We start from the raw sequence: 72,089 nt of genomic DNA, 5'->3' as shown, positions 1-72,089 counted from the left end.
CCCCTTTTTGCTAATAACACGTCACACGTAAGAATCTACACCAAATTGGAAACCAAAGTCAATTGTCTTATTGACTAAAAGTACCAATTACAATGATTAAACACCTAATCACTATCATTCCCTTTGTTCACATTTATTCATGCATATTATGATCAATTACCACTCGCAAGAAGTACTAACCTTCTCACAATCAAATTTCTCTCACTACTCTCTCTCTCTAAACTAGGTTAATTTGAACCTATAGTTTAAAAGCTTTATCGGTCTGACTCAAACCAGTCATAAAATACTAGTTTAGTCCCAGAGAACATTTTCTATTACTACAGAGTAAGAAATCATCTTCTTAAAACTTTCAAATTTATTTCTCAATAGTTAAAACTAAGAGAAAATATGGTGGAATCGAAGGTTAAGGAAGTACGAGAACTACCCGATAAGTATTAGGTCAGAAATATCATCCTTGCTCTAAAAAATTATTGCCCAAGCAGGGCCTTTCTTCTCCATGTCTGGCCCTTCTTTCTTTGATCTCCTTTCTATTTTTCACAAGTAGACATGTCCTTATTTAGCAAGTTTTTACACCATGTGCTACCGCGCATCCAGCCTTAGCCGTGGTGCATGGCATAATGGGGGAAATCCTCACTATACTCACATACTTTGATTCAGGACACCATTCTTCTACTCATATATGTTCATATTCAAAGAATCAAAACATTTCACTATCCAAAATTCAAATCTCACATTAAATCACTAATTCTTTCCTTAATCAATATTAATGTAGGAATTAAAAATTCGAGATGTTACAACTAACCTAGGGTAAAAGTTGGCCTGGATATGAGGCCGAATGTGTGTGATCCTAAAATGCAAAGTAGATGTAAATCAATAAAGAGTAAGGCTTAAAAATTGAATTAGTCATTGAATCAAAGAAGGTACTAGTTCAAGGATTAATGGTCTAATTATAGTTGAACCATTTATGAATAATTTAATATTTTTAAATAACATATATATATATATATATATAAAACAATAAAACTAATATTTATCTAAAAACAAAAAATTATAAATTATTTATAAATTGCTCTTTTAATTTTCTTATGAAATTTTAATTTATTTTAATTTATTTTATTTCATGCCAATCCTTTTTTTATAAGCATGAATAATATTCAATAATTTTTTATCACCCAAAAAAATAACATTTAATAATATTAATGTGAATATGAAATTTTTATTCCAATATTTTTGCATTATTCAGAAAATAAATAAATATTTTATCTATCTCATTCCTAATTCCAAACAATATAATAATATACAATAATAATATAATAATGTAAGTCAAGCTTGCGCGTGGAGAGAGGAACATGAAATTTATTAAAAAAGCAAAAGCCTATCTCCACGATCTACGTCTTCTTATTCTCTCTGCCATCATCACTCATCTTATCAATGTTGTTGAAGGAGGCACTACCAGTTTCATCCGAATAATTTCTTGGCAGATTCACTAATTTTCTGAAGGAAAAACCACATGCAAAGCAGTGATTTGCTGTGAAACGCTTTCTTTTCTTTTTTCTTTTGAAAATTTTCATTCTCTTCATCTTCATCCTCGCCGATCTCTTTCATCCGGCCCCCTCTCTTTTTTTTTCTCTAGATTTAAGTCTTGAACCGCTCGGATCGGTGAACCGCTTGGTTATTAGGCTTTTCTTGACTCGTTGACTGGTTGACCAGTTTTTTACTGGTTCGATTATTCCTAGTTTTGCCCGGTTCTAAATTTAATTGATTTAGTCTGGTTTTTAAAACATTAATAAAAAATAATAAAAATATAAATTAAATTAAATGAAGAACATATTTTTTTCTAAAAAAAGAAATTGTGCACATGTAACTTTTTTTTGCTCATTTTTATTTTCTTTTTTAGTTTTTTTTGTGCTAAATAAAATTGAAACCATAAAATAGACGAATAGAAAGTACTCAAAATGAATAAAATATTTATGTTAAACATCAAAAAATGCTAAAAATCACAGTAAATAAATAGAGGATTAATTGGACCTTGCCAGTGGCATGAACAGGACTGGAGAAAGAAGAAATAGGGTAGAAGAGAGGGGAAGAGAGAAGAGGAGGAAAAAAAATTGTATAATTCTTATTCAAATGTCAAAACTATTTACAAAGGGAACTCTAGCTTTATTTATAGAGCTATAAAATTAATAAAAAAATAATAAAATAATAATGTAAATCTACCTAAAATTAATAGACTATATATATATAGATATCATATTTTATTTGATAATGCTTAAAAAATAATAAAGTTAATCTAATTTTAGCTAGATATCTTATTTTATTTTTAATAAATAAAATTTAAATGCTATAAACTAAACTCTAAATGCTGAATCAAATTTTATAAAATAAACTCTAAATTGAATTAAATATGATTTCCATCAATATGTTTTTGGTTCTCATTTTTATTCATTGTCTTGTACTACACCTTCATTTCTTCTCTTTTAATCACGCTTCTCTATTGTATTCGTCCCTACCATTCTCATGGCAAACTCATCTACTTTTCTTCTTAATTCTCTCTCATCGATCTTGTCCCTCTCTTGCTCTTGCTTACTTTCTTGGCGCAGTTTCTTTTACTTTGTCTTTAGGCATTTGGACTGGGGGTAAGGCACACGCACACTGGACTCATTCATTTCTTTGTAATTTCATGATTAATAACAAGAAATCTGTAATATTGAGACTGAATCTGCAGAATGCAAGTTGTTCGTTTTTAGTTTTTTCTTTAATTTTGAGATAAATTAGTTTTATTTTCAATCACTTGTTGGAATATTTATATGGATTTACATTAATTAATAAACTCAAACAGGTTGATCCTTATGATCTTGTGTGGATTGTGATAAGTGGATCACATAAGTGAGCCCAATGGTCAAAGGCCCAACCCACAACCCAATAGTCGTCAGTTATTTCCTGTCTCTTAACTGACTGAGTCAAAGATAATAGAATATAATTATTTAATTATTTAATAAAGCGGTTACTGATTTGATCTTTATAAGTTGATCAGTCGATAACCACAAAACACACGATACATTTTTTTCTACTCCATTATCTCTGCACTCTTTGAAGACTCTATAGTCTAATGGGTTGTGTATCTATTTATACTCGAGGCAATCGAAATATCTCTAATAAGTGCTCATGGATTTTTCAGATATGCATACATTACTTTACTTGTTCATGTGAATTGAGATATGTACAATTAAACACGTGGCATTAGAGCTTTGGTTATGAATTTTAAATTTATATATCTCAATTCTTCTAATGCATATAATGATATATTGATAGATATTCATGCTCATGTTGATAATTTTCTTATATCCATATTATTCAAGAAATGATTATGAATATAAGATTTGAATATGAGAATTTTGATTTCAAATCTTATTATATTTATGATGAAGGCACGTATAAAGTTCTATTTTCTTTTTCATCAATTTCTATCGTGCAATTTTTTTTTTCTTTTCCCTTCCTCGGTGTCTTTTTTTTTCATGTTCACTGTGCTTTCGCCAGAGATTCTCCTTCACAGCATCAAACCTACTGTAGAGTCACCATCTTCCTCACTGTGAAATCACCATCGAAAGTGACTACGGCATTGTCAGAAACTGGCATCATTTAGGACCATACACTGCTGCTGTGTCATCAAGAGCTTGTCTTCACCGCTGTGCTTTGGTTGTTCACGTCGTAGGCGATGTGAACGCTGTCTCACGGTCACAAGGTCTCACCTGGCTGCTTGACTCGTGGCTAGTGAAGACCCTGCAATCGGGTCAGAAATTGGATCCTTAGGATCAAGTTTCACAGAGTGGTGGGCCTAGATTTTATTTGGGCCTAGATCTGTATAAAAAAAGGGGAAAAGACAAATGGATCGAGTGGGAATTTGTAAAAGTTTTTGGGCCGAAATTCCATGGGCTCAGATATATATATATATATATATTAAAAAATCATTTCTATTAATTGTGTTTCGGCTTCAATTTAAATTACCTCCTTTACCCACTATTGTTTGTATTCACATTGTGACCCAAGAAAGTTCTAGAAATTATAATTTAGTCCCTTAACTTTCAGAATTATATTTTGACCCAAATATTTTCTAGAATTACCTCTTTACCCTTAGACACCTTTTCAAAATTTCACTTAAGTCCCAAATTTGTTCTCTAATTCCCAAAATACCCCAAGGACTTTTGAAATTATTTTATTTTATCCTAAGGTCATAAAAATTTGTGACTTTATGAATTATTGATGATGCTTAGGATTTTGTAGTATTGATAATGGACATACTCCATAGGTGTGATATTATTAATGTAATTTTGATAGTTGGTTTTAAGGATAGGCTAATAGCACTCTTTTAATATGCTAGATATTTGTTGTACCCTATAGGTATAGAAATATTTTATGCATTATTTTGTATAGACTTTTGTATGAGCTAATTTTTCATGGTATTTGAGCCTTCTTGGTGCATGATTATAGTTGTATAATTGATAATTGCTTGTTGGGGAATTTTGTTTATAATTGTATTTTGCATATATAATTAATATTTTCCATTTTTTTGTTTTGAAATTTTAGTTTTTGCTTTTGCACAACTATAATTTGTGAAGGCTGTCAATGGGCTAACTAATGATGACTAGAAAAAGTCCCTGAACATGTATCTTAGCACTTTTGAGGAAGATTTAGCTCTGAGAGAACCCAAGCCTGTGGATTTCTCTTTCAAGTCCAGTGCTTCTGAAATATCCTTCCATAAACAATGAAGTGAATCCAATCAAATCTGTCTAGCGATCATCAAGTATACAATTAAAAAGGGAATTAGGGATAGCATTTCTAAAAAGGGTACTACAGTGGAATACTTAAAAGCTGTTGGTAACAAATACAAGAAGCTTGACAGGACTTAAAAGAATTACTATTTGTCACTTCTTGACAATACTTGATATGACAGAGTTTCTGGTGTCAGGGAGCATATTCTGAAACTTGTTCATTACTACAACAAGCTTAAGTCATATAGGATTGATTTGGGTGAAAGTACGTTAGTTTACCATGTTCTTAAATCATTACCACCGGAGTACGCATTCTTAAGGACTTCATACAACTACAAGAAGCTGAATGGTCTGTTGACCATATGATATTAATAGTCACTTAAGAAGAGGTAGCTATAAAGAAGAATTTCTCTCATTAAGTAAACTATGTTTTCATGGCTCTAACAGTAAATCTGGAGGGTCGTATAAGAAAAAGAGGAAGTAGCATGAGGCCCTAAAGCCTAATAATCCAACTTTTAAGAAGGATGGTGATAAGAGTGAGAAGCCAAGGAAGAAGCCCTTTAAGACATTATGCAATTATTGCAAGAAACTGGGTCACATTAAAGCTAATTGCTTTCAACTGAAGAACAAACAAGAAAGTAAAGGTATAATTCTTCAAACTGCCCTTCTAGCTTTAGTTTGTTTTGAATCTAACACCATAAAAACTTCATGGTGGCTGGATTCTAACACCACTGTACATGTTGTGAATTCTCTACAGGGCTAAGAAATCAGAAGGCTCTAAGTGAGGCATAGAGGTTGGCCTTTAGCATAGGAGGGAGCAAGGTATCAATTAAATGTATTGAAACTATTTCTTTATGTTTAAATTCTGGTCATGTTTTAAATTTGAACAATGTTGTTCTTCTATGTTATGGCATTGTCGTTTGGGTCATATCTCTAGAGAGAGATTGGAGCGTATGGCCAAGCAAGGTGTTTTACAAGACCTTGATTTCTCAAATTTTAAGACTTGTGCTGACTATATAAAGGAAAAATTTTCTACTAGAGCTAGAATCAAAGGGGCAAAGAGGTCTGAAAATAGCTTATACCTAATCTATACTGATATCTATGGACCTATTACACCTCCGACTATGGGTAGTTTTAGATATTTCATTACCTTCATAGATGATTACTCTCGTCATAGATGGATTGAACTTTTGCATGAAAAGGACAAGTCTCTTAATGCATTCAAAACCTTTAAGGTAGCAATTGAATTGAAATCTTGCAAGTTATTCAAATATGTAAGATCTGACAGAGGAGGAGAATTTTATGGGAGATATATTGAGACTAGCAAGAACCCTGGGCCATTTGCTTTATACCTTCAATAGCATAGTATTAAAGCTCAATATACTATGCTTGGCATCCCACAGTAGAATGGGGTTGTAGAGAAGTGAAATCGTACTCTCATAGATATGGTTAAAAGCATGATCAATTACTCCTCACTACTAGAATTCTTATGGGGTGATGCACTTAAAATTGTTGTTTATATTTTAAATCATATTCCTAGCAAGTTAGTTCCAAAGACTCCATATGAGTTGTATTTTGGAAGAACTCCCATACTAAAAGCACATACGAGTTTGGGGTTGTAAAGCACAGGTACAACCTTACAATCCACAACAGATGAAGCTTGATGCCAAAATTGTTAATGGTTTCTTTACTGGCTATTGCATCGGATCTCATGGGTATAGATTCTATTGTCCAAATCACACTATCAGGGTTATTGAATCTGATTGAGCCTATTTTTTTGAAGATGCCTTAGATAATGGGAGCTCTATGCCTAGACATATCACTTTACATGATGAAAGCAATATTTTGCCTATGCCTATCATGACAACCCCTTATATTAAAAGAAATAATGATGTGGATCAAGATGAAGCTAAAGATGAACCACCTTTAGAGGGTGATGAGGATCTGGTTGTTAAACTAAGACAGTCCCAAAGGGTTCGTAGGTCTACTATTCTAGATGATTATATGGTGTATTTACAGGAATTTGATTTAGATGCTATTGATTGTTTAGACCTAATATCTTATCAAGAAGCTATTTCTAGCTTGCATTCTTCTAAATTATTGGAGGCTACGAGTGAAGAAATCACCTCTATGTATTGCAATCATGTATGGGAGCTTATGAAGCTACCAAAAGGTTTTAAACCACTGGGTTGCAAGTGGGTCTTTAAAACAAAACGTGGAGCTACAGGTGAAATTGATAGATATAAAGACAGACTTGTAGCTAAGGGCTACAACCAAAAAGAAGGTATTGATTACATAGAGACCTTCTCTCTGATATCCACCAAAGATTTTTTTAAAGTGGTAATGCCTTTAGTTACATAGTTTGATCTTGATCTTCACCAGATGGATGTCAATACTATGTTCTTGAATGGCAATTTGTATGAAGAAGTTTACATGACACAACCTAATGGTTTTGTTAAATTTGGTAAAGAACATCTAGTGTATAGATTGAAGAGATCTATCTATAGGCTAAAACAGGCCTCTAAACAGTGGTATTTAAAGTTTGATGAAGTTATCACCTCGCTCAGTTTTGTTGAGAATGTCTCAGATTAGCGTATCTATCAAAAGTTTGATGGGAACAATTTTTCCATTCTTGTTCTTTATGTTGATGATATCTTGTTAGCCAGTAATTCAATGTATTTCCTCAATGAGGTAAAACACCTATTGTCTAGCCATTTTGACATGAAGGACATTGGTGAAGCCTTCTTCATTCTTAGGATACAGATTCATCGTGATAGATCTTGTGGTATTCTTGGTTTATCACAAACCACCTATATTGAGTGAGTACTTAAGAAATTCAGAATGGATTTATGTTCTCCCTCACCTGCTCTTATACAGAAAGGTGAACTATTATCAGAGTTACAGTGTCCTAAGGATGATAAGAAGAGGATTAAAATGAGAAAGATACCATACGCTTCAGCTGTTGGCAGCCTTATATACGTTTAAGTGTGTACTCAACTAGATATAGCCTTTACCATTATAGTGCTGGGTTGATACTTAAATGATCTAGGTTTGGATCATTAGAAATCTATTAAAAAAGTTATGAGGTATCTTTAAGGTATAAAGAATTATATGTTGACCTACAAAAGATCAAATTCTCTTGAGGTTATTAGGTATTCTATTATGACTTTAAGGGATTAGAAGATCTTGAAATTGTTGGCTTTTCAGATTCAGATTTTGCCTCCTATCTGAATGATCGTAAGTCCATGACTGGCTACATTTTCATGTTGTCTGGAGGAGCTGTTTCTTGAAAAAGTGTGAAACAGACACTTACAGTAGTTTTATCTATAGAAGCTGAGTATATTGCTTGTTTTGAGACTACACGTCAAGTTATATGGCTGAGGAAGTTGATATCTGGCATGTGATTAGTTGAGTCAATATCACATCCTCTAAGCATTTATTGTGATAACAAATCTGCAGTATACTATGCTAATAACCACAGAAATTTCAGTCATACAAAGCATTTTGATATCAAACTTATGTTTGTGAAAGAGAAAATTGCTGAATCTCAGACTCGTGTGGTACACATTTCGGGCATGAAGATGCTTGCAGATCCATTGATCAAGGGCTTACCTGTAGAAGTTTTTCAAAATCATGTAACTTGTATGGGTATTGTGAATTCTTTTAATGCCCTGGTTTAGTGGGAGTCTGAGAATCTTTTGTATTGCAATTTCTCTTTAGGCTTTGTTTTCTTCTGTGAGTTATGTTCAGTTCAGTTAGATGTGTCTATATCATTTATACTCCTATAGGATTCAATGATTCTGTTGTGGTATATTATGTATGTCACTTGTTTCCCTGTAAGAATTAGTGATTTATGTTGTTATCTTACTGAGCTGTGTTGGAATAAAAAATTTTATATTTTATTCAAATTATGAGACATTATATCACTTGTTTCCCTATAGGATCCAGTAATTTTGTGAAGTTTCATTTCTTAACTTTTGTTTGTAGCTTGTTTATACAACTTAATTAATGCAATCCAAATGGGAGATTGTTGGAATATTTATATGGATTTACATTAATTAATAAGCCCAAACAGATTGGTCCTTATGATATTATGTGGATTGTAATAGGTGGATCACACAAGTGAACCTAATAGGCAGATGCCCAACCCACAACCCAATAGCTGTCGGTTATTTCCTATCTCTTAACTGACTGAGTCAGAGATAATAGAATATAATTATTTAATTATTTAATAAAGCAGTTATTGATCTGATCCTTATAAGTCAATAACCACAAAACACACGATACACTTTCTTTTACTCCATTATCTCTGCACTCGTTGAAGACTCTGGCGTTTAGTGGGTTGTGCATTTGTCTATACTTAAAGTGATGAGGTATCTCTAATAAGCGCTCATGGATTCTTCAGGTACGCATACATTACTTTACTTGTTCATATGAATTGAGATATATACAATTAAACATCTCTCTCTCTATTTTCTACCTCCAATCTGAACACTTTCAATCTGTCCTAATCTGGCCCTCTTTTTCTCACATCATCGGACCTTTCGCTCCCAATTCCCTCACTGGTTAGCAATATCTACGTTGGTCATAGTTCAATTGTTGAGTTCCTAGACGAAGAACCCACGATCAATGAAGACACAAACAAGGGGTCATCTCAAAAGAGATCAATGACTCGTAGATTTGACAATATCATTGTTCGTCCCATCGCCTTGGTTGATAATAACATCAACGTGTTTGAATGGGAAAAGAAGAAGAATTAAGCCAGTGGAGTCAGTGAAAATGGGATGCTATTGAATGAAGCTAGTGAGGCTGAAATTGCACGAGTTCAAACCAGTACTTCTACCTATTTCGTCCACATGGCATGACACATGGTCTTTTTAGGTTAAAATTATTTCTCTCTCAGCATATTAACAGGCAAATGTTTGAGAATTTAACTTTGGGGTAAAATTGCTATGTTTTATTTATTTTTAGAACAAAATTGTTACAATGAAAATTTAAGACATTGGGTGCTCTTTCCGTAATATTTTAAGGACAAAATACACCTTAACTCTTATTTAAACTTATTTGGTAAAATAGGTTCATATGCTTTGCCAATAGAAATTGCATGCATCTTTAAGTTCTTCCTTGGTTCTAGTTCGTTATCGTAGATATTTGTGGATGACATCAGAACCATGCTTTCTCTATTTTTCTTTGGTTATTTAAATCTAATTAATAAGAGAGAATAACATATAACAACCTGAAAAGAAGCTTATTCACAAATAATGACCAATACAAAATGAATTATTATTAAAATGAGAACATATTTTTGTTTTTTCTCGAATGAAACTTGTTATTAAACCTTATTTGCAAAAAAATTTCATGCTAGATTTTCAGATGTGATTCTCCCAATTAATAATGACTCTCAGGACCATAGCATGTGGCTTCCACGCCAAATACTTTATATGTGATCTTTTCCCTATTATTTCTTAATTAAAGTTGCCTCCTTTATTTTTTTTTAAAAGAAAGTTTCAGTAGTCCCATTATTTTGTCATTTGAACGGCAACTTCTCGTAATAAATAAAACATCATATGTTCATCAATTAAAATTGTCAGAATAATTAATGTTTAGGCATGAAAATTGTCCTCACCAATGAAAAGGCTCAAATAAAAATTTGGGCATAAATTTGTAATGTTGAGATAAAACTTGGAGTAACCATGGTCTTGGAGACACAATATGTGTTTCAACAAAATATTAAAATGTCAGAATTTAGGAATAAGATTTAAATAACAATATTAAACAAATATGGAGAAATATGAGAAATGATTTTTAAAAGATATTGGGATTAATCATTGGACAAAGAGTGATTAGAAAATATAAAAAAATTAATTACAAAACTTAGAATATTAGGGACTTTTGGAAATGTCATCATTCTTCCTATAAGATTCCACAAGAAAAATTAACATGGTTGATTTTAAGCCCGTGAATGGAAATGACTTATATCTCAACAAATAGAAAAGAGGGAATCGAGCTTGTATTTAGATTATTTGGATTAAGAAATAACGGGCCACATGGAAGTATAAGGATGCAGAACACTTGGATGACAAAAGGAAAGTTAATAAGCAAAATTTTACTTCTTTCTTTCTCAGTTTGGATACAGTAGGGTCAGTGAAGAGAGAGAAAGAGAGCTTCAGCTTCCATGGCCTCAAATGAGAGAGAGAGAGAGTGTGTGTAAACAGCCATATACCCTCCATTTTTGCTCAGATTCCACATGCAAATATATATGTATTCATGATCTACTCAATTTGAGTTTTCATCTGATCATAGTGGTTTCTTAGGACTCTTGGAAGAGGAGCTTAGAGAGATAAAGCCTTAGAACTCAAGATAGAATGCTTAGAGTGAGCTAAGCATAAATTTATGAGTTTTTGGATGAATTGATGAGTTTAAGAATATAAAATGTGTGATTGAAAATACAGTTCGGATTTCTTTTTTTAAAGCTAATGCATGGGTATTTTGAGGTTGGAATAATGATTGGAACGTACCAAATTAATACCCACTCTAGATAAAAACAAGAAAATAAATTTAGTGGTTTTTTTTCCTCCATGCTCTGTTTTTGTTCCAAATTAAAATTTGTAAACAGGGGGAGTCACAGTTTGTAGATTCTGAATGAAATGAGAAAAAAAGGGAAACTTAGAGGAATGGAGTGGTTTTGACTGTGACTATTAGGAGTTTTGGAATTGTAGTTTCGCCCCTGTTATTTTGTTTCTAGTTTTCTGTGTGGGGAAGTATGCTTTCACATTCCAAATTATTAAAGTGAAGAAGCAAATTTTTAAATGGGGAAATAGAGTGGGGATGTTGGCAGCGACCATAAATGTTATTTTAGAAAGCAACTCTGTTGGAAAAAAAAGGATTGGAGTAATATAATGGGTTATAAATAAATTATGAATCCATTTATTTTGAATTGTGAGAAATCATATAGAGGTAACTGTATAATTTTTAGGTTTTGATATTGGTGAGAAGCCTAAAGAAGTACATTTCCAAAAAAAGTTGGAACAAAGAAGCATTTTGATCTAAGATAGCATTTCTCTAATTTTTGTGAGAGCGTTGTTTGGTTGACCTAACGTTATAAAATTTTAATATCATGAGTTGTAGAAAATATATGATTTAATGATGAGATGCTATTTTGCTTGAATAACATTTTGGCCAATGTATATCTATACATGTTCAATTTTAAAAATTCATGGTCTAAGCTTATTGATTTTGGTAAGTTGACTATTATTACTTAAAGTTTGAAATAGACTAACGCATCAAAGAAAGTGTTAGCAATACATGTACACCAACAAACAAAACTTCAAGTATAAAAGGTTAAGTATATAAATTTCTTACATAAATAAAAGAATAATAGGCACTTTTCATGGCTCTTGCTCTTCACATTCACTTTATATTCGTGCTATTTGTACATCCTCGACAAACAACTTGTTATCTCAATGGTTTGTTATTTATAGAGAAATTTAATTTGTTATCTGTCATGAATGGGCTTGATTTGTGCTACAAATATGAAGCAGTTTTCTAATGTGGGCATAAGGCTAAATTATTGGGCCGAAGATTGCATAAAAAGGGGCTTTAGGGTTGAGATGGGGGCAGAGAAAATTTTGGTCGACACTTTCTCCTTCTTCAACTTTCTTTCCTTTGCGTTCACTTCCCTCTGTCTCTGTGCTATCGCTCTCATTTTTTATGTTAATTTCCTTCCATTTACTTAGCATCTTCATTCCAATAGTTGTAATGACTGATATATGAACCCTTTTCCTGAGATATTGAGGCAATATTAATAGAATATTTGTATTCAGTGGTATTTTTTTATTCTATTCACTGCTATCAAATTGGTGATTGTGACATTGTCTAATATACTCTTAATCCAAACTTAATATAAAATTACAATTGTCACTGCTATTAGTTCAGATTTCAAACGCTTTTAATCTATTTTTTGAAATTAATATTTTGGACTACTTCTTGCTTCCTCTATTTTTTTTTATTATAAAAGAAACTTTAATGTGAATGTGAAGACCAAGAACCATGAAAATTGCCTATTCTTTCACAACTTCAAAGAAAGAAAGGGGAAAGCAAAGCCTAGTTTACACATATTATAATGGCAAGCTGTAGCATCCCAAATTTTGGGCCTAGAAGCTCAAGAATATGCTAGAATTTAGTAAGCTACTAGGATCAAGTAATCAAGAGTCCTTAAGATGCCCTGAGAAGATAGAATGGTTCTTAGGGACCAAATCATAATTTTAAAGTCTTTCTTGTATAGAAGCATAATATTTTTATAGACTTTGAGAAAATGTCTGAAAATAAAAAATGAGCAAGTTAAAATCTAGAAGTATCCAAGATAGGCTAAAAAGGAATAAATACAGTCTAAGAGGGTAACAAATGTATCTAAGATTAGTCTAGAGAATAATAAGTAAAGTTGTCAAATTAAACAAAGGTAGAGCTATATTTGACAACTTTATCCTCATGTCCAAAGTCTTCTAGAGAAGGATTAATGCAATTAGATCCTGCGGATCATAATGGATCTAAAAAGGGCTCAATGTGATCATAATTAGATCTCGAGATTATAGTTAGATTTCATGGTCGTAGTAGACCTAATAGAAAGTTGCTGAGCCATATAATATATGGCAATTATTTAAGAAGATGATGGTCTGTGATGAGTTTAAAAAAAAAAAAGCCTCCTAAATTTGGCTAACTATTACATAGAAAATATTCTTGACTTTTTCTTAGATATCTCAATTACTATTAAGGCCAAGAAAGGAGAGAGAAGAAAAACAAGTAAGAGTAATAGCATATCCAAAGCCAAATAGTAATTATCAATATCCAAGGGTAATTATATGTACATAATATGATGAGATTTTGAGAAAGTATCGAAAGTTAAAAACAAACAAGAGTGAACATTAATCTAGGAATATCAAGCTCAATCAAGTCAAAGTGTAATTTCTAAGAGTTTTGAGTCTTAATGTGGAATTGTAGTGTCACGCCTTGAAAATAAAGGGTGATCGGCACAGGTACGAATTACTCAAACATCCCTATAAGCCTCAAAATGAAAATTTATTCCATTTTACAAAAAAATTTAATCAAATTACATGAAAGTTAAAATAATTTTTTCTTTTTGCTAATTATTATAAGGAAGCTTCAATGTTTTTGTGGAAATTTCGATAGAACTTTTCCTACAACTAGGATCTCCTAAAAATCCTATAACAGAAATTTTTACAGATAGTAGTGCAAATCAGGAGCGTAGCTCCTTCCAACCAGCAACCAATATATAAATTAAAATAAGGTTTATCAACAATTTATGTGGAGCATCTAATCTTTCCTTTAAATCAAAAAGACATACGAATTATATATTTACATTAAAAGTAACAGTATCAATCAAAAATTTCCACCCATTGTAGCTACTTTGCCTTTCAAAGGTAAATGGTGGGATCAACGTCAGCTAACAAATCTAAGGCCAAAATAAGTTTTTCAATGAATAGCATTCCCAAAGTAAAATTTTAAAATCTAAATTAACAACCTCTAATGATAGCGTAAACTAAATAAAAATAATTCAACAGAATAAATTTGTAAGTCTGTACATCATAATCATAATCGTAAAATGAAAGTAAGTTGGAAGCAATATATTTTTATCATGCTTAAAGAAAACCATTTAGTCACATGTAAATCCAAGTGATGTATTTGCTAACCAAAATCATGTAAATTTTAACAAATAGATATTTGTCCACATTTAAAATTTTTGAGGACTCAACAGAACAAGTAACAAATGTGGATACACAGCCCACGAGGGTAAATAACCAAATACAGCTTATGCCACGAAAACAAACGTGGACACATAGTCCATAAGAGTAAGTAACCAAACACAATCGAAGCTACGAAACAAACGTGGACACATGATCCACAAGGGTAAATAACTAAATGCGGCTCTAGCAATGAAATCAAATGCGAGTATAAAGCTCACGAATATCAAACGTGAGAACAAAGTTCACAAGACAAAATAGCTAGTGTTTAACTACAGTGCGCTATAAGCTAATGGAACTACTGTTAGCAATAGTGTTCTGTTTAGAGTCCTCTTAAAACCATGTTTCAAACATGCGAGAAAAATAATTATTGTTGTAATAAAATTTTGATTCTCAATGCCAAACTCACATGAATTGTTTCAAATATCAAAATTTGTGAAAGTTATACTTTATAGCTAATACGCCAAACTTACAGTACTTGAGTAATCAATACATTCCAAAGCTTAACAACCATAGTGCTTTCATCAACCTTGGGAATACACTTTTGAGAATAAATAAATGCACATATCATAATTTATTTGTACTTCATTAGTATTCCATAATTTTCAAAATTAATGTAATTCATAAGAATAAAATGTTTCAATAAAAGTCTATGACAATAAAATAAATTAAAGGAAATGCTATTCACTTACTTGTTGTAGTTTCAAATCTCCAAAATATTCTTTCTTGAATTTCTATCAGGATCCTCTTCTTCTACACATCCTATAAAGACATAAAATTTCATGATTACATTTCTTTGAAGTGTATAAATTCATTCATAATTCCATATCTTTCATATTCATACTTCTCCTACTAGACACTCTTTTGAACACTTTATGGTTAAATTTTTCCCAAGCTTAGACTAATCTTTCCTTCCAAATTTCAGCTTCCATAAATCTTATAATACTAATATCTATTCTAATCCTAAGAACCAACAAAATTTTAGACACAAAAAAAAAATCAAGTTTAATTTCTCTTACAAGCATTATAACAACCATCTTATAGGCACAAATTTCAAATTTTACACTTAAGCTCTTTCTCTTTTAAATCCATTATAACAATTATTCTAGACCAACCAACCCAATAATTCAACTTAGCTTGAATATTTTAAGCCATATGTAGATCATTGTTAGGCCTTAGGATAGATATAATTATACATATATATTTTTTGTGAAGCTTAATTGAATTTCTTTCTTCTCCCATTTTTAGCACGGCAGCAAGGCAACACATAGAAATTGATAATCTCCATAGCATCATCCTAGCCACTCACATGCACAGATTATACGAAGAGAAGGAAGAGAGATTGAAGCTTCTAACCTTAGATGAATCAACACGCACGGACAGAGGAAGGAGAAACAACTCCAAATAGTGAAGAAGGAAGGACTGTCGCCGTGAATGAAGAAGAAGAGTGAGCATACCAGTAACCAAAAATGAACAAGAGGAAGAAATCTTAGCTCACCCAAAGCATTTGCATGCACACAAACAACAAGGTAAAAGAAAGAGAGATTTTTCATACTTGAATTAGTGACAGAGGCGGATGAACAGCGGCGAATAGGGAAAGAACTCATAGTTGAGGTGAATGGACCAACAGCGAGCACACCAGTGACGGTGACCCATACAAACGATGACACTAGCTACGGTTGAAAAGGAAGAAAGCATTGATCGACCGGAGGTAGAGCAAAAATGTCGGTCCTATTCCTAGATCCCTCTCTACTCCAAAAATGTCGAGAAAAGAAAGAAGGAAGAGATTATAAAATCTGATAAGAATAAGGGCAGTTTGGTAATTTCACATAGCAAAAAGGAAAAAAAATTAACTCTTCTTCTGGCCTCTTTCAGATTCAAATTTGGAACCTGATGCATAAATGCTTACTCAGCTACCACTACATCAAGTCTCTAACTTGTCATATTTATCCCAAGAACTAATATAAATGCACTTTAAGCAAATTAACACATATATTTATTTAAAAAAATTTGTCAGGGTTATCACATGTAGAAAATTACCAAATTTAGGAAAATTTAAAGAAAACTAGTATATTAAAGGAAGAAATATTTGGAGGAATTATTCCAATTTTATTGGTTGGAAGTGATCCAAAGAATCAATTGTGGAATTTAGATCCAATTTGGCCAAGGAAAATATCCAAAAATTCATGCCCAATATTAAAAATTCAATGAGAGGCCATGTGAGCCCACTTTGAGAGCATGATGGTGTCATTTTGGATCAAAATGGAGGAAGGATTTGGACTATTTTTCTTAGTCCAAACTGATAAAAAACAATGGTTGAAATAATTGAGAAATTAGGATGTTGGATTCCAAATATTATAAAATTTGGTTTAAACCTCCACTACAATCAATAAATGACACTTACTTTCCTCTTCCCATATGCTCATTTTGGTCATCAAATGTGCACGCGCACACACACAGACACAGGGAGAGAGGGAGGGAGTGACAGAGAGAGCTTCAACATGCAAAAATGGTGGTTCAAAGAGAGAAGGATAAATCAAGCAAAATCTCTATCCAAGCCACATTTTTACCTCAAAGTGCCTTCACAAAAGTTGTTCTACTCTTCAAGGGCAACAATCCTACAGTTTTAGATTCTTGAGAGGAGAGATTTGGTGCAGCCAACAACTATGGAAGTGGGTGAATCAAGAAAACTATGACATAGAAACCAAGAGGTAAGAGTTCTTTACCAATTATGTAATAGGTTTGGAAGTTTGGTATAGAAACACTTGAGAATGCTGCTGTCCTGATTTAGACCATGATTAAATTAAGGATTTAAATGTGGAATTAGAGTAATTAAGAGTATTGGGATGAAATTATAATTCAAGGATTATAATGATGCATGTTTGGAGACAAATGGTAAAACAACCTACTATGAGCAATCTCTTCTAGTTCTGCATAAAGCACTATGATTTTGTCAAAATGGACCTCATTAATGGATTCAATGAGCCAAATTGTGTGTGGTGTAGTTGGATTATCAATTTTAGAGTCATTGGAAGTAGAAGTTAAATTTAGGTGATAGAGTTTAATGAGATGCTCAAGGAATTGAAGAAGACTGGTTCAGTTCTTTTGTAGCAAATTATTTGACGGGAGTTACTGGATGTTATCATTAGATTATTTGAAAGAATAACAAATCAATTGTGGAAGCTTTGATTGGACCAATCCCAAGGTTGATGAGAAATTAGAGCAAAAGCAAGAGTTAGAAGGTAGCAACTTAATCTTTTCCCTTGCATATGGTTTTATCCTTGATTATGGTATGATTTATTTGAAATATTGCTGTCATGTGCTATGAGATGCTAAATGTTTCATATGAAGTTCTTCCATGGTGCCATGATATGCGTTTATGTCATCAAGTTCCATGCTAGTGGTAAGTACATTGAATAACATGTCATACTTGTTAGTTATGTTCAATGTTTAAATGGGTCAGGCTATGTAGGATGGTTATGTTGCTACTGAGACTTTATGTCTTACTCCCAATTACTAACTATGTTAGGTGGAAACATAACAAGAACAAGAAGGAAGAAGAATCCAAAGAAGTAAGTGGCGCTAGATTGCCAAGTTGGTGATTTATGTTTTAAATCACATGTAAATTTATATGAGTTATGTAAAGTGAATAAAAAACAATACTATGCGTTTTTTATATTCCTAGAGTGATAAAGCATGAGCTGAAGCTTTATAAATCTCATGGAGCTATGATTGGAATAGATAAGTTCCAAGCTGTTCTAATGCCGGATTTTCTAGAGCTCTATTACTCTTCCATTAAAACTTTTATAGTAAATGGACTCTTTTGACCTTGATATTTGCATACATAATCAATACATCACAGGCTTTCCAAAAAGTTCAAAACCAAATCAATTCAAGCTCTGTAGGTTAAGTTATTAATTTTCTAAGAGAAGGGTCAGAATCAGTCTTGGATACAGAGCAAGTTTAGGGAATGTATTTACTGTACCAGTTACCTCAATTAAAGTCCTGTTTCTTATTTTTCTCTTGTAGAGGACTTGTCAAGATTTACACTAAGCCAAGAACCAGATCAAAAGCATTTTTGTGGAATGAGTTATGAACTTTTCAAGTCATGGAACAGATTCTGAATGAGAAACAAAGCAACATTGGAAGAACGAATAAATTGTGCTATGTGGAACCAAAAAGGGTTTAAAATGTATTTTTGTCACTTAAATGACTTTAATAGCTTTCGGTATAATTTTAGATCATCCTCGTATGAATTTTCTAGATCAAGTTATGAATTTTCAAATTTTAACAAAAATTCTAGACTGACCAAATAAGCAATAACCCAACCATTAAGTTGTGAGTTTTAATTTATGGGCTTCAATTTCCATTTTGCCTGAACCACGTCACTCCAAATTGCATGAGGAAAGGGTAGAAAATTAGGTTTTGATATTTTGGTATTAGAGCAGGGTCAGGCAGAGCCCATATGAGAATAGATATATGGGTTACATTAGTGTGATTCTAAAAAATTAAGTTATTAGTATGAGATAGTTGCTCTAATTGATGTGGTTATGTTAGGCTTAGCATAATTGATCACGATTTAGATGCCTAACTATACTGCAAGCTCAGTAGAAAAGTTTGAATGTTTGAATTGAGTGATTTATGTATGTTGAGTATTATGTTCAAAAAGTATAATGATGAACAGGTGAAAAGGATAAAGAGGAATAGAATAGGAAATGGTCCAAGATATCTAATGTTGAAAAGAATAGGTGTCAGCCAATCCCAATGAATTTCTTGGGAAAGAAAATAAAGAGGAATAGACAAATATAATAAAGATGATTGATATACCAATAATGGTATAATAGAATGAATATGCTTTGCCGAACTTTTAGATAATTAGTAAAGTTGGGGTTAGATAAAATACCTATAATGATGTAAGATACATGAATAGAATACTTAGTCAATAGTGAACTTTAAGATATCATTCCTTTATATGATAATTTGGTGATGTCATGCTAGTAAAATAGTTATTGTAAGTAGTAATAGTTTTCTTAAAAACCTAGATGTATTTGACTGCTAGACCTAATAAGATGAAGTCTTGACCACGGAATTTTCCCAAGAGAGTGGGAATTGGTCCTCCAAAGGAAAGAGAAGTGTAGCCAAGGCAAGGCAAAGCGGAGTTTACCTTACTCCAATGAAAGCATAAAGTAAAAGGTGGCCAAGAATAATGTGGGGATTAGATATTCCTTGAGTTTGGCATGATACTAAAGGAGGTTTAAAGGCAAATTTTCTTATGTTATAAATAACTATCAAGTTATTGTCATATTAGTAACTAGACAAATGCCACTACCACGACAAAATGATGAGTCAAGTAGAGAGACAACAATGACAGTCTCTCATGAAAAAGTATAGGTAGCCACTAACTCAGAATTTAGAGACTCCCCACCAAAGGGCAATGACTAGAGAACAATATGATCTATAGTTAAGTAAGCCAAATAGGGGTAAGAGTTTGTGCTTTAGCACAAAAGTATAGTGGCAACGATGTGTTCATTTTTAAAATGTAGAAGAGTAGGAATGATGTGGTTTTTTATGTTTATGGTGGGGAAAATTTCAAGAGCTTTGCTTGGCTGGTACGAAAGATTTATTTATATAAATAAAAGTGATGGAGGGGTATACATTATGGCATTTAAACAATAATTATACGCTCCCAGGACCCCACTGCCCACCCACCACACTTCACACACACACACGCTCTTTCTATCATGATGGCCAAAGTTAGTGATTTCTCTTTTGTTTATCCATTTCATCGGATTCGATCTGCCTTTGATCCTTTCACAAGTCATCTACTCTTCACTTTGTTCATACATATTTCTTTCTTTTGCTCATGTGCGCCACTCGTTTTTTTTTTTTTTAATCTTACTGTGTGAATGTGAGAGAGGGTGAATTCAATAACAATAAGGTGGATCGTCAACTCGCTCTGCAATAATATATACATGTATATTCCAACCGATATGTATGGATTAGAGATATTCCAACGGCCCAAGTAAAGAACTGTTACAAATAATGAAGAAACTAATAAATGGGAGGTAATGTAAAATAAACCAAATTTGACACACGAATGTTCGGTTCGGTCACATTTACAAGTTTTTTATTTATAAGGACATTGAGTTTACTATTTATATAGTGCAAATTTAATAATCAAACTACTAGTATTTTTAAGGACACTGAGTTTAATTTTCTTCTTCAACATTTAAAAATGATATATTGATCAATTATTGTTAAAAAAGTTAAATTTGACTATTAATTGACTTAACAAAATTATGGAAAATGACTTTAAAAATTACACATAAGTATCTTATCAGAACATTAATACCAATTAAGCCTCAAAAATTACATATAACTACCAATATACGAACATTTTTTCTTACTCATGTAAAAAACCAAAATATAATTTTTGACCAACCACTTTGATTAGCTATCGGGTTATTAATGGATCACCATTGCCAGCAAAAAATACTAGTACGTAATTAAAAATATTATATTTATCTTAATGTCTTATTAAAATATTGATACTTTGATATATTTTGAAGGAGGATTTATAACTTTTGGAGGAAGGTTATAAATTATCACATTATGTTAAAAACTTAATCGGTATTATTTTTTATGATTGAGAAAAAATTGCACTTGTCTGTAGGCAACGTGCACAATGGAAGACTCTTGCATCTAGTTGAAGATTTGCATATAACGGAAAGAATGTTACATTTAGCTGAAGATTAACTTGCATATATATATATATATATATATGGTTTGCAATGTTACAAAGCCTCATTCACATAATTTTTCTTGCAAAGTTTTCTTATATCCTAAAATTTCATTCGGGGATAATTAAACTTGCAAGAGAAATGGGAATAAGAAGATGTAATGGGGAATGAAACAAACCTCGGTAAAAGTCTGGTAAAAGGTCCACCCGTTATGATGGCAAACGAATCATTAATCCCCCAGTAGGACTGTAACTGAGGTATTATTTTATAGTTGACAGCTTTTAGAAAATAACCGTATCTTGTAGTAGAATTGTGGTTACCAAAATGCATCATCTTTAACTATGCGATAATAATGCCGAAGAATTTGGCTGACCATTTCATAACAAGATCTAGCATCAAATTACTCTGCTGATCATTTGACTATATGCCATCAAGTGTTTTGTTTCAGGGGGGGAAAAAAAACCAACCTTGCAATGATATAAACCAAGCCAAAATTTATCCTTTATGATGCTATGAAAGGCAGTGATTTCATATAAAAATTGACCAAGACAAGCTTTGAAAGGCTGTGAAGAATGTGTCAAATGAAAATCGGCGTCACGATTGTAAATGCGTTTGAAGGCATTCAGTTTTTTGATGTTTTTTTAAATAATATTCTTAACCATTGACGGAAGAGTTTGATGGTCTTCCAAAGAAACGAATAACATTTTCATATTTATTCGAACCACGCAACAATCAGAGCAATATTAATATCAAGCTGGGTTACGCACTTCAACAAGAATTGTTCATCTTTTCGACATGATTCTTCTATTATCAACATGATTCTTCAAAATTGCTTGCCTCATTGACAAAGAGGCAAACAGAGTCTAGATATATGTAGAGTGATTATCTCATAGCTGCAATTTAGAAATGAAGATGAAGGGGTAAGTCAAAGAGATTGTTAGTGAATATGTTGATATGCACTAGCCTTATATGCACTGAATTAAACTAAATAACAACTTATATGTAGATAGGATGCAACTTATGTCATTCTTCCCAACAAATTGAATTGAGATTGAATTAGAATTATGGATGGTAGCAAAGTGTTTTGAGATTTTCAAGTTATTTGGAAATGAATGAAGGTATTCAATTATGGATAGTAGATTTTTTAGAGTTTAGTGGAATATAATCCTTGGCACAATTATTTAATTGGCTTAGCTCTCATTCTCATAAATCTCATGTAGCCCGAACAACCATTTGAACTTAAAAATCACTATACAATCCTAAAATTCTAGCAATTATATGACAAGCTAGACTTGCTTCGTTAATTTCCTTTGTGTAAATTGGCAATGGACATATTAGAAATACAGCACTAATTCAAAATCAACTCCTAAAATAAATTCAAATTAAGTTTTCAATGATTAAATAATGCAATCACACAATTTAGTACATAAGACCAATTTTAGAACAAGGCAAGCATGCAATTATAATGTAATATTGGATCTCAAAATTCCAGCAAAGAATCCAACATTCCAATAAACAAAATACAAGTTTCCTCATCAAATGTCTCCAACATTTTATCAAACACTTAAAGTGCACTAATTACAGTCCTCCAAAGCAAATTAGGAAATCTAGGGAAATTGCAATTAGAATAGAGAAGAAACTAGAATTAAAATTGCTTAGCTTCTTGATATGCACTTTGCTTCTTGGAATCCAACTCATCTAGCCTCGCATCGTTGCCTCCAAGAAATCTCCAAATCCATGAAGAAGCTTGATCATCTTGAGAAGTAAAGTGCTGTGCGATTGTTTTATGGAATTGGAGAGAAGACCAAATTTGAATCGGATATAGTGAGGATTGAATTGATTGAGTTGAATTAGTGGTTAACGGAAACCATGTCATGGATTAAGGAGAGATGAAAGCTGAAGCTGAGGCGGAAGAGGATGAGAAAGAGACGAAGAAAGAAACGAAGAAAGAAGAAAAGGAAAACTGGAATCCAAATGAATTGAAGTGAATGAGGGAATATAAAGTCAAAACTGGTTTCATGTGTGAGTGGAACGTGAATGTGGCTGTGCAAAATTTTTATTATAAGTAGGGAGCACATGATATTTATTTAATTTTGGAGGGAAATTTTATTATTTTCAGATATGGAAAATTAAGAAAATGGTGATAATTCTAGAGTACTGGATGGAATGGAAAAATGAAATGCCAGGTGAAAAATTAAAAGTGGAAACTGTGGAAGTGGAATTGAGTGGAATTTATGCTAGAATTGTGAGAGGATGGAATGAGAGTTCAATAAAATCAAGAATGAATTAGGGAAATACTAAAATAAATGAAAAGAAAAATAAAATAAAAAGGAAGGAAAATAAGATAAAGAGATTTTTCCACTTTATCCTCTTGCTTCTTCCGTTTTTCATGTAGTCACCTATTAAATAATAAAATCAATAGTAACGTATTTTAGGGAGTTTAAAATAATATTCAATAAAATATAGAAAAATATGCTATAAATCCCAATAGTTTCCTGAAAATATTTCTTTTCCCTTTAATCACAATTATTAGCCAATTAAATACAAATAATCCAAAACAAGTGCTAAAAATCCAAGAAAAGTGAAGTAAAAATATGTAAAATATGTGAATTACCATAGGTATCAATATAATAGTTTTGTGTGTGTGTGTGTGTGTGGATTTATGTTTCTTACATATTATTTATTATAGTATGTCCATGAAATCCAGCTCACTTAAACTTCCTTTCACACAAAAAATGTTTAATAATTAATGAAACATTAGAAAAAATTCAATTGGTGCAGTGCTTGTTCTTGTATATAATAATTACAAAAATAATTATGTTAATTAAAAATTGCACATATCCATTTAGAGAACTGCTGCATTATTATATTTTTCTAATTATAAAAATCCAGCAAGGACATAATGAGAACCACTTGTTATCTTCAACTATAATAAGATTGCTTGTAACCTTTCTTGGTTGGCTATGACATTATCATACCCTGAAAGTGAAGGGTTAAGACAAGTAATTGAACTGGGCTTTTACTGATATTATATTGTGTTTTATAGTCTTATACTTAAGATGCAAATGGAACTTCTTAAATGCATGAAAAGGTAAATAAAAAGTTAACAAAGGAGAAAAAGGAATACCCAATTTGTTTTGGAGTGATTCTGTCACTAAATTTTCTTGCAAAATGATTCTATTTATACAGAGACTATATCAAGTAACAGTGGAAAAAAAGAATAAAATTATAACATACGGAAATACGTGGTATAGCCAAAGTTGTACTCTTAGAGAAACTGGTAAAAATGTAGTCCAATATTGAAGCTATTGGGTTGAATTTGTACCTTGATTATTAGTGATTTCACTAGCACTGGCAAATTGGCTTTCAAGTATGATTGTGTCATTATCATTCAGATCGATTGAGGAATTTCTTCCTCTCTTTGTGGATCTAAAGGCAGTTGAACTCTGGAAGTAAAATGTCATAAATTGAAACATAATTAACAAGAAAGTTCAAAGCTATATGAAGTGTTTAACATAACACACAAAATATATGAGCTTACTGAGCTAATATTGTCATCCCCCATTCATTCTTTTCTTGCTAAGTGCTAGTTCTTTCTCCTTCATCCTTGTACCAAATTGGTCTGTTGAAAGAAAATTGTTTTGTTTCAAATTATATCTATTAATGCTTTACAATAGAGAATGAGAATAACATTTTCTTAACAGTTAATTTGCCTATGTTTTTTTAACTGTTATGACATACATATTTAGTTTTAATACAAACTATAATTATTTGCCTAGGTCACATACATGACTTTTGTCTTGACATTTCTAATTGGACCTTATGATCAAGAGAACTTTAAATAAATAAAATCATGCATCAAATGTGAACATACAAAATTGAGCACAACATTGTCTGTGTTAAGACATTTTTTTGTAGTGAATAAAAAATGAATGAAATGTACATAGTTATTTCTAACAATTATTGCGTATACTTTTTTATTCAATATATACAGACATGTTTCTTATAAGTTTAAATGGTTTGATAACAAAAATGGAGGAAAATAATAAACATGGAGAAAGATAAAGTAAATTAAGGTTAATAATGGCCATGATATTATTACCGTAATTGTTGGTGTATTCTGAATTCATCTCATCATCATCTGGGATGATCTCTGTGATTTCATAATTTATATGTTCGAAATAGATAATGAAATAACAGTGAACTGATTTTTTTTTTCCTTTGGAGAACATGGGCACTTACTCCTTATCCATTTAAATGGTTCAATAATTAAAAAAACTGTTGAATGGGATTGACAATAAAAATAGATGAAAACAATTGAATTAAAGTTGATAAATGTATTAAGATATATGCACTTTTGAAACTTACAAATACTTTCTGCGGCAAAAAAAAAAAAAATTACCAATACTTTTATTTTGGACAATAATGCAGTCGTAGAACTCAACTGACAAGCTAAGTGACAATGAGTACAAAATTAAAAAAAAATAATAAATTAGGAAATGGGAATAGATACAATAAAAATGATTAACTTTTGTAGAAGTTTTAAAAAAAAGTCCTTGAAGGTAATTGAAAAATATGTGTGTGTATTACCATGGTGACTGGTAGACCCATTATGCATGTAAGGGTGTTTGCCTACAGGGAAGCAATAAGAGCCCATTGTTATCTTCAATACTCAATCCTGCAAGCCACATTATTCTATTTGTTTAGGCAAATATTAGTATAATGATGAAGTAAATTAGTTGATTATTACTATTTGATGAATGTACCTTGATTTCTGAAAGTGTCACGAGAATGCTCTTCCTGTAACTTTGATATTGAAGTAGTATTCAAAAGGTCCATCCCTGCTAAAAAAGGAATTAAAAACGATGCCTTAAGTTTAATAGTTATATAAAAAGGTGTGGATTAATTAATGGTGAAAGAAATATTTGATAGTTTTCAAGTAAATCGTCAAATATATTCATAAATTTGATAGCTATTGAAATAACCATCAAATATTGTTAATAATTTTTATTTTAAAATTTATATTCATATTTATTGAATGGTTATCATGTACAATTGTCAAAATATATGAAAAATGAATTTAACAGGTTTTTAAGAAACCATCATATGTATCTTTAGATATCTCGCAAGTTTCTAATGTTATTTAAGCGGCACCAACTCTCTACTCCAAAAAACTCTCTGAAGTATCATAGCTTAAATACATATGTATGTATGTATTTAGGGTGATTTAAATTCTTAGGTACATGACTTTGAATTGGTTATTTTTGTTCTATATTAATTCTTTTTAACTATTCCCTACACCTTGTAATTTTGCTTATTAAATCTACTGTAGTATATATATACTACTAAGAACTTTAATTACATGGGGTATTACAACATGGAAATACGCATGAAGTACATTACTTGCTATAAAATATAAATTTTGTAATTGTACATCCTTGTACTTCAAAAGGACCTCACATATATGGTTCACTTAAGTAGCATTTTATATACAAACAACATAGCAACAAAGATCAAAGAATATTCTCTATGAAAATAACAATGAGTTTTCTTTCCATAACTTTGCCTTAAAAAATGTAAGAACAATAATTTTCCAATTAGAGATAGAGGCAAGGCATATTATACATATATGTAGCATTAAAAAGTATAGTCACATATATAAAATCCAGAAGAATAGGGACAAGAGCACTATTACCCTGGTCGCCAGTAGTTGAATCCAATATTTCATATGGATCTGTAAATATGATACCTTCCATCCCACAAAGTTGTTTGATTACATAGATTCCCATCTTTTCTACTCTAACCGAGGTAACAGCACGTGCAAATGTAATATGTGCATGGTTCCACATATTTTTTCCACAAGATTGTTCCATCTTATTATGCGACATAATATCCTCTTTGAGATTGCACGCAGCTATATGATCAACATTTGGTTTGTTCCTAAGCCACAATATACAATCATGTACATATTCTTCATTGATGTAAACCCATGTTTCAGTAGAACGGATGGTAAGAAAATCATCATTTGGTTTAAGAAGAGCAGAAAGGCACAGAGGTGGGAAGCAGTTACAAAACCAAAAAGAAATAGATTCTCCTTTGCTACAAATATTAAACCACCTTGGAATGCTTGTACCTGGCACCAGTGGCGGAGCCACATACAATTATTATTTATTAATATATTATTAACATTTGGAGGAAAGAATTAGAAATTTCGTGGCATCCTGATCTTGACGTTCTCGTTCAAATGGAGAGACATTGTCACATGGACAACGAACACTGCGTGGACCGATATTTTTCTCCTCAAGTTATGCCTAAGGAGATATATATAACGGTCTGATTTTGTAAATAAGTTTAAAAATTTATATAATGAAAATTAGTAAATGAAAACAAATGGCCTGAATAAAAACCAGATGGGAAACATGTTGAAATATTTTAAATATTATGAATTTGCATTAATTAATTAAGTCCAAATAAATTAGTCTTTATGATCTCATGTGGACCACAATAGGTGGATTGCATAAGTGAGTCCAATGAGAAGAGGTCTAACCTACAACCTTGTAGCTATTAGTTATTCCTTATCTTATAACTAATTAAGTCAAGGATAATACAAACTCTCGCCTCTTAAGATCATGCAATGCATATTTATGCAATAATTTTTGACTCCTCATCCTCCTAGATTTCATCACCTTCCTACATTTCATTATTGTCTCCTCCTCCTCCTCCTCATCCCCCTCCTCCTCCAAGTATTCAACAATTTTTGACTCCTCATCCACTTGGATTTCATCACCTTTCTCCATTTCATCATTGTCTCCTCCTCCTCCTCCTTCTCCAGGTATTCAACAATTTCTGACTCATCATCCTCCTCGATTCCATTACCTTCTTCCATTTCGTCATTGTCTCCTCCTCCTCCTCTTTCCTCCTCCTCCTCCTCCTCCACCTCCTCCTCCAGTTGTTATTGTTGTTGTTGTTGGGGTGCACCAAAATCTTGATCTGTTATAAAGACTAGGGTATTCTTTTATTGTAAGATCGAGATGTCCTTCTATTTGGAATTGATACCTGTATCCTGCCATTATAAGAGAGTCTCGTGTCAGTCAAGGAATTGTATATCCACTTTTGATCTATGAAAGCACATACTTAAATCCTCCGTCATAGTCATATGTGTCAAAATGCATATCATCTACTTCATCTAACTCCATGATTGCTTCTTTGGAAGAAGAGTGGTGAGGGTCGTTTACCCTGTCATTGTCGCTTTCTTCAACGTATTCAAATTCCTCAGCATCAGGTGAAGTAGGGTCAGGGTCTTCATCTGAATCTATCTCTTTTAGCCAACATGCGGTTTTAGTTATGACTCTTTCTCTAGGTGCTTGACAAGATGGACCTACCCGTTCAGGCCATGATTGTATAGCAGGATTTCTCCTAGCTTTCCTACTATTATAGTTATTTCATTAGAGTCATCATTGTTATGTGTTCTCTTACTATCACCTTTTGAAGACATATTTTCTATCCTGAGATTCAACCCAAACCCAAGTCCATTATACTAAATTTTCAAAAAGGGCTGAAATTATCTTATTGGTTCTAAACTTTTTCTATAGCAAAAACTTCATCACTAAATTTTACTAGAACCAGATACCAAAAATGTAACACTTTATTTGTAGGAATCATTCTCATATACTCATATCATTTGGAAAGGTATTAAGGCTTATACTTTATCAAGAATCACTAAAAATCATAACTTTCAAAACTCTACTTTATTATTAAAAATTCTAGAATTTCTGGATCAATGTTGAAAACTCATTTTTGCTTGATTCTTGGCTTACTTTAAACCTTGAAGAGTCCTTCATTTGGAAACAAATATGAAACTGGGTTTTGGCCAGCCCAATTCATAGAGTGGAAGGAGGGGTGAATGTGTGCATGTTTGTGGGAGGGGTGAATGTCTATTTATAGAGTGGAAGGAGGGGTCATTATCTTCATAGTTAATCTAATCACATGTTAGCTTCTTTTTATTATTATTTTTATTTAGTAATGTGAAGAGCTTCCAATTATGTTCTTATCTTTCTCATTCACACATCACTTTTGGTGTTTTAGGTTGGGAATGATATTTTACTATTTAATTAGGATTTATACCATTTGTTCCATATTTAATCCTTATTTTATTTATCCCTTTAATTTTGACCCTAATTCTTATTGTACTCATTATAATTCCCTTGTCACTCTATGCCTTATTCATACTCTAATTTCTTGGCCTAATTTAATAATTAAACATTGATTTAATTATAACTAATCATAATTTTTATACATTATTTAGTCAATTAATATTCTTTATTTGAGTGTTATCCAAACAAATCTTAAATTTTATATTACCAATTTCTTGAGAATATACTCTTATTATAACCATCATCATCATCATTCTCTAAATTTCCATCTAAAATATATTTTATAAATAATTTATCCTCTTATGATCATTGAGGTAGCGCAATATTAATGATAAGGAATGTGTTAATATTATTTTAAGCTGTAAAGATGACACTTTATATTTCTCTCATTAAAATATAAATCAACTTCTCTCTCTTCTATAAAAAATATTATCGATGAATTAATAGCATTAATATGTTATGCTCTATCCCAAACTAGGTTATTTGACTCTATCGAATGCCATTATAAACCTAAGATGTACTCCCTCCATTCAAAAAATAAAGCATTTTTAATCGAATCTTATCTTTAATAAAGTAGTTCATTGTCTTTAAATTGATCCAAATCTTTTCATATTTATCCTTATTTAATAAGGTGCTTCATCCTAAAAAATATAAAATAATCTATTCAATAGAGGCACTTTTTTTTAAAAAAAGTGATAATTACATTTTAAAAGACTCAAAATGTCTTAAATTTTTAAATAAATAACTTTTTAAAAAATGCCTTGCATTTTTAAACGAAAGGAGTAACTATAATTATGCTATCTCTATTTCTATTTATAAAAGAAACTATCACTTTTTGCTTTTTTTTAAATATAAGCAAAATTACATATTTCAATAAGCATTTATTACATATTTTCTAAACCACCCCTCATAATTTACATTAATGAGAAATAATTACTGCATGCTTATATTGATTAACATAAGGCATTTTAGTCTAATTATTTTATTTTTAAAAATAATTATTTTTTAAACTATGTGATATAGTTTTTTTTTTATATATGGAAACAGAGGGAGCACTAAACTAATAAAATGTTAAAAATTATTATTCCATGCTCTGTCCCTACTAGGCTGTATTGTAATGTATTCCTATATCTTGGATAGTGCTTGTGTTTTTTACCTTGATAGTATTTTTGAGAGATGAGTCTCTATTGGCTTCTACTTTCTTGTGACATTTTTAAATTGCACTTTTCACGTAAGCCTTTTTTTCTTTTTGTTGATGGGCAACAATGCATTTAGTTATTAGGAAAAATGACAATTAAGACCCACTAAAGTTATTAATTATACTTAAAAATCCTAAATTATTAAAATTTTAATAATCAACAATTGCCCTTACTTAGTTGTATTGCAGTGCCATTTTAATGAGGCACCTCATTGCTCCAACTCCTGATCAAAAATAAGAAGGCATGATTTAGACAAATAAAATTATAAGGTAAAGAGTGGGTGAGTAAGAAAAAGAAAATAAACATGAAAATATAAGACTATTAAAATATTAAAAAGGAAACATATTATCCAATATCAAGAACTAATATAATCTAATATTACTCATTAGAATTCATAAAAAAAAAACAAACTCATCTAACATCTATAAAAAATCCAAAACACACTGAAAATAAAATTGTTATGCACAAGTTAACATAAGAATTAAATGAAACTTATCTATTTTAATAAAGAAAAATAAGGAGAGTGAAACATGATTTTAAATAATAGAGTATTTTTTGTTTTTTTCCCAGAATAATAATTACGATGATGATGTATATTTTGGCATGTGTATGAATATAATTCTTTTGTTAATGGTTTGAAAAGCTACCTTTCTTTTTTCTTTTTTTTTTTAAATCACAATGAGAAAGAAAATTTGGTGAAACATATGAAAAGAGATAATAATTAAGTATAAGCATATGAAAGACCAAATTTTTATGTTGACATAAAGAACTTGTTGTGAAAACAATTTAACACACATTAAACAAAAATATTAAGATTAAATAAGCAAAAAAATATAAAATAAAAAAGATAAAAATAAAAATATATCATAAATATGAGAATAAACAAGATAAAGTTTGGCTGAACTTGCCCGCAATCCACGTAGAGAGAATGAAGTCTAGTTTTTGACTGTGAATGTTTAAGGACATGGTGAGGAGGTTTTATAGCGGCAAATTGAGCGAAATGCTATAAATAAATAAAAATTTCAAATGCTACACTTTTAAAATTATTTATGGGGATATTATAATATGAAAAATTAGTTTCTAACAAGCTGAGTCCACTGACATGAAAAATGGCCCATGTGAGACCGAGTTTTTAATTTATTTTTTTAATATTTGTTAAAGTCTATTTTGTGACATACCTATATCCACCCTACAAACCTTCCCCACATTTTCCATAATTGCTGTTTCCCCCTTTTCAAAACCAGTTTTAGTCATCCTTCCAAAAAATTTTATTTTTAATATTATATTTATGAAGATAAAAATTTATAATATTTTTAAAAATTAATGTTAAATCTACAATAACCAAAGTATATATAGATAATTAATTTACAAAAAATCTAAAAAATTTAATATTTAATTGAACTATCTGAATTAAATTTATATTGTATAAATTAATGATAAAATAGATTGGTTAAAACTTTTATACTTTTTATGTTAATAAGAAAATAAGACTTTTAAATTTGGCCGGCCCAAATCTCAGCCATCACTAAAACTAGTTCTTGTTTTCTCTTATTCTAGCGCCAAACATGTATATATATAAATATTTTATAAGATTATGGTTATAATTATAATATATAAATATTTATATAATTAGTAATTAAATTATATATAAAATATAGTTCTGAAAACAAAATTAAAATAATTAAATGATATAAATATAAAATTATTACCAAAATTAATTTTTTAATAGAAAAAATTTAAGTGAGTTGAGTTTTGGGGACTCATCAAAATTCATGCCTTTAAATTTAAAAAAGGCTTACAAAATAGATGAGACCAATAATTGACACATGTTAGGGTTGGGAAATTAAAATGACAATATTAGCATCAAAGTCATACGCATAATTTTCTGAGCTGTCCAATAATAAAATTAGTAAATTAAAGTCATAACCCATTCCAAGTTTAAACTATTTTTATATTTTAAACGCATAAACGACAATGAATCTATAACCTATATCTATACTATATTATAAATATGATACTGTACCCACTTTTTCATTATTTTTTATTTGTTGCAGATGGATACTGTAGATTGGGACTCATGAAAATAAACACATAATGTAAATTCAAATGGGCTGTATTTACTCATATATGTACATATTGAAATAGAATAGTGTGCATTTACTATTCTATGTCTAATAGGATCATTAAGTCTTACACCAGAAATGCATGCCCTGACATTGTCATTATTATTTATCCAGGAAGCTATTTTATTATTTTCAAAGAAATAAATATATTTTCATTTTTAAGTTTTAGTTAATTTAAATTTAAAATAAAAAATTTCAAAATATTTAATTTATATTATAAATTTAAAAATCTCACACTTAAATATTTAATTTTTTTTGTTTCGATAATGAAAAAAATAAAGGAAGAAGAGACACGGGTATGAAATATATATATATATATATATATTAAGTTTTTCTATTTTGAATAATAAATCAAATTAAATTGAATTGTGATAATATGTACAATTACAATTTCAACGAGTTGCATATGATATTATATTATATAAAAAATTTAAAAATAAAAAATAAAAAATTTGAGTACCGTAGATCCCACAATAATACATTATATCATTTAAAAAAATTAATAAATAAAAATTAAAAAAGTCATATTGGTATTGCAGATATACCCATCGTGTTGCATATCTATAGTATAAGTATTGTACATAAATAGTATCGCCTGACAATATGAGTATTGTAGATATACAATACTCATAAAAGTTTTAAAAAAAATCAGATGGGTTATGTATATAGATTCTTGCTTTATTTGAACCTAAAAATAAAGTTATGTGATAGTTGAGTGTAGCAACATGTGATTGGATGGGAGCTCTATTTCTAGACTAGAATAGAAGATCTACATTAATCTGGTGGTGAGACATCAAATCAAAGAAGAAATTAGAAATGCAATAAATTTGTTAATTAAAGAAAGAGAGATATAAAGAGGAGAGACTTGAAAACAAAACAAAAAAGTAATAGGTATGAGTCACTTTTACTATAAGCATGCATGTGATTCTCAAATACTTGATTGATCAGAAAGAGTTAAACATGACACAGCAAAGATGGATGAAATTTTTAAAAGATTCCAACTTCGAATTGAACTACCATCTAGGGAAGGCCAACATAGTGGCTGATGCATTAAGTAGGAAGACAGTACATGTGGCTTGCATGATGATGCATGAATAGAAGTTATTAGAGGATTTCTCTAGTATACATCAGAATATGCCTAATTTTACTGTGTTTAACTTGAATACTATGATGATTACTAATGAGTTTTGGAGGGAATTGTGAGAAGCACAATTAAAAGATCCATATCTATTAGAAGTCTGGAAGAATATTAAAGAGAAATAGACTTTAGAATTCAGTTTCAATGATGATGGTTTTATGGTATACCATGATTGAGTATGTGTTCCTGATGTTAAAGAGATCAAAGACACCATACTATCAGAAGTTCACCGAGCAAGTTTACCATTCACCCTGGTGCTACCAAGATGTACCAAGATATAAAGAAGTATTGGTAGTGGTATGGTATGAAGTGTGATGTGACTGAATTTGTGTCTAAGTGCCTAACTTGTCAGAAAATCAAAATTGAACATCAAAAACCACCACTATGTTACAACTGTTAGAAATTCCAGAGTGAAAATGGGATAGCATTTTGATGGATTTCATCATGGGATTACCTCGTACTCAAGCGGGTTATGAAGCTATCTAGGTCATTGTGGATAGACTGACCAAGTCAACTCACTTTTTGGCTATTAGAGCGGATTATCCTATGGAGAAGTTTGTCGAAGTGTACTTGCATGAGGTAGTGAGATTGCATGGAGTTCTAAAGGATATAGTGTCAGACCATGATCTAAGGTTCACGTCAAACTTTTAGAAGGCTTTAAATCAAGCTATGGGGACAAAGTTAAAATTTAGTACTGCTTAGCATCCCTAGACGAACGGCTAAACTGAAAGAACTAATCAAACACTAAAAGATATGCTCAGAGCATGTGCTACCAAGTAGATAGGTAGCTAGGATAAACACTTACTGTTAGCAGAGTTCGTGTATAACAATAGTTTTTACTCAAGCATTCAGATAGTTCCTTATGAAGCTTTATATAAGAGGAAGTGTTGATTACTACTTTGTTGGATCGAGTTGAGTGAGAGAAGCATTTTAATCCCCAACTTGGTGGATCAGACTACTCAAAAGATAGAGGTGATTTACTAGAAGCTTTTGATTGCTTAGAGTTGACAAAAAGCTATGCTGATAAATGGAGGAAACTATTAAAATTTGAGGTGTGCGATCATATTTTCTTGAAAGTCACGCTAATGATAGGCATGGGGAAATCAATTCGAGCTAAGAAGTTGACTCCATGCTTTATTGGTCCCTTTGAAATCCTAAAACAGATTGGGATACTTGCCTACCAATTTGCATCGCCACCTTATCTCGTGGGTGTGCATGACATATTTCATGTCTCTCAATTGAAGAAGTATCAGCTTGACCTATCTCACATTATTTAACCTAAAGATGTTGAGTTATAGGAGAATATGACATATTGAATTGAGCCTGAGAGAATAGCCAATATAAAAGAGAAGCAGCTGAGGAATAAGACCATTTACCTAGTTAAGGTGATATGAAAGGGAATGACTCCCAAAGATGCTACATGGGAGACTGAAGAAAAAATGAGGCAATTATACCCCCAATTATTTCCATGAGGTATGTTTTAAGCAATTATGTGAATTTTGGAGATAAAATTCCTCAAAGAAGGGGAGAATTGTAACATCCTCAATTTTAAATTAGATTAATTAAGCTCAAATAGACTAATTAAGTGTATTAGTAAAGTGTGTGGCCAAAGAGGCCTAACAGGCATGTTTGGTCTTGATTTTAGCTCTAAATATGGGTCCGAAGGAGAATTAGGTCACCTGAGAATGGAAGAGGAAGAATTTATGAAGAAAGTAATTCTGTGCCATGCGCCACAGCTTATGGATGAGCTGCTATGGTTTATGCGTGACAACATGCTTGGTAGAAGCTCTCTGTGACATGCATCGCAGCGCATGATCAGATTTCTACTGTATTAAGTCACGAAATTAAAGCAAAAGAGAAGAGAAAACAAAGGGAATAGAGAGAGAGAGACGAAAGAGCCGAGCTAGGGCTTGAAGAAACTAACTTGTAGGAGTAATTTAGAGCTCATAAACACCAAAGGTAAGCTTCCTTATTTTAATCTTTCTCTCTTCTTCCATTTTCTTAATGGTAGAAGTTAGAATTTGATTGATAATGATAATTTTCAGTCTATAGAGGCTATGAGTCTGAACCTATTGACTTAAATAGAGTTAATGGGAGTAGATTAAGCTAAGTAAACTCAGTATTTATGATGAATTGGTAGTTGGAGGATATTAAATGTTTGAAATTCTCATAAATATGGTGGTTGGGAATAATGTAGTTCCATTAATGACCATTTAAGAGCTCAATGTTATTAATGAGGGTTAAAGAAAGCTAAGAAGCCTTATGGGTACTTTTACATGAGTCAAGAATAAATCTTGAGTATTAAGAAATATTGAACTATTAGTGAAAAAAATAGCTCATTCATGGATATTGATGTTTTGCATGGTAAATGCTTGTAGAGTAACTATCATTGGCACCATTCAAGCTTCTTGGAAGCTTTAGGAGTGAGTAATTGAGGGGTAAAACTTTTGATCTCTCAAAAGTTTGAGGTAACCAGAGAAATTCTATCTTATGCTTTTGTGTGTTTATTAGTTTATGGATTTATGATTGATCGTTAAAATGTGTAAATTAAAATGAAATGCAAGTGTGGATTGATTTGTTAGAAAATCTACTAGATTGATTTTATGAGCTTTATGCCTTATGATGTGATTTTTTTTTTAGAACACTATTGGTGGATTTTCGTATTATGTTTATTGGGAGTTCAATGACTTTATGATTTGAGAAGTAACATTAATCTTTATTTATGAGAAGTTCAATGATGTTTAAAATAGTGGAGTTCAATAATTTTGAGAGTGTGAAGTACAATGATTGTGAAATTGGAGTTCAATGACTTATTTGGTTTGAAGTTTCATGAAAATGTGTTTCAGAAGTTCAATAATTTGTGTAATGATGAAGTTCAATTAAATTGATAACGTGAAGTTCTATAAATGGCATAAAGTGTGAATTATGGCATAAGTATGCACTGCATGATCTTGAGAGGTGGGAGTTTACCTAAGAAGAGGAGTAGATGATAAAATCCATATGGTAAGGCCCCATCTGCGTGATGGTTTATCGGATTGATTATATCTATATTATCCCACTTGTTCAATCAGAGACTGTTTCATTAGTTTAATGAGAGACTCGAACCTAGCTAGTTATCTACTGGTTCAATGAGGAAGCTAGTTTAAGGTGTATGACACCCTATAATGTGAGAAATAGGGAGAACCGTGTTCCATAAGTGAGTTGGGTGTAACTTGGCTGGGTAATCCCCTCACAAGTGTTTAGGCTAGGGAAGTCATGAAATATAGACTATCCCATTGTGTTATAGCCCATGATTTCATGTTAGAGGAATAAGGAGGATATAAAGGAGGTGTGATCGTGCATTAGTGAGTAAAGTGCATATGGTTGTCTGTGTTGTGACCCTGATAATAATAATCATGAATTGAGTCTTAAATACTTTCGATTACCTATCAAAGACTTGTGTGACCAATTCTTTTGATATGGAAATTTCTAAAAGTATTGTTTTCTCAATTTGCTATTATGCTTGAAAATTCGGATGTATATTCTTAAATGTTTTACCTAATTTGAAGGATTATTTATATGCCACTTGTGTTATAAACTAATTGACATGCATTAGTATGGGTTAGTCAAACCTTGGTTACTGAGAGCTATACTCATCTCACTATTTTCAATATTACAGGCAATAGCTCACGAGGTATGGGTAGAGGAAAACACCCAGAGGCTTAGGACCACGATCCGATTGTAGTAGGCCTCTTCACTTTGAGTATTTATATGTGTATGATAATTTTAATTGCAATTAGGAATTCACATTTGATCCTTACTTGCATTATGTGAATTGTAAATTGTAGGTGTATTTTGGGCCATAAGGAGTAAGTTGATGACATATGTTATTTGTAATAGGGCTAAAATACTGATGCAAGGGTAAAGCATATTATGAGATGATTATGAAGTACTTGATGAAAATTATGGTAAATTCCCCCTTGTATGTTTTTGAGATTAAGGGGTTAAGTAGTGAAAATTTAATATGTGAGTATTTCATGTGATTTGGTGCATTGCACGAGTTAGTCTTAATGATTTGAATGTGGTCAAATTGGTGTTAGTAGCTAATGGAATTTTGGTAAATGGTTTGAACACTTGGTTTTGTGAAAATTATTGAAAAAGTGAAAGTTTGAAAACGGTATCCAATTTTTAATTTAGAAAGAATTTGAGTCTGAAACCAATACTATTAGTTAGAGCTCGAAAAGAGCTTTCTGTAGACATCTAATTGTGTAAATCGGATGTTAAATGGAGATTTGGGACGTGTCAAAAGTTTCCTTAATGTTGTCAAATTGATAGCAAAATTTACTGTCAAAATTCGTGCAATTGCGTTGTCACAGTGGCAAACATGTTGCGGTGTATGTTCAATGAGTTGTGACACACACTTGAAAAATTTTCATAAATTTTTTGTTTCAAATTCTTAGACAAATGCAGTCACTTATGTAATGAACCCATGCTTCTGCATATTTATGAAACTCTAATTTATCTAATTGTATGACTCTGAAAATGATTTTAGTTTTGTAAACTTAAAATCCCTATTTTGCTAACTATTGAAACTTGGTATTATTGTTAATCACTATAATCCCATTTCCTATTTATTTGAGGGTTGGAGTGATTTTGAGATTAAGAGGAGGAGGATATTACATACTGTACTACCTATTATTTAATAAGAAAAGGAGAAGTAAAAAACCATTCACATTATTAATAGAAAAAATTGAACAAAAGTTGAATAGGAACTGATGTTTAAAAATTGAATATAAAAATTTTCATATTCTTTTTTTCAAGCTAACTTATTGCGAGATAGAAAATATAAATGGAACTATATTTGTGACAAAAAATAAATAAATTCAGAGAAAAAATAATCTTATATTTGATTTAATTATTATAATAAATAAAAATAAGAGAGACCGCCTATGTTCACTTTATATGCAGAATCCAAATCCCAGCCATGTTATTCTTCTTCTTCTTCTTCTTCTTCTTTTGGCCAACAACCATGACGTACTATTTTATGAATAATCTATGTAGATTCTTAGATTTAATTTTTACATATATTAATATGCTAAAAAAAAGCTACCAATTTAGTAATTTTTTAACCACAATAAAAACAGTTACTTATTTAATTTAATCTTTATAAAAGTTATTAAAATGTTTATCATTTTACTGAATTAAATTGTTAATAAACTTTATAATATTTAATTGTATTTTGACGAATTTGAGCGTAATTCAAATTTAAACCTCAATTTTTACACGTTTCCATGGACACACGCACTTGACCATATCTTCTCCTTTTTCTCCTGGCTGTTTTTTGTTTGCCAATGGGCTTGACTATACTGGTAGTAGCATCATACTAAGACATGGAAATTATTATTATTATTATATTATTGGATTATTAATTCATCACTGTTTACTGCAAGCTTTTGGCCCTTGTTCGAGTATTTGAAATGTCCATTTTAGTAAATAATTTGACATCACCTTTCAATGTCCCACCATGCAAGCATAAATAATTTTTGATTTTTATCATGTATGTCTTAAAATTAATAAAATCTCAAACTTTATCTGTAAGTATAGTACATGTTGGTGGCACCGGCGGCAGATGTGAACAGCGAACTTCTATCAGCTTGAGTCATGCCCGGAAGGACACTGTCCTTAAGAACTATTCTAGCATATCAAGATGACGGACCGGCAATTCTCCAGGATTAAACAAGCACTTCCTGCGGCGGAGCAATGGAGCAAAACAACAGAAACTAAAAGCAGACACGGATGAATAGAACGCAGAGGGAGGAGAGAACCTCAAAAACTCAAGAGGCTTATTCTTTCTGTCAGCACACAGGGGCTATATATAGCCCGAAGATGGAGACACAAATGCTAGGTCATAATCACCGGTTAATGCTTCGGTTACACACACATTAAACAACAAAACGTTCATGGATTAATGCTTCAGTTACACACGCCTTAAACAGCAAAAACGTACAAGTCCATTAATCTGGAGACGTTTGGCAGACAAAACATTTAAGTCATTAACCCACAAAATCGGTTTTCAGAAGAGGTTTAATGTTCAAAAACTGCCAAGGCCTCAAGTTCAAATTCAAAACAGCTAAACATAATTATTTATTTATTTATTTTTGTAAAAATAACCCAAAAAAAGGAACCTAGTGCCTCTTGAACTTGCGCGCAAGGAGGCGAATCGGCTGATTTTAACTGCGATTGCCCTGTATTGGCCTGTCTCATGTGCACGAGGCCACTTCTCCTCCAAGCCTATTTTACTAGCCCACTTCATTCCTTAGTATATATACACTAGGAAAGTCTTTCTTTTAGTCAATGTGAGAATTTGACACACACTTTTGACACACATACAACAGTATATTCTTAAAAAGATGACGGTGAAACATAAACCAAAAACATTGAATAAGGATATTATAGAGGAGTGTAATAAATATTCCATATCTTATCTTATTAAAATGATAAATTTTTTTCTCTCATAATGTCTTATAAAAAAGGATGTATTTTTCCCTGAAAATTTTGTTGATTGACTTTAATGTTAATATAATAGAATAACAGGTATAGGCCTACATAACTTATTTTCTTAACAGCAATTCTTGCAATATTGAAAGCTTGAAACTGCCTGAATCTAAATGATTAACGAGAGGCATGCTAAATAATTATTCAACCTGTCCATTATTTTATTAATATATTAGAAAAGCGTGGCTTCAATTTCTTATATGCTTAGCAATTGCTGGAACACATTGGTCGTTTGCGCACATGTTTTCATGAGGTTCAGTTTGTAAGAGAACAGTGTAGAGTTTTGAATCACCAATTAACTGTTACCTAGTCTCATGCACTATAATAGTGTGAGAGGAGATCATTGAAATTCAAAGATATTGAAAAATACTGAAGTTTATTTAAAATTCATAGATAAGTTGTGAAACAGGTACAAATTCTATAATTCAAAGCTATAATTTGATGATAAAGATACATGGTTAATATCATAAAAAAAAAAAAGACAAAGGGTAAAATGTGAAGATTAATGCATTGAAGAAAATTGCAAATCATGGGTGGAGCTTGGAGACTATTAAAAAAATACAAAGTATTGAGGAATTGAAAGCAAGGAAGAAAATTAAAGATTATTGAAGATTTGTGGATGAATTCTAACAACTAGTACTGCTAAAAAGGAAATTAAAGATCATAGAATTTTATAACTTGATTTTTTTTTCAAATCAATATTAGTTATAAAATTTTGTTTAAAAGATATTTGTACATTATAAAAGTAAATGTTCTTTATTGTAATTTACTCATTTTTAAAAAATTATCTAAATATTTCCTTTGTTTAGCCTAATGTTGCATGTCTACAGTCAGTGGCGAGCCACATACAATTGAGGGGGGGCATATGCCCCACCTCAATTGGAAAAAATTACATGTAATGGAGTATAGGTATTTATATTTTGCACCCTCTCAATTTTATATTTGGCACCCTCTTGTTTTAGTATTTAAAGTTTAAACCCATTATATGTTACTTTTAACCCAAGTCCAATTTTAAACTCAAAGCCCAATAAATTTTAGCCAATGATTTTACTATACCCAGCACTAATATTATTTTATAAAAAATAATCAATAATTCAACTTTTAAAAAATTAAAAAAAAAATAGCGTGTTTCCGTCTTCCCTAATTTCCCAATCTCGCTTTGCTCTGTGTCGCATATCGAAGGTTTGCCACCGACGCCCACTGTGCCCACTGGTCTTTGAAAAATTGAAGCACGCTGTGTCGCTGCCGATCATACTTTACTCTGTCTTTGAAGAATTGAAGCAAGAAAGAGAAGAGAACGAAGGACAAAAAGGAGGGGAGAAGGAAGGAAAAAGACAAAAAACAAAAGGTGAAACCTTTCACAGAGGGAGCACACGGCTTGTCCTAGGTAACACCTTTAATGACATAAAAAATTATTATTTATTAATATATTTGTCTTATATGAATTTGTCTTCAAATGCCTAATTTTTTTACTTTTAAATTTTAAGAAATAAATTTAATTTTTTAACCATTCTCTTAAATCTTAATCTTGAATATATTGCAATTGAGTAATTACAATTTTTATAAATTTTGAATAGAAAATGGGGAGATTTTTTAAAAGAAAATTGTCATCAGATGAACAAGAACAACCATCTACATCAAAGCCTTGTGAATTGAGTTTTCAATCACCGCGACAAACTAGAATTAACGTGCAAGATTTGCAATTTGATCCAAGAAAAAGAATTAAAATTTCATCATATCATCCTAATGACCAAGAAAAGGTACGAAGAGCATATTTGCAGAAAAGACCATGTCAACCTATCCAACATAATTTTCTACAAAGAAAATTTAGGAATTCTAATAGAAGATTTTATCCTGCTTGGTTTAGTGAATTTGGAAATTGGTTGGAATATAGTATAGAAAAAGATGTAGCATTCTGCTTATGTTGTTATCTTTTTAGGCCTAATGTTGGAAAGTAATCAGGTGGTGATGTATTTGTGACACAAGGATTCACAAATTGGCACAAGAAAGAAAAGCTTTCATCTCATGTTGGAGGCCCAAATAGTGCTCACAATATTGCTTGGAAGAAATGTCAGGATTTGATAAATCAAAACCAACATATTGAAGTTGCTATTGTTAGGCAATCAGAGCAAGTTCGAGATTTGTATCGAAGACGTTTGATAGCATCAATTGATTGTGTTCGCTTTTTGTTAAAGTAAGGATTAGCCTTCTGTGGTCATAATGAGTCAAGCACCTCCAATAATCAAGGTAACTTTCGTGAACTTCTTAAGTTTCTTGCTGATCACAGTGAATCAATAAATCAAGTTGTCTTGAAAAATGCTCCTAAAAATAATCAATTAACTGCTCCTGAAATTCAAAAGGATATTGTTAATGCTGCTGCATTAGAAACCACTAATGCTATTATTAGTGACATTAGAGATGAACCATTTGCTATTATTATTGATGAGTCACGTGATTGTTCAAATAAAGAACAAATGGCCCTTGCTTTACATTATGTTAATAAGAAAGGAAGCATTGTTGAGCATTTTATTGGTATAGTCCATGTCACAGAGACTACTGCTCAGTCCTTGAAATTGGCAATTGAAAAATTGTTATGTAAATATGGGTTAAGCATATCAAGAATTCGTGGATAAGGCTATGATGGTGCTAGCAATATGCAAGATGAATTCTATGGTCTAAAAAGTTTAATATTACAGCAAAACCCATATGCATTTTATGTGCATTGCTTTGCTCATCAATACAACTTACATTAGTTGCTGTAGCTAAAAATCACATTCAAGTTGCCTCTCTTTTTAATTTAGTGTCTACTATATCAAATGTTGTGGGGGGTTCTTGTAAGCGACATGAGTTGCTTCATGAAAAACAAATTGCCCATATTAAAGAAGCATTAGAAACAGGAGAAATTCCCAATGGACGAGGCTTGAACCAAGAAACTAATCTTAAGCAAAGTGCTGATACTCGTTGGAGTTCACATTATGCAACTTTGATAAATTTAATACTCATGTTTTCTACTGTGATTGATGTTCTTGAAGTTATAAAAGAAAATGGATCAAATGCAGACCAAAGGGTTGAAGCCAATGGTCTTTTGTATTTGTTAGATGATTTTGATTTTGCATTCACCCTATATTTGATGAAAAATGTATTAGGTATCTCAAATGAGCTGTTGCAAGCATTGCAAAGGAAAGATCAAGACATTATCAATGCCATAAGCTTGGTTAACATCACAAAGCAATAGTTGCAAACTTTGAGGGAAAGTGGATGGGAGTCATTATTGGAAGAAGTGATTTTATTTTGCAAGAAGCATGACATTGACATTCCTAACATGGAAGATACTTTTTTGCCTAAAGGTAGATCACCTCATAGAGGTAAAGTTCAAGCAGTCACAATGGAGCATCACTATCGAATTGAATTATTTTATACCATTGTGGATATGCAACTTCAAGAACTTAATGATCGATTCACCAAGACAAATACTCGATTGTTGATTTGTATGTCTTGTTTGAATCCAGTCAATTTATTCTCTACTTTTGATAAGGAAAAGTTGATTGAATTTGCCAAATTTTACTCATATGAGTTTTCCTCAACTGATTTAGTGATACTTGACAATCAGCTTGAGACTTACATCATTGATATGCGAAGCAATACTAAATTTGCATCCATAAAAGGGATCAACAGTCTTGCAGAAAAATTAGTTGACACCGAAAGACATATTGTTTATCCATTAGTTTATCTTCTCCTGAAATTGGCAATGGTATTACCTATTGCCACGACAATAGTAGAAAGAGTTTTTTCTGCTATGAAGTTCATGAAAAATCGGCTACGCAATCGAATGGGGAATATGTGGATGAATGACTGCCTAGTAACTTACATTGAAAAAGATGTATTGAAAGTATTGATAATGAGTTGATTGTTCAATGATTCAAAAACATGAAACCACGTAGAGAAAATTTATAAGGTATGTAATTTTTAAATAATTTTTTAATTATTGTTTTTTGGATTATTAATATGTGAATGAATTTGCCCCCCTGACCTAAGATCTTGGCTTCGCCACTGCCTGGCACTACAAAACGAAAATGGTCATAAGAAGAGTGTTTGTGTGGAGGTAATTCTTGTGAATCAAAAGAAACATTGATCAACATACACAACAAACTCAAAAGTTGTGAATGTCAGAAAATCATAGAGAGAAATAGACCTCACTCAATAACAATCTTCTCGACTCTAAACTCAATGATATGCATATTTCTGCTTCAAGATATCTTTAGTTTGGCCAAATCCCTTCAACCTCTCTCAAATGCTTGCATTCATTCAACAAAATGGCCCCCAAACAATGACATTCTTTGACACATGCAAGCAAAACTGTGAAACTGCTACCGCTCAAATCTAGCCATTTAACATTGATAAGTCGAGCAAGATTAATTCTAAGGATGTCATTTGATATATTAGAATATTGAAGCACAAAAGTGACTATGTTTGGACATTTCTTTGACCACAACTCTTATTCTTGGGCTTCCTCATGATTATATGATAACAAACTTTCGCCATCATAAACACTTAGCACTTCTAGTTTCGGCAATAGAAAAATGCTCATCGGAAGTTCAATCCTCTTGTGCTTTCCAATAGATGATTCTCCCAGCTGAGTAAGCTTGCAAATCGACCAAGGCAATTTTTCTATTCTAGTACCTCCTAAACTCAGATAATTCACTTCCATTTTTTCTGGTATTTGCAAAAAATGCCCTAGACTTGAGCAATGGTCAAGGGAGAGTTCTTCAAGAGAGGGTAACTTCAGATAACGTGGAAACGTCTTAAGCCAGACACTATGGTTTGCATCCAAGATTTCAAGTTTCACTAGATAGCCAACTAAATCATGAATTTCAACTAAATTTTCGCAATCCTCTAGGACCAATTCCTTCAAATTTCTAAGATTGGATAGATTAGGTATCACTGTAATATATTGGCAACCTCTAAGATTGAAAACACTCAAATTGTCTGAATTCTGCAATAATCAAAGCCATCTATAAAGCTTGGAAAAAAGGAAAAATTATTAAATACAATTTAGCTAACAAGAAATTCTGATAAGATAGGGTTCTTTTACCTCAGTTGTTTCTATCGAACTGAAATAACTTCGTTGAATGTTGAGTTCAACAAGCTTTTTTAGACGATGATCAACAGGCAAACATGAAGAAGGATAACCTTTCCACTTTAACACTTTCAAACTACTAGAAAGATATTCGGGACTTTTTGAGCATTTTACATTCTTAAAATTAAGAACTTTGAGATTTTTCGTACTCTTGAAGGCTTCTCCATCCCAATTTACTTCCATGCATTCAAGGCAATTGTCTTGAATTATAATATTGACTTTGTTTGTGCCCTTTCAAGCCAATAATAAATGCAAATAATGAGATATTACAAGTTTGATGCAAATAAAGACTAAATTAATTCACCACAAATTCAAAAAAAAAAAAATCAAGGGTATACAAGGGAGGCCCGGCCGACAAGTATATATAAACCAAGCCCCCAACCGAATCCATTTTTTGGCCTAGACCCATACCATTTCCTTACACATGCATAGATTTTATTTTTTCACTGAATATTTAGGAGGTTATTCAACTGAAATTTAAACAACACAACATAACTATAATTCTATTTTTCCTTATTTTATTTATAAATAATCTTAATTATTCTTTGTTTGTATTTAAAGAATTTATGTGTTGATTTCTCTTTTATAAAATTTCAAATATCTTTATAACTTTCCATTCAAATTATCTAGCCAATCCTGAATATATTGAAAATATACACCACCATCATTTTATTAGGTCATTGAAAATTGAAATTCTTATTTTTTGTTACTTTAAATTTTTTTAATATTAACTTACTGATTATATATTTATTTTTGTACGTTGAAAAAATTGTCTTCAATTTTAATATCACTAAATTGATTTGTTAAAGTATTTTTCTTTTATAATGTAACACTCTTTTTTAATGGGGCATTTATCTACCAACACTCCAATAAAATAAGTTAGATTTTTATATTCATGACCTACTTCAACCATATATTTCACATATTCCAAATATTTCTCTATGAAAAAAATAAGCAATATCAATATTATTTCTTTTTCTAAACTCTCACAGCTTACTTTCAATACTTGGTTAATGCCTTTAATTTTTTCAAAATGTTTCTAGAATTTTTTATATCATTTTATATGATTTTTTTTAAAAGGATTTATCTTTTAAGATATACTCTTTTTTTCTAAAAAATGATAATAAAAAATTAAACACTTAAAATAACAAATATACATAATTGAATGCGCAAAAATATCATTAGATAAAAAGAGAAGGGAAAAAAACAAAAGCTATCCTGGTTAAAACTAACACATCATTTTAGAAAGAGCAACAAAATATATAAAATCATTAACTGTATAGATCCATCACGTCTTGCATCATGCATCGTTAACTAAAGACCTTTCAGGAAGAAAAAATCTTCTAAAAATCTATTCCACATTCAACACATTGTATTCTTTGTTTAAATTCTATGCATTCGATTTAGAAGACAAAAGAACGAGTGAACAACTTCACATAACAAGGAGAATAAATATAACATCAAAGCAATGAAATAACCAAGAAATTTTAAAAGGAACAATAAAATTACAAGATAGAGAAAAAGTAGATAATTTCAAATACTTACTGTATTGTCTTCCAAAACATGAACAATATCTTCATGGAACCATAATCTAGTCCGTTTTCTAGGTTCATTTGATGATTCTTGATGAACAATTTCTCTCCCTATGTCTCGTATCAAGTCATGCATATTAATGTAATAATCTTGAATCTTTATGAGGCATTTATCCTCCAACACTCCAATAGAATAACCTGGATTATTAAAGCCATGAATAGCTTCCATCATATATTTAACGTACCTCATAGATTCCCCTCTAAAGAAACAAGCAATATCAGGAAATATTTCTTTCTCGAAATGCTCTAGGCCATCATAGCTCACTTTCAACACTTGCTGAATGTCTTTGTTAGGAATTAATTTAAATGCATCTAAGGCAGATTTCCATTCATTTATATTCCTTCCACACATGTTCGAGCCTATTACTCCAAGAGCTAGTGGAAGGCCTTGTGCATAATTTATTGCACAATTCAACACCATCATGTGACTTGGATTTACTAAGTTGTTTCTAAAAGCATTCCAATTTAACAATTCAAGAGATTCTTCATCATTAAGAGCCTTCATATCATATTATATACTTTCAATCCTGTGTCTTACAAGTAAATGCATATCTCTTGTTATAATGATCCTACTCCCACCACTAAACCAATTACAATCACCAACTAATTTTTCTAGATGCTCAGGTCTGTCAACATTATCAAGAAGCAAAAGGATTTTCTTTTGTTTGAGTCTCATCCTTATTAGTTCAACTCCTTCATTAGCATCTTGTATTTTGATATCCACTCCTACAATCTTGGAAATCATTGTTTCTTGCATTTGATGCAGGCCAAGCTTGCTTGAGTTTTCTTTGATGTCATGGAGAAAGCACATGCCATCAAAATTATCAACAGCTGAATTATACACTGCACGTGCTATTGTTGTTTTACCTATTCCCGCTATTCCACAAATTCCTACCATGTTGACCCCTTTATTTGATTCAATTTCTAATAAAGATTTTATACTTAACACTGGAGACTCTAATCCAACTGGATATCTAGCAACATATAAAGGAGCCCTATCAATTTTACTAGATATTTCTTTCACAATCATGTCAATTAATTGATATTCAAAACCATGCCTGAAAAATTGTAAAAAGTTATGTCATTTCTAATTAAATTCATCGTGACAAGAAATTTATGTTTATTTACTTATAACTTGATGCAAAGCTGAGTAAGGAAAACAGTTTAAAAATTGTGAATTACCTTGGATTATAAAATGGAAGCCAAAAATGTTAGGCACTTCATGCAATGCAAGCTTCCAATTTTGTATATTCTCTTCACTAGCCCTAAGGTTTTTCTTATGCATAAATAGTGCTTGTTCATAATTTTCCTTTTGATGTCACACTTCTAAAGGCTCCACATCACAAAAAATTGGCAAAACCAACTAACCATTTCTCTTAACACACTGATAGATCTTAACAAGCTCATTAAGACAAAATGATGAGAAAGCGTAGTTCTTAGAAAATACAATCCTTGAATTTTCAATTGTTGTGAGAAGTGCTGGGGTAATTTCATCACCTCTTCTTAGTTCCACATCATCAAGGAAGGTGCGAATTCCCTTTTGACTTAAAGAATGATACAAATTTCCTGTGAAACCATAACGAGTATCTTCGCCTCTAAAATTGATAAAGACATCATAAGCCTATTGGTAGTAGAAGGAAGAAGACGTTGTTGCTAACCCAACCATGATTGCTTCCTACCAACAACAAAAAAAAGAAGAAACCAAAATTAATTACCTTAAAAAGAAAACTATATGTGAATGGTGAGACCAGAAGATATGGAAATGATCGATGAAGATATGAATGAATCTGCTTACTAAGTTGATGCCGAAGTAAATGTTAGGCACAGGAATAATATAAACGTTGAGCTTGACACAATGGGTTAACTGATAAACAAGTTTCTCTAACAAAATGGAGCTAGTGTTTTATCCTTTTCTTTAATTCAATTTTTTACAGCAAATTAGAACAATATCTTGCCCATTGTTTGGGTAACTAAAGACAATGGACAAAGTATATCGAAAATAATATAAAACAATGATATGAAAAATTTTAGATAATACAAATAGTAATACCCCTGCCTTTCCTTTTTTAATTGACAAACTATATTCAAGGACCAAAAGATTCCCAAATATCACTACCAGACCAAGGGATTGATTTGAAAATAATTTTAGATAATAAAGATAGTAATACCCTAGCCTTTCCTTTTTTAATTGACAAGTAACCATTTATTAATTAATAAGAAGTCATTCATTAATTGACAAGTTCAAAAACCTAAAATAACTTGGTTGTGGGAAGGAATAATTGTAGATCATGTTTCAACAAGTAACCATTCATTAGTAAACAAGTTCCCATTCACAATTAACAAAAAGTCATTCACTAATTAACAAGTCTAATAATCTAAAAACCATGGTTGTGAGAAGGGACAAGTATAGACCATGTTTCAACAAATAGTCATTTGTTAATTAACAAATACCCATTTATATTTAACAAGAAACCATTTGTTAATTGACAAGTTTAAGAATATTAAAAAACTTGGTTGTGAAAAAGGACAAATGTGGATCATATTTCAACAAATAGTCATTCGTTAATTAACAACTCATTCACATTTAATAAGAAACTATTCACTAGTTGACACCTATTATATATATTTGCTTTAATAATATATTTTATCGTACCAACATTTAATGGAGGGTAAAAGGAAAAAAAATATAATAAAAATTTAATGATGTGAGTAATAAATAAGACAAAAAAGATGTTCTCTCTCCATCTTCTAAATTGGACTGGAGGGAGTATAATTTAGTGTACCTCAAGTCTTGAATTTTTTACTCATTCATTTATATAACAATTTTTGAGATAATTGTAATATAAAGGGCACTAGATAGTGGAATATATAAGACAAGTCTTTGAAACACGTGTAATTTATAGTAATGATGTATAATATAAATTTTTTAATATTTTTAAAAACAATAAACTAAAAGGTATGTTATATGACAGGTGTTCTAAACACCCATTATCTATGTTAACATTAATTTTTATTTTTATGAAGACCCACAATATGAAGCGTTATATGATGGGTTTGTTGATACCCTTCATATGTTCTTAATTAAATAAATGATGGGTGTTTTAAACACCCATCACTTATTTTGTAAGCATCATCCAACCTCTCAAATATATGACATACCCTCATTTTTCTTAGTATCATATATATATATTGTAACACTAGCCTTGAGTGTTATCCAAAAATCACATAATTCAAACAAACTAAGTGTGGTTAAGGAGTTGATCCTCTAACCAACTTAAGAAATAAATCATTTAAAACTTAAAAATAATTATAGGTTCTACCTATAGCGCACGGAAGCAAGTTAGACGAAAATGGAATAAAAAGATGCTGTCATGACAGTAATTTATTGCTGTCATGACAGCCCTCCTGGGCCAACTTTCAGGAGGCGGTGTTCCGTCATTTGACCTCCGATTGAAGTGATTTTAAAGCTCACACGTCACATTCAAAGGGTACTATAAGTGTACCAAATTTCAAAAAGATCCAACGGTCGGATTAAAAATTAGACATGTTAAAAGATTGACTATTTTTGCTGTCATGACAGCTAAAAAGCTGTCATGACAGCACTTCCGGACTAACTTCCGGAGTGCACCATTTCATCATCTGACCTCCGATCGGAGTGATTCCAAAGCCCACATATCACTTTTAAAGAATACTATTAGCATACTAAATTTTGAAATGATCCAACGGACGGATTGAATTTTGTGCAGGTTACAAAATCAACACTGTAGCTGTCATGACAGCAATTTAATGCTGTCATGACAGCACCTCCAGACCAAATTCCGGAGTGCGTCATTTCTCCGTCCGATATCTGATCGACGTGATTCCAAAGCCCACACGAAGCTTATAAAAGGTTTTACTTGTGACCCAAATTTTAGAGAAATCCAACGGTCGGATTAAGATTTGGACACCCAGATGTAAAAGTGCAGCTTTTTGGTAAAAACCATTTTCAAAATTGTCCAAATCCCATCCTAATGGTCACAAACCTGTGGAAACACTTTGGACACGTCAAATAAGATTAAAAACACTTGATAGAACATTCAAATGATGGAAAACCCCCATACATCAAAATTTGACCACCCGGGTGCCATTTCCTAAAATGGACCCTAAACCCCCAAAATGTACAAATCATACAAGAGTGGTCACAAATCAATCCAAATACCATGTATTTATATAAATACATATGCTAAACATTTTCACTTGGCTCAGAGCTCCTTGTAGGGCCCACGCACCCACTCTCTCTATCCAAGCTGTATGTTTTCCCATAGCACACCATTTGCAATGCAACCACTTTGCATTTGCTTATAAAATCACATATATATCAAAATAAAGATCTGCTTGTAATAGAAACTTGGTCTACTAAGTAAATCCATCAAAACCACACACCATAACCAAGTTTCCTAGCCACAAGTCTGCAAACAGACAAAAATTCATACACAAGCACACAATCCACACATATTCACACACACACACACATAATCATATCCTACTGGCACCCTAATCTTAAATACATTACAATATATTTGCTCAAAAGAAAGGGGTTGCAGTTCTTTACAAATCACAAGCAAACCCCTAGCTTTGCTCTTTTCCCCGTCCACCACTGGATCCTTCGCCTGGACCTAGAATATTGAAAAGAAAGGGGTGAGACAACCACAGTCTCAGTAACAGTGAAATCTATATTGATTATTACAAAGTAAGCCATAATCAAATAAATGAATAATAAATTCAACATAGTATATAATTTAGCCATTTAAAATGCATGAATGCATGACCTAGGCCGGTATGGCCTTTCATGACCAACAGAATGCCCCCTAGCACTCTTTAACTCGCAGGTAAACCTTATACCTACTTGTACCTCCACAGGCACAAAACATAATCTAAGGCATGATCTAATCCACCGAACCGCCTATGCCCCTTCGACGTGAATCCTGAGCAGTCAAAGCTAACTCCCTCCCAGAGCCAGCCCGACTTACTCTCCATGTGAGGGCTACCTTGGCCTAGGCACTCAACCTCACACTTCATATGTCGGATTCCCTCCCCCACTGAGAGGTGTCGAACACTCAATACACTAACCACTTTAGTGCACTGAGCCCACAATACGTAAGACAACACTGAGTACTGACAGTGTGCCATAGAATATCAAAAATCCACACCTTCTCATTGGTGAACTCCCACCGAGATCATGCCTTTTACTCTTGTCTACCTTTCCTGAGTATTGACCATTCAACACTCTAAAGTAGTATAATATTTATAAATCTCATTTCCATAAAAACATTGTTATTAAACAATTAGAAAACATATTTGCACTATAATCAAAGTAGTACCCCATAACCCCTTATAAAGCACATTTAATCTTTTAAAACATGTAATGCATGATAACTAGTAATATTTATTCAAAAATAGCTAAAACAAAGTAATAAGAAATATAAATTCCCCTGTTACCTCAACCCTTTGGTACTAAAAGGGTTCCCCTTGTACAAAATAGGGCTCGGCTTGTTCCTTACTTCTCAATAAGTTCCACCAACAATTTTCTACAACATATAAGTGATCCACATCACTTATCATGACAAATAGTATTAATGAAGACTATAACTTATACCACACAACTTAGGTCAATGAGTCATAATCCACCCTAATGGTCCATATATTAAACCAACCATTCACATAGTATCACTTAACCACCAAAACCATTTATTAGCCATTACTAGGCTAATTTTCAATTTATATAATTTTTTATCAATTAAAAACCTTCACTTAGTGTCACCAACTTTCACCATTAGCCCTTATAATGAAAACCAAACCTTAATTTAAATCTTATTGGGTTCAAATAGCAAAATTATAACTAAATCAATAAGCTTAAACCATTGAAGAGCAAAAACCCAATTTCTCAGGATTTATTTTGTGTCCAAAACACCTCTTTTCATCTAATTATCCACTCAAAATATTAGATCACTATATAGAAACTCAAAACATGCTCCCTAGGATCCAAAGAAACAAAAGCTTACAAGAATAAAGCCTTTGGAATCAAAATCCAAAAATCTCCTCTTCTAAAAATTGAAGAAAATCAAGAGAAAGAGAAGAGGATTGAAGTAGGGAGTTTACCTATCGTGTAGCCGAGCTCGCAACGGTCACAAAGACTCCTAGATCCGAGCCTAACTCCCTCTCTTTCTCCTTTCTTCTTCCTCTCTCTCTCTCTCTCTCACGTGTTTCCTTTCTTTCCTTGTTTTCTTTTCTGCGTTCTGGTCTGGTTTTTCATCTTATAAAAGCTGATTTAAAAGTTTGGGGAAAATTACAAGAAATGGCCCAACATTTTTTATTATTGCACAAAAGCCCGGGTCAACTTTGGTAATTTTTCCCATAGTTAAAAATCAAATAAAACTAAACTTTTGCTTAGTAAAATTCAAACTCTGGACCTCTATCAAATTATTCTAAATTTTAATTTAATTATAGATATTTTATTTTATTTTTATTTATTTTTTTAAATAAATTTGAGTCTTAAAATTTTTAAGATGTTACATATATATTTGTAGTAGTGTTTACATTTTAAATTCTCTAATATTACGTGGTAACTTGTAACTCAATTACGTACTTGTTAAAGGCATATAGTTACTTGTTAATATATATATACTTTGCATGTAATTTAATAACATTACTTGATAACTTGTCAACTCAATTACTATATTTGTTAAATATGTAATGCCAGTAATTAATTTCCTATAGTTACTTGTTAAAATATTTACCTTACATGTTAATAAGGTTATTCTAGTCATTTTGCCTTACATTTTAATTTCAATTGAGGTTTAAATTCCTATGGTGAAATTTTGAATTAATTTGAGAAGATTTATAGTAATGTCACATCCATGGTCTTCTAATGAAATTCTGCCAATAATCTAATTCTAAGGAAATATTTCACAAAACTTCAAAGAATTTTCTTAAAAACGAAACCGTGTTGCGTGTGATGCGATGTGAAAAGTGCTAATTGAAAGAAAGATAGAAAGGATGAATTATAATGGTAGGCTTTACATGGAGAGCTCAAAGAAATCTTTCATTATTGTGATAATGGTCCCCACGAGTGAAAAGGGTCAAATATTTGACCATAAATTTCTAATGTTGATATAAAACTTGCAGCAGCCATGTGTATCCAATCAGCAAAAATACTAAAACACTTCTCTTTGGTTTTTTTTACACTTATCATCCTTAGAATATAAATTATTAAAGATTCATGGATGATTTCTAAATTCCAATACATTTTGGTGCTTGTGATCAATTTTTCCAAAATTACTTACAATAACCATGTACTTCACATGAATTATTAGTTATTACTTTTTTTAATCCACAAGTATCTTCTCATTATTTGAGGCAATCTTGTTTGAGGTACTGTCAAGCACAAAATGTTGGCACCTTTTCCAATGAAAATTCAAACTTTAGTTTATTATGTTGTAAGAAATTAGCTTCTTCAACCAGATCCAACCCCATTAATCCTTTTTATGGTTTTAGATTGGCATGTTTTGGAATGATGGAATGGATAATAAGTATTAACGAGGATGTGTGATTGGAAATGGATGTATTATAAGAATGAAAAAAGATATAATAATGACAATATCATACTATTCTTAATAACTAGCTTGGATATTTTAGAAAAAAATGATATAATATGATAGATATTTTGGGGTGGGGGGATAAATTGCCCTTAAAAATCCATGCGTATTTGAAACAAAAGAAGTTTGGGTGAATTTCTACCTAATGACCAAATTCATAGGACAAAAGTTTACAAGTAAAATAATATTTACAATTATTTACCACTCAAACAACATGAATTTAATTATAAGTAGAATTAAGTGTATTTATTATTATGAATAAATCATTTTAAAATTTGGTCCTTAAAATGCTCATGACAAATGTAATCGTTAAATTTTATTTACTTAAAGTTAATAATTACCATTAACATGAATTTCAAATTTTTAATAATCACTTTTTTAAAATAAGTACATTAATTTTTATAGGGCTTTTAAACAAATAAGAAATTTCAAGTGACCAAGTAAATCAGCTAGATGCACCAACACTATTAGGTGACTTTTTATTTGTAGAGTGACGAAGCACTTTCACCTACACAAAATGCTGACATTGGCAATAAGGTTTTTCTATTTTTTGAAGAAAAATAATGTGAATTTTTCTAAACCATGCGTTTTCTTTTTAAAAGATTATAGGAAAGCATCACTATTTTTTTTTGGAATAAAGCATACATTAGTTAAAAGCAATTACAAAACAGAATCATTATCCGAGTTTACATTTTCATCCACTTCAGCCTCCTATAAAAAAGCATCACGTTTTTTACTCCAACATTTTCCAGCACTTCCTACAGAAGCCCCAACGAAGACATGCGTATACCACAAGAAGCACCTTAAAGATTGTAATTGATCTCCTTTTCTAGAGGAAGCTTATCAAGAAATTTTTAATTCCTTCAATAATTACTTTTAGTTGTTTTTAATGGTATATTGCATATTTTTATATAAAATATAATTAGGTAATTCTATTACTCTTTAGTTTAGGTAATTAAGTATTGTTGGAAATGTATGTTTGGGCTCACATTATTTATTACTCTTTATTTTATGTCAGTGGTTGGGTTATGGCCAAGTGGGAAAACTAAGTCGTTGGGCATGATGTTCAAGACAAAGAGTGAATCATCCTAATTTTTTAATTCTGTAATTAGTTACTAATCAGGGGTGAATTAGTAATTAGTAAATGATTAGAAGTTTGGATGATTATTTAGTGATTTGACTCATTGGAGTGTCAAATGGATAGATACGAGTGGAAGAACCACGTCTGGAAATGAAGCGTGTGCGTTCAATGAGGATTTCCCTCGTGCCATGCGTCGCGGCACAAGCTACCTGCACTGCAGTGTATGGCATAGAAAATTACTTGATAAATGTAACATCCTGATTTTTTATATAATAAAGAAATTGTGGAATTTAGGTTTTGAGAAAAAAAAATGATAATAATAGGAATTTATATTATTTGAGGTTATTTAGAAATAATATTATGGTTAGGTATTTAATTATAAATTTAAAAATTTAAATTTAAAACCACATAAGCAATATTTAGTTAAGATATAATACATAAATAATTTTTTTTATGTATGTGTTGAAAAAAAAAAGAGAAGGTAGAAGGAACAAAAAAAAGGGGGTGGAAGGTTGTTGTTTCTAAGTCCCACATTGGTTAGATGAGGGAAGAGAAAAGGTGCCTTCATGTATAAAAAGGAGGGGGTGTGTGCATTAGGAAGCATGAGAGGCTAAGATGCAATTTAGAGAAAATTGCAACTTTGGGCCCAAAGGTTTGAATAATTAAATTCAAACCTATAGTTTTTTTTAATATAATTTTGGGACTCACAATCCCATTTTTATATTATTTTTCTCTCTTCCTCTCACGTTGCTCGGCGTTTTCTCGCAAGGGGGGATTATTTTCTTTTTTCTTCAGGTATGTTCTAACTTTCCTGTTTAGATTAGCATTTAAAAATTTATTTAATTACAAAATTAATTTTATAGTTATTTTTTAAATAATATTAGCTTTCTAGTGATATGATTATTTTGTAGGATAGAGTAAATATTTTGATTAGGATTTTTTCTATAGGATAGTAAATCTGATGATATGATGGATTAAAAATATAAGTTAAAACTCTTAGGGATATAATAAATATTATAGAATATTTTCTTGAGGTTGAAACTCATGTTTAAGAATTTTTGAGTTAAAATCTAGATCTATATGGTTGAATTTATGTGGAATCTGAGATGTAGGGATAAACCTATGATTATTAAATATTTATTTAAGTATGAATAGGTATTTTTCAGGTTATAGAAAGGTGATTTGAGGCTTCAGGATAATTTTAAAAATTTAATTTATTTTTGGACGAATTTTTAGAATATAGAAGGATGAAATTGTGATACTAGAAGTGATTTGAGGATAAAAAAAAATAGTTTATTAGGGTACGAGAATTTTAGAAAAGAATTTGGGAAGTTAAATGAGGCATAAATCTTAAATTAGTGTTAATATGGATTATAGATCTAAGACTTTCTAACTATTTAAATTAGAGTTATTTATTTTAATGTAAAATTAATATATAGTATTGTGAAATAATTATGTAGATTATATTGACAAAGATAGTGGTGAAAAAGGAGTTGTGAAGGGGAACTTGTTATTCAAGACACAAGGTAACCATTATTAATGTGTTGTGATGAGTGTGTTTGTGAATGGTTATGTGTTGTTTTGTTGTTTGGAAAAATTATGAATTATTGAAAATAAATACTGTATATACTTGTTTGAAATTATTGCCAAGTGGGTTAAAAATTTATTTTTGTTTATCATGATGAGATATTATTGTTCGAATATATTCCTGTTTGGATATTTGAATGATGCATGACTTGTCAGGGTATTTTAATGTATGGTGTTAATGGGAATTTCTGTTCGGTTAATTATTACCACGTGGTAAGCCCTCATTGGACCCAATGAGTGGCGTGTCGCTTGGTCCAACTCACCTTTGGCCGGGTGATTTGGCGTCCGAGCATGGCGAAAGGAGGATATAAGGTGCAGTCATGCAAATTAAATACTTGTTCTGTTTGTTTGAAAGTATTGTTCGGTTAAATGTTTTGTGTGCCCACTTAGCAATCGCATGATTAGTTATATCCGCATTCATCATTACATATTAATTTTTGGTTACTGGGACTTTTAAGTCTCATTCCCCGTGGTTAATATTTTTACAGGAGCGAGTCCGGCCGAGAAAGCACCAGAGGTGTAACTGTGGTGTATGAGACACCATCTTTTACGTTGCCTCTTATTTTAGATTATACAATGTATCTTGTGCCAACTTAGGACATATCTTCTTTGTGAAGCATGTAAACTCTAATCCTTTTTATTAAAAGTATTTATATGACCAAGAGGATTATGTCTGTCGCTCTTGATTTATGATCTGATTTGAATAACATGCTATGAGGATCATGTCTGTCCCTCATGGTTCTAATTGTTTTTTTTTTTGAGATATTTTAAGACCTGTGGTATATTGTCTTGGATGTATCGTGGTAGAAATTTTTCTACCATGATAAGGGTTCAATGAAAAAAAAATAAAAAAAAGGATTTGTTGAATTAATAACTTGTGAAAAATCGGTCTGTAAATTTGAGGGTGTTGCAATAAGTCATAATTTGGCTTGGATTTTAAAAGGAAACAACAAAGAAAAAGTGAGGGGAGAAGAGAAGAAGAAAAGGTCTGATAGGGCAAGCATTTATTAGAGTTTGGAAGGAATTTTTGACCAATGACTTATTGGGTAAATATCATACAGCCCTTACCTTCAATTCTACTAAGATTTTTCTTAGTATGAGTTATAGAGAAATTGTATTAGGAAGATTTAAGGGATTATTTTCTTACCCTATAGTAATAAAAAGATTCTTAGGAGTTAAATTAATGCTTGGTGATTGGTTTAGGGCTAATTGATAGAGCTTTGAAGCTACATGCTTAAATTAGCCCTAAATGGGAAGAGAAAAGGGTTGGAAATGGAGAAAAGGTAAGATGGGATGGATAAAAGTGATGAAAAGTGGTAATTGAGGGGTAAAGAACCTAGATTGACTGAGTGAAAAATGATTGATGGCTAAATATGGTTTTGATTAACAATTAAGTGTTTTTGGTCAATTACGTTAATTGACTAATTGTGCTAATTATATGTAGATTGGCATATCTCGTGAGTAGTGAGAAAAGATGCATGTAGAGACGTGTTAGTAATCGTTGAAGTCCACGAGTAACCTTTCTTATGACAAATGGGTTGAGGAAATTAAATAACTTCTTCTAGTTGATTATCTTTTGTAATCATTGGAAAGTATGAATATTAATGCATGAAAATATTTTAAAATAAACACGTTTGTCAAATGAATGTTTGATGTATGAAATGGGTTTCTAAAGAACTAATTTTAGTGAATTGCATGCTTTGTGAATATGTGTGTGTGTGTGTGTGTGTGTGTGTGGGTTTTTATACGTATGAAATGGTGGTTTGCACGAAAGTATGATCATAGGGGTGAGAGTTCACCCACTAAGAGAAGTAGTGAAAGACCATATGGCATATTCTCTTTAGTACCCGACGGGGTGTGGTGTTGGAGAATTATATCTCTTTAGTGCCTTTTGAGGTGTGGTGTTGGAGATTATCTCCTTAGTACCTATTGAGGTATGGTGTTGGATATTTAGACTCCTTAGTATCGATGTGATGTGGTGATAAGTTAAATTTCATGTGGGCACTTGAATCACTCTGATCGAAAGTTGTATGTGAAAATGGCGCACACCAAAAGTTAGCAAATTTGGACAAGCGCGCCACGGCACATGACATAAATGAGAACTGGGCATATGTTTCTATGCCACATGTCGCAACACATGTATTGCACACCATGGCGCATGGTCCATCTTTTAACCTGGTTTTATGGTTTTTAATACATGCAATTAGTGTTATGAATGAATGTGACTTGCTTCCATTATGTAACTCTTATATGTGTTGTGACTTTGATAACTTTACAAAACGAGTCTTGGGCTTAAGCTTTTTAAATAAAGTATTTGATTACTATTTGGTGTGATTTGGTGTGGTGATTTAGTTAACTTTTCTTAATATCGAGTAGATATTAGGAAAGGTTACAAATGTGAGTGAACAAATCCATATGGTCAGGCTAGTACCATAGGACTAGAGCCAGGATAAGGGCCAGGCCTTGAGGGCTCCTCATTTAAGCTCATTTTAGTAGGTATACCCTATTAATCTAGACTAAAAGTATGTATTATCTCTTTTGGTTGAGGACGGTCTGTGTGGATCAAAGATCTAATTCCATAAGTGAAAGGGTTTCCTCAATGGTAAAGTTCATAAGGATTAAGGAAGGAAAGTTAGGTAGCTAGGACGAGAGCATTTTCAAGGATGATAGGATACTCTATAAGATTTTCTATTTTCTGATAAGGAACCCCTTTTACAGAAGAGGGAATATGGTCAAAGGAAAAAGGCTGAAGAAAAATGGATTGGTTCAAGGGTAATAGTAGCAAGAGTTTTTAAGGAAGAGCTTTCTGTGAATCCACTCATATTTTATGAGCTTCTCCTCACTTACTTTTCATCTATAATATTTAGCTTCTGTCTATAATATCTAGCATTTTCTATATTCATACAAACTCAAACTTGAGACTTTATACTTAATCAATTATGACCCCTTTCATTAAGATCAATGTTTGTTGGTCTAACGTAAACTAATAATAATTTTATAAAAAATTTATCCATATTTTTCTTGTTTTTACTAGTATATTTTTTCTTTCTTTAAAGGCTAAACTTTTATTTATATGATTCTTACTTAAGTTGTGTTAAAAGATAATAAAAATATTTTTCTATAAGATATCATGTATATCTCATTAATTTGACTTGACAAACTTTAGTAATAAGATAATAGAGATATTAATGTACAGTTGGCACCAATTATGTTTGGTTACTTACCCTTTTAGACTGTGTGTCCATGCTTGTTAGTTATTTGCCCTTTGTGGACTTTATGTCCATGCTTGTTAATTGTTTTGATAAAGTCCTACTAAAGAATGAGTTTTGAAAATTATTTTTCTTAGAATTCCAATTTCTTTTGTAAAGCAAATGGTCCTTTCTACTTTATATGGATTTTTATAATTAGCTCCATAATTTTCCAGTGTTTAAAGCATATTTTAACATTAAAAGTGGAATTTGAATTTCTAATCATTTTTTAAAATTTATAAATTTATGGTTTATACATTTACATGATTATTGTTTTATGAGATATGTGTTTATATTATTTCAATTGATTATTCTATTAAGTTTATAATTGATTCATTAATACACTTTCCATTAATTCCTATGATTGTAAATTGGGACATTATTCATTGAAAAGTTGTTGTTGGTCTCAGATCCATTAACTAAAGTTATACTTTCTACTAACCTTTGAGGGGCCTATAGCTATATTGGATGGAGATCTATTTAGAAATTATTATCTCCTTTATATGTAACTATAAAGTTTATGTATTTCATTTTGAAAATATGATTAAGTGCTCCACATAGACTATAGTTAAGATCCTCATCTTGATTAACTATTATTTGTCTGTCGACTAATAGGAGTAGAGCTCCTTGTAGTTGTTGTGTTGGATTTTCTATGGAAACACGGTTTGAGAGGTCTTATTTACTAGGGAGGTTTTGTTGAAATTTCTACAAAACTATTAAAAAATTTGTGTGTGTGTGTGTATTGGTAAGATTTAATCTTATGTGAAATACATTCATGATTTACACTTAGAAATTTCTCAAGTTAAAGGCTTAAGGCATGCTAGTTTCTATGAATATCCTCTATTAGCCACAACAAATTTTTAGGATGTGATAGATTGGTATCAGAGCTTAGATGACTATAGCTATGTGGAGCAAGAATTTTTCAGTAGGGTCGTAATTATTATTATGAACTCAAGCATAATCATAATTGAGGCATCATTGAAGGCTTTATAACGAGTCTTTGAATGTCATTCCTTCCTTGTGTTTGACTTCCCCTAATGCATAAACTTCTTTTGATAGAAAGAGTGGGTGCGTAGACCCCATGGGGATCTCTAAGCCAAGTAAAAATGTTTATCATGTATATTCGTATGTGTATATGGTGTTTGAAATGGTTTTTGGCTACTCTTGTGTGATTTGTAAATTTTGGGGGCTTAGGGTCCATTTTGAGAAATGGCACCAATGGTCAAGTTTTGATATAAGGGGTTCTTCAATCATTTAAATATTCTACAAGGTATCACTAGTCTAATTTGGAATGTTTAAAGTGTTCCCACTAATTTGTGACCACTAGGATGAGATTTGGATAATTTTAAAAATAGTTTTTAATAAAAGCTGTACTTTTGCATCTGGGTGTCTAAATGTCAATCCGACCATTGGGTTTCTCTAAAATTTGAGTCACAAGAAAAGAATTTTATAATATTCATATGGTATTTGAAATCATGTTGATTGAAGGCCGAATGATAAAATGGTGTACTCCTTGGCCTAAAGGTGCTATCATGACAGCAAAAATGTCTAAACTTGTAACATATCTAAATTTTAATCTAATCGTTAGATCTTTTTAAAATTTAGAAAATTATTAGTACTCATTAAAAGTGATGTGTGAGCTCTGTAATCACTTCAATCGGAGGTTAGATGGCAAAATAGCATCTCCCAAAATTTTGGCTAGGAGGACTATCATGACAACAAAAACTAATGCCGTCATAACAACTAATTATCCATGTTTGCTTAGTTTTCTTTCGTGAGCTATATATTAATACTTTAGATTTTTCTAAGAGGTTTTGAATATGTGTTTTGCTATTGTGTAAATTATTTAGTGATTTTAATGATTTGTTTCCTAATTTAGTTTTAGGATCAACTCCTTAACCATACTTAATTTATTTGATTGTGGTGTGTTTTGTTAACAAACCATACTTAATTTATTTGATTGTGGTGTGTTTTGTTAAAACTTGAGGCAAGTATTATATTTGGTATCAATTTTAGGTTTATGATTCCTCTTTCCTAGTTGGCACCCTAATTACATTACTCTTATGCTCTTTCCTTTATGCCATTAACTTAGATTGACATTATTTTTCTTTTACTAGCTTGTTCCTTTAGGATGGAAGAAAGGTCCATACACATGCAAATGTGCACCTTTCAATTTTGATATGGCTCGAAAAGTAAGAGGTAGATCAAGGAATGAGGAACAACCACCACCTCTACCTCCTCTACCTATACCACTACCACAGGGGACGGATGTAGTCATGGTTAGGTTGTGTGAAATGATGGTGGACATACAGTAAAATCTCAAAGGTTGTGCTATTTCAAATCAACATGTTGACCTAAGTTCTAGGCAGGGTGCTTCTAGTGCTATAGGAGCTCATAGGCCAATTGCTGATAATCAATTTGAACCTTGGAAGGAATTTTCTCGCTCTAATCTAACCACATATGATGGTAACATGCTTAATGGAAAAGTTGAGGAGTGGTTGGATAGAATGGAATAGTTATTTACTATGGTGAGATGTACATCTGAGCAAAGGGTTGACTTTAGTAAAAGTGCCAGAGGTGATTGAGGAATACCTTATTCATTCTTGTTTTCTTTCTTCTTTCCAAGCTGAGAAGTTGATTGAGTAGGGTTGTTAGGCTTATATGGTAGTACTCGCTATCCAAGGCTTTAAGGTAGGTAAAGTGGATGAAATTGAGGTTGTTAAGGAGTTTCTTAAGATGGTTTCAGAGGATGTGTCAAGACTACCTCTAAAGCGTAAAGTTAAATTCTCGATTAACTTGGTGCCAAGGACACAGCCAATTTTAAAGGCTCTTTATAGAATGGTTCCTTCAGAGTTAGTTGAGTTGAAGAAGTAGCTTGAGGAGCTATTAAACAAGGGATTTATTAGACCTAGTGTTTCTCTTTAGGGATCCCCTGCCTTATTTGTGAAGAAGAAGGATGGTAACTTGAGATTGTGTATTGATTACAGGCAATTGAATAAGGTTAAGGTGAAGTACAAGTACCTACTACCTCACATCGATGATCTCTTAGATCAGTTGGTTATTGCCACAGTTTTCTCTAAGATTGATCTTCATTTAAGGTACCACCAGTTGAGGGTTAGTGAGAAAGATGCGGCGAAGATGTTAGGACTCAATATGGCCATTATGAGTTTTTAGTTATGTCATTCAGGTTGACTAATGTGCTTGTGGTTTTTATGGACTATATGAACCGCATCCTTCGGCCTTTCTTAGATTAGTTTGTGGTGGTTTTTATTGATGATATACTAATTTACCTTAAACATAAGGAGCAGCAAGCCAGACACTTGAGGATTGTCCTAAGGTTTACGTGAGATTATAAGCTATATGCCAAGCTTAGTAAGTTGAGTTTTGGATAAGAGAGGTTAGATTTCTAGGACATATCATGTCGGTAGATGGTATTGTGATTGATTCACATAACGTTGAAGTGGTCTTGCAATAGGAGAGATGGAAATTGATTATAGAGATCCATAATTTCCTAGAGTTAGCAAGTTATTATCGGCATTTTTTCAAGGGTTTCTCCTAAATTTTGACGCTTTGACCAAGCTCACAAGGAAGGATAGGCCTTTTATTTGGGATGATAGGTGCAAGACATCTTTTCTTGAGTTGAAAGACAGGTTAACGACTAGTTTGGTATTGGTGATTCCACATCCTCAAAAGCCTTATGATGTGTATACTAACTGTTGGATAGAGAGGTGCAATGGAAGAATAAAATTTAAAAGTTCTATCCTAATATGGACCGAACGAACTCATTTAAGTCACGGTAGATAGAAGAAATCCCTTAAATCCTTAGCTCCTCACATGTTGTCTTCAAGTAATTAGATCTTAGGAGTTGATAACATAGATCTGCTTCCTCTACTGATATCCACATGAATAGCTTTCAACTCAAACGGCGTGCTAGCACTCAAAACGTTCATCTATCTTCTTAAATGTCAAACTACTCTTCTCTAGGGCTTTTATATAGCTCTCAATGTGTTTGGTCGTCAGGACTTTTCTGACACTCTAATTCTTCAAGCACGCCCCTCTTCTATATCTATATATAGATTAGGGTTTTTGTCTTTCTTTCAAATTCTCAAAAATAATCACAATTATTTCGAAAATCATATCTTAAGCCAGCAAAGATAAAACTTAATTTCTTTTATAAATTAAATTTATAATATCATATCTTATTTGAATTTATCGTATAAATTCAAATTATAAAACTGACATGATATTCTCTCATATCATATTAGTTATTAAATTTAATGTTGGTGTACTTATTCTTAATGTTCTTTGTCCTATATTATCATTAGTTATCAATCTTCTTGAATTATTTTCATTTTCATAATATCCTATTGTATTATCTAATTCTAATCTTAATTGTTCAGGTATTGTTATTCTGGTTGGGTCTAATTCTATTTCTTGTAATACAGGCATAAAATTTTTGTCAATTGTTAATTTACCTTTATTTCTTTTATAAATCTTATGTTCATTTGTAAATACTAATCCTATTATAGCAGTTATACTTATGGTTCTTGATCCTGGTAATAATTTTATTCCTTCTAATTTATGATATATTAACAAGGTTTTGTTCATATTTTTATCAGCTCTTGAAATACAAAAGTTGGTATTTACTGTAAATTTTAATTCTTGATATATTAAGTTTTCAATTAATATTCCTAAAATACTATCTTCAGCACTACTAATTATTCTTCCATCAGTTATTAATAATTCTATTGGTGAATTTCTTTCTTCTTTCTTGCTTTATTTATCTATGATTTTGAATATTTTGAATATTGTTGGCTAATATTGGGCAAATAATTACTTTTATTCGTATTATTCTTATATTAGTTTGCATAATAGTTAGTTTGATATTAATATTAATAGGAAAGAAAAATAACAAATAATAATGATTACAGTATTTTTAAGCTGGTTAATGAGACAAAATATAGAAGACATAGAAACAAGAATAGGAATGATATTAACAATAAATGAATGTATAGGAAGAGAAACAAGAATTTATTATATGACACCAATAGAAGAAAGAAATCAAATAAGATTTTTAATCTTTCTTAGTATTTGTTTTACTTTAACAGAAGTATTAGAAACTGTTTAAATGAATATTATAAAAACAATTGAACCAAAAATGTATGAAGTAGAGCAAAATAAGATCCCAAAAGGTTAACTTTTGGGCTTCTTTTACTATTTTAGTGAAAGGGATTATTGGACTGGTTTTTTCTAGACTATGAGGTTGGAATAATGAATCAAGAGTTTGATCAAGAGTTTGAGTAGATGACTCAATTACTTGTTTTATTTGTCTTTCAGGGGATTGGGATAATGGACCTTTAGATTTCTCTAAGTCCTCCACTTTACTTGTCAAAATATTCACCTCATCCCTGAGATGAGTTGCTGATTCAGATAATGATTGTATATTTGCATTTATTTGTCCAGTAAGAAGGGTCATATTCATTTCTAGAATATTTACCTTCATGATTACTTGGTCTAGTGGGGTCATTATTGGTCATGTAGGTGAACCACCTCCAAAGTTTATATTATCTTCCTCTTAACATAATTTTGACCTTCTGCTCTGATACCATAACGACAACAGTTAAAACCTTATATAGTTATGGTCTTATTCACTCTATATATCCTTTCAATGATATGTCAAAAATATCTAAACTTCTTGAATCCATCAAGGAAGCTGCCAAACATTATTTTGGTAAAGTAATCCACTATCAAGTCTTTATTAGGTGTTACTCAACTATAGCAGAAATAACTCTTGACAAATTCTATCCTCCAATTAATTTGATTAAGTTCGGGACAACAAAGAAGACCATTTGAATATGAGCAAGAAGAAAAAGAAGATATTATGAATGATGAAGATCTCAGATATAAGATATCCAGTATCAGAGCCCAAGAAGTACATATAACTTTCCAAGAGCTTAATAGGACAACTATAGCAGAAGAACAGTGGTGCTATTTTTCCCTACTGAGAAAATACATGAATTAAAGGTTTATATTTTAAATACAGGCTGTGCTGTGCTGGTCTGAAGGAATATGGTTAAATTTAGATTGTAATTTAAATAATATAGAAGTAATAGAAGAATGGAAAAAAGCAATGTTAATAGCATTAATAGGAAAAAATATAGATATAAACACTGCAAATATGTTAATAGAAGAAACATTTTTAGGAAATGCAAAAAACTGGTAGAATAAAAAACCTCAAGAATATAGAGAAAAATTCAAAAGACTAGATAAAAGTTATAATAGTAAAAGAGAATATTATGCTATGTTAATAGATAAATATATAAAAATATTATTAAATAAATTTGGAGGAATAAGTATGGATATAAATGAAATGAGTAAACAAAAAAAAGAAATAAAAATATTACATGAAATAGAATTATGTTCATTAGAACCAAAATATTTAAATGCTTATATATGTGAATACAAAAAATATTATTATGAAGCAGGATTTGAAGATTTAAAAGAAAAAAGATTCTATTTAGACTTATTCTATAGAAAATTACCAAAATTAATATCAGATACAATATTGAAAGATTATTATGATACTTATAAAGTAACTTCAGAAGGAGATGAAATAATAGATGATACAAGACAAGGTCCAATAAATGTGTTAAATAAAATAGATACTATGAGAAGAAGAGAACACATTTTTATTGAATTTATAACTTCATTATTATATAAAGGTTTTTTATTTAGTAGAAATTATACTTCATAATCTTCTGTTTTCTTTTGAAATTTTTCATCTCTTCTACCATAACGTTTAGTTACTCTTACTCCCCATGCTTGGTATTTACAAGGTGTGGTTAATATTATTGCTTTTTCAAACATATGTAAAGGATAATATTGTTCAATAAAATCTATTCCTAATATTACATCACATGAGTTATCATTATATTGATTTAATTTTCTTATTTTTAATTATATTCTCCTATCTGTATCATAATTTCTCTTGCTTCTAATTCAATACAATTAAATTTCTTGTCCTACCCCTTGCATTCTTAATATTTTATTTTTCTTTTTCCATAATTCATCTGGTAATACATTTGCTTTTGCTACTGAAATATTTGCTCCTGTATCAACTAAAGCATGATATTTTCTAGATCTATATTTTTGATAATTAAATTTTACCAATATGTAATATAATTTCCTCATATCAATTTTATCTTTTATATTGCAATTATTTGATGATTAATATTTGTCATAATTATTTCTTATTGTATTCTCCATGGTTTTACCTGTTCTAATAAATCTATTCCTAGGATTATTTTATATTGATTATTATTATCATTTATTATCCAAAATTTTACAGTTAACACATTTCTTTCACTTATTCTTATTATAGATATTGTTCTATCTCCTTCATTTGTTACTTCAAGATTATTATTTGTTAAACCTAATTGTATTGTACTTTTTTATTTTCTTGGGTCTACTAATGCCATTACATCTATCCAATTAGCATCTTGTTTTATTTGTATAGCTATAAAATTATATATACTTCTTAGGCTCTGATAGTGGATATCTTATATCTGAGATCTTCATCATTCATAATATCTTCTTTTTCTTCTTGCTCACATTCAAATGGTCTTCTTGTTGTCTCGAACTTAATCAAATTAATTGGAGGATAGAATCTGTTAAGAGTTATTTCTGCTATAGTTGAGTAACACTTAATGAAGACTTGATATTGGGTTACTAATCCAAAATAATGTTTAGTAGCTTCCTTGATGGATTCAAGAAGTTTAGATATTTCTAACATATCATTGGAAGGATATATAGAGTGAATAAGGCCATAACTATATAAGGTTTTTACAAGATCAGGGTTAATGTTTGGATAAACAATGACTTTGTTGAAGGAATAATGAGAAACATATTTAATGTTACTGGTATTAGGAAGGGCAAAATGGTTGGTCTTATTGATGAGAAGTTTCAAATAATTATACTGGTCTAAGGTCTTAAAGAATGGTGAAGTTACTGAGCTTGGACTTCTTCTCTTAGAAGAGGTAGAAGTGGATGCACTATTTTGAGGTGTCTTTGTTACCATTTGGGCTTTAGACTTTTGGGCTTTTTTTACTTTTTCAGTGAAAGGGATTATTGGACTGGTTTTATTTGGACTATGAGGCTGGAATAATGAATCAAGAGTTTGATCAGGAGTTTGAATAGATGACTCAATTACTTGTTTTACTTGTCTTTTAGGGGATTGGGATAATGGACCCTTAGATTTCTCTAAGTCCTCCACTTTACTTGTTAAAATATTCACCTCATCTCTGAGATGAGCTACTGATTCAGATAATGATTGCATATTTGCATTTATTTGTCCAGCAAGAAGGGTCATATTCATTTCTAGAATATTTACCTTCATGATTGCTTGGTCTAGTGGGGTCATTATTGGTCCTGTAGGTGAACCACCTCCACTACTACTTGTCATCATATTTGTCTCCCTTCTATTTGGCTCCATCTGGATAAATAATCAGCAATAAGATTTTTTTTCCTTTAATATATTCAATCTCATGATCATAATAAGACATATCTGGTTTCCATTTAATTAACATTTTATTACATAACTGAGTTGTCTTTATTCCTTTATTCAACCAATGTTTTACTTGAGTATTATCAGTTTTTATAATAAATCTAGTATTAACAATAAATAATTCAAACTTTTGTACAACTTTTACTATTGCTAAAAATTCTTTCCAATTAGAATGATATTTAGTTTGAGAATCATTAAATTTTCCACTAGCATATCTAATTATTATTTCTTCTTCCTTTTCATTGATGTGATATAAAGCTGCTCCCCAATAATTTTCACTAGTATCTGTATATATTATCCATATTACATCATTATTTACTGAAATAGTTAATTTAGGTAAATTTTGACATAATGCTTTTATCTGATTTACTATTTTTTCTTTTTCTTTATCCCATGTCCATGTTGTCTATTCTCTAGCTAATTTACTTACTTTTGTAGTTAATTTTAATAAGTTTGGAATATAATTTCTAGCTTGATTTACTAATCCGAAGAATGATTGAAGTTCTTTTTTATTTCTAATTTGTCCAAATTCTAATATTTTCTTACTAATATGTTCTTATAATTCTATTCCATTATTAGTTATGTACTGTTAAAAATTTTATTCTTTCTTTTCTTAATTCAGCTTTTTTATGTGATATGTTTAATTCTTTTTCTTCTATCAGATCTATTAATTTTTGAAAATATTAAAATATCATCTATATATATAACAGCAAAATCTTTTATTGGCAATAATAATTTTGTTACATATTCTTGAAATATACTAGGACTATTATGAAATCCCATAGGTAATACATTCCATTCATACAATCTTTCAGATGTACTAAAAGCAATATATTTCTTACTTTCTTCTTTTAATTTTATTTGAAAAAATCCTGATTTACAATCAAATTTACTAAATATATTTTTTCCTCTTATTAAGTTAAATAATAAATCTATTTTTGGAATTGGGTATCTATTTCTTATTGCTAGTTCATTTAATTTTTTATAGTTTATAACTAATCTTGACTTTCCTCTTTTTTCTTCACTACGTTTTACTACTATCATAGCAGGTGATGAATATTCAGATCTACTTTCTCTTATTAAATTATATTGTTTCATTTCATTAATATGCATTATGAATTCTTTTTTGTCATTTTCTGTCCATGGGTATGGTTTACAATATATTTCTTTACTATAATCTCTTAATTCTATTTTTGCTAAAGGTTTAGATTTTTCTCAATGAATTAAAGGATTATCACTATAATTTTCTAATAATCTTTGTTCAATTGTTTTAATTTCTTTTGCAGTATTTAACATTTTTATTGAATTTATAACTTTATTATTATAAAAAGATTTTTTATTTGGTAGAAATTGTACTTCATAATATTCTGTTTTCTTTTGAAATTTTTCATCTCTTCTACTATAACGTTTAGTTACTCTTACTCCCCATGCTTGGTGTTTACAAGGTGTGGTTAATATTATTACTTTTTCAAACATATGTAAAGGATAATATTGTTCAATAAAATCTATTCCTAATATTACATCACATGAGTTATCATTATATTGATTTAATTTTCTTATTTTTAATTTATATTCTCCTATCTGTATCATAATTTCTCTTGCTTCTAATTCAATACAATTAATTTCTTATCCTACCCCTTGCATTCTTAATATTTTATTTTTCTTTTTCCATAATTCATCTGGTAATATATTTGCTTTTGCTACTGAAATATTGCTCCTGTATCAACTAAAGCATGATATTTTCTAGATCTATATTTTTGATAATTAAATTTTATCAATATGTAATATAATTTCATCATATCAATTTTATCTTTTGTATTACAATTATTTGATGATTAATATTTATCATAATTCTTTCTTATTGTATTCTCCATGGTTTTACTTGTTCTAAGAAATCTATTCCTAGGATTATTTTGCATTGATTATTATTATCATTTATTACCCAAAATTTTACAGTTAACACTTTTCTTTCACTTATTCTTATTATAGATATTGTTCTATCTCCTTCATTTGTTACTTCAAGATTATTATTTGTTAAACCTAATTGTATTGTACTTTTTTATTTTCTTGGGTCTACTAATGCCATTACATCTATCCAATTAGCATCTTGTTTTATTTGTATAGCTATAAAATTATTGTTTTCTATTAGTGTTTTAGGTCTTATTGCTTCTAAATTAGAACTTATAGGTGTCGCAATTCTAGATCTTAATAATAATTGTACTTCAGCAATATATATTTCTGTCACTTCATCTTTAAATGATAATTTATTGATTTCAATATCTATTAAAGCTTTACTTATTAAAGGCATTCTCAATACTCATTCTGTTAATATTGATTCTATAGGGTGTTTCTTTTCTAATACTACACATACATATTTTTCTTATTTTTTAAGCTTTACAATTTTTCCAACTTTATTCATAAAACTTTTATTTTTTAATTCTTCATATTTTAAATTTAATTTTGAATCTCTTGTCTTTTCATATTGTTTTTGATTAAAAGTCATTCTTTTTTGAACTATTCCTTCTTCTGCACTTACAATTTCTTCATATTTATCATATTCATTTTTATTTCTACTCTCAAGTTCATCTTCTAATCTATTCATCATATACATATAACCTATTTCTTCTTCTTCAAATTCATTACTTTCAGTTTCACTTTCACTAACTATTTTTAATTTATAAATTTCTGTTTCTAAATTATTTAATTTATTTTTTATTTCAGATAATTCTTTGTCATATCCTATTGGCTCTTAATTTTCTTTATATGCTTCTTCCATTATTTTCATAATTTTGTTATCTTTTTTACTTGGACAGTTAGGTGATATGTGTATTCA

The 72,089-nt window shown here is 30.9% G+C and overlaps 1 protein-coding gene, 3 long non-coding RNA genes and 1 pseudogene across 6 annotated transcripts; 3 read left to right on the top strand and 2 right to left on the bottom strand.

Annotated features, from left to right (window-relative positions):
- The first annotated feature begins 16,954 nt into the window (after window positions 1-16,954).
- LOC129314932 (uncharacterized) lies at window positions 16,955-18,705 on the top strand. Of its 3 annotated transcripts, XR_008594333.1 has the most exons (3): window positions 16,955-17,238; window positions 17,677-18,099; window positions 18,557-18,705. It is a non-coding gene; the product is annotated as an uncharacterized LOC129314932 (long non-coding RNA). The 3 variants fall into 3 exon arrangements; XR_008594332.1 differs by lacking the exon at window positions 18,557-18,705 and having other exon boundaries at window positions 18,057-18,289; XR_008594331.1 differs by lacking the exon at window positions 18,557-18,705 and having other exon boundaries at window positions 17,677-18,289.
- Window positions 18,706-34,974: 16,269 nt separating this feature from the next.
- Window positions 34,975-43,698, top strand: LOC129316473 (uncharacterized; annotated as a pseudogene).
- A 1,211-nt stretch (window positions 43,699-44,909) lies between these two features.
- LOC129316472 (TMV resistance protein N-like) lies at window positions 44,910-48,041 on the bottom strand. The gene is made up of 3 exons (XM_054960897.1): window positions 47,748-48,041; window positions 47,097-47,642; window positions 44,910-45,407 (listed from the first exon to the last, which is right to left on the bottom strand). The coding sequence occupies exons 1-3, from the start codon at window positions 48,039-48,041 to the stop codon at window positions 44,910-44,912; spliced, it is 1,338 nt and encodes a 445-aa protein (XP_054816872.1).
- Window positions 48,042-51,435: 3,394 nt separating this feature from the next.
- LOC129314886 (uncharacterized) lies at window positions 51,436-53,372 on the bottom strand. The gene is made up of 3 exons (XR_008594316.1): window positions 53,282-53,372; window positions 52,622-52,710; window positions 51,436-51,798 (listed from the first exon to the last, which is right to left on the bottom strand). It is a non-coding gene; the product is annotated as an uncharacterized LOC129314886 (long non-coding RNA).
- Window positions 53,373-56,444: 3,072 nt separating this feature from the next.
- LOC129315135 (uncharacterized) lies at window positions 56,445-58,172 on the top strand. Its single transcript, XR_008594397.1, has 3 exons — window positions 56,445-56,653; window positions 57,319-57,384; window positions 57,934-58,172. It is a non-coding gene; the product is annotated as an uncharacterized LOC129315135 (long non-coding RNA).
- The last annotated feature ends 13,917 nt before the right edge of the window (window positions 58,173-72,089 follow it).

Source organism: Prosopis cineraria, unplaced genomic scaffold (assembly GCF_029017545.1).
Source record: "Prosopis cineraria cultivar Desert tree isolate PC_DT_omini unplaced genomic scaffold, ASM2901754v1 PC7, whole genome shotgun sequence".
NCBI lineage: Eukaryota > Viridiplantae > Streptophyta > Magnoliopsida > Fabales > Fabaceae > Prosopis > Prosopis cineraria.
Note: the sequence above shows the minus strand (reverse complement) of the source record. Positions and strands in the feature narration are given on the sequence as shown.

Bases quoted from the DNA above. Each gene is read 5' to 3' on its own strand.
- LOC129316472 (XM_054960897.1), bottom strand. From the start codon at position 48,041: ATGGTAGGAATTTGTGGAATAGCGGGAATAGGTAAAACAACAATAGCA. The intron at 47,643-47,747 runs GTTGGTGATTGT...TATGATATGAAG, and splicing joins CTGAGCATCTAGAAAAATTA to GCTCTTAATGATGAAGAATC. The intron at 45,408-47,096 runs GTAAGTATTTGA...TGATTATTGCAG, and splicing joins ATGTTTTGGAAGACAATACA to AATTCAGACAATTTGAGTGT.